Raw genomic sequence first — 72,089 nt, forward strand, 5'->3', positions numbered from 1 at the left:
TTGAGAAAAATTCAAGGTTAATAAAGCATTATGTAACCTATTTCTAGGGGCATTTTCTACCCCTTTCTGTTTGTTTAACATATCTTTTATAGTTCTATTTGATCTTTCTATGACTGCTTGACCTGTAGGATTGTATGGTATACCTGTAACATGCTTAATATTGTAATAAGCAAAAAACAATTTCATTTTCCTAGAGACATAAGCTGGACCATTATCCATCTTTATTTGTGTAGGTATACCCATGATGGCCATAACTTCTAATAAATGAGTGATTACTGAATCAGCTTTTTCTGAGCTTAAAACAGTTGCCCATTGAAAACCTGAATAAGTGTCAATGGTGTGGTGTACATATTTGAATTTGCCAAATTCTGCAAAGTGGAACACATCCATCTGCCAGATTTCATTCTTTTGAGTGCCCATTGGATTAGCCCCTGCCGGCAGTGGTGTTTGGTTATAGAAAGAGCAAGTAGGGCATTTCTTTACAATCTCCTTAGCTTGTTGCCCTGTAATAGAAAACTCTTTCTTCAAGCCTTTGTTATTGACATGATGTTTCTTATGGAATTCAGAGGCCTGCAGCACACTACCAATCAACAATTGATCAATTTCTGCATTACCTTGTGCTAGAGGACCTGGCAGGTCCAAATGGGATCTGATGTGTGTTATATACATAGGACAAAGTCTGTTCGTAATCATGTCTTGTTCCTGGATAAACAATGAGGTTAGTTCTGTATCATCAGGTATAAATTCAGCAGTTTCAATATGTAAGATAACTCTTTCTGCATATTGTGAGTCAGTAACTATATTAAGAGGTTCTGTAAAATCCCTTACCACCATAATAATGGCATATAATTCTGTCTTCTGGACAGAATCATAAGGACTTTGTTCCACCGTACTCAAATCTTCTGATTTGTAACCTGCCTTCCCTGATTTACTAGCATCAGTATAAAATGTATGGGCTCTGGTTATTGGAGCATCGTGGATGATTCAAGGAAGAATCCAAGAAGTTCTCTTTATAAAGTTAAGTCTCTTGCTTTTTGGATAGTTGGTATTGATTTCTCTGAAAAAAATTAGCAAAAGCTCTTTGTCATGGTTCATTATCTTCCCACTTTTTTAGTTCATCAGCAATGAAAGGCACTACAATTTCTGCTGGGTCTGTGCCTGCTAGTTGACGAAGTCTCAATTTGCCTTTTATAATTAATTCAGAGACTTTTTCCACATAAGTTTTTACTTTCTTACTTGGTTTATGTGGTAAAAAGATCCATTCTAAAATAATATCATCTCTCTGCATTAAAATTCCTGTAGGAGAAATTTTGGAAGGCAATATGATGAGAATACAACTGAGCTCTGGATTCACCCTGTCCACATGTGCCTCTTGTAATTTCTCCTCAATCATTGTCAGTTTCTTTTCTGCTTCAGCTGTTAATTCTCTGGTACTGTTTAAGTCTTTTTTGCCATCCAAGGTTTTATTTAAATGAATTTTCATATCAGGTGTTATCCTGACAGCCGGTTATAGGCTGGAAATGTCTCCTAACAACCTTTGAAAGTCATTGAGAATCCATAGCCGATCTCTTCTAATTTGTGCCTTTTTTGTCTTAATTTTTTGCAAACCTATTTTATAACCTAGATAATTAACAGAATCTCCTCTCTGACTTTTTTCAGGAGCAGTCTGCAATCCCCATTTAGGTAAAAGTATTTTTACTTCTTCAAACAGTCTTTCTAAGGTATCCATGTTTGAATCAATAACAGAATATCATTCATGTAATGATAAATTATACACTTGGGAAATTGCTTGTGTATTATTTGCAATGGTTGATTTACAAAGTATTGACACAGGGAGGGACTGTTCAACATGTCCTGTGGGAGGATGGGCCACTGGTATCTCCTTGTAGGTTGAGAGTTATTATAAGTAGGCACTGTAAAAGCAAACTTTTCTCGGTCTTTTTCTTGTAAAGGTATAGTAAAGAAACAATCTTTTAAATCATAAAACTATGAGAGGCCATCCTTTTGGTAATAAAGAGGGTAGAGGAATTCCAGATTGCAGAGAGCCCATAGGTTGAATAAACTTGTTGATAGCTCTGAGATCTGTTAACATTCTCCATTTACCAGATTTTTTCTTAACCACAAATACAGGAGAATTCCGATGGCTCGTAAATTCTTCTATATGTCGAGCATCTAATTGCTCTTGTACCAGCTGTTCTAAAGCCTGCAACTTTTCCTCAGCTAAAGGCCATTGCTTTGTCCATATTAGTTTCTCAGTCAACCATTTTAGAGGCAGGGCTGTTGGTACCTCTGAAGGGCCATCAATTGTTTTGCGTTCTTGTACAGCCCAATCGGCTGTTTTCTGCCTTCTGTAATATCTTTTAATATTTTCCTCAATAATATAGGCTCTAGAAGCAGCAGGAATATTAATTTGGGTATTCCATTGCTGCAATAGGTCACGGCCCCATAAATTCACTGCAATATTAGCTACATATGGCCTTAATTTTCCTATTTGTCCTTCTGTCCCTATGCATTCAATCCATCTCGTGCTCTACCTTACTTGAGATAGGGTTCCAATTCCAAGGAACTGAACATTTACATCCTGAAGAGGCTAATACGGATGTCAAGATTCTGGAGTAATGATACTTACATCCGCACCTGTTTGCAGTAGGCTAGTAATAAAAACGCCATGTATTAACATGCTTAACTTTGGTCTTTGTTCATTTATAGAAGTCTGCCAAAATACATGTAACTTATCTTTCAGGCTGTTTTTGCTTTTAACAGCAGGCATGGGGCTTTCTAATTTTCCTGAAGAGGCACGTTCTCTGCAGTAACCAGAAATCACTGGACCACATTCGCCATGGGGTCCTGCGAGAGGCCCCCCATTGCGTTTCCCAATGGCAATGGGTTGCCTTGTCTATCTCTTGTTGATGTACACTCATTCGTCCAGTGTCTGCCTTTTCCACATCTCCTACATAAACCTGAAGGCTGAGTCCTTCTAGAAGAGGCATTATTATTATTATTATTGTTATTGTTATTATTATTTCTCTAAATTCATTGTCTGCAATTCCTTTTCATATGTCATATTTTGCCACAATTAAAACATTTTGTAACTTGATGCCTCATTTTTGCATTAAAAATTGCTTCTTCTACCCATGCTTCAGTGCCATAGTCAAATGTATCAACATTCATTGTATGCAAGACCCATTCCTCCAAGGGCGCTGATCTGATCTTTAAAGGCCCAGAATCCTTTTGCACTTCATGTTGGCATTCTCATAAGCCAAAAACTCAATTATTATACTTCTTGCTTCTGGGTCAGATATCCCTATTTGTACAGCTTTAGTTCGTCTTTGTAAAAAATCACTAAAGGCTTCACTCTGACCCTGTTTAACTCTGATATATGATTCCATTCACTGTCCTGTGTTTGAATCCTGTCCCAAGCCCTTAGGGCTGCTGTAGTACATATGGATAAGGTGTGTTCATCATAATTAGCTTGTTCTAGAGGATCGGAGAAAAGTCCTTCACCTAGAATTTGATCTAGGGAAATCTCAATTCCCTTCGCTCTTTCCTGCTGTTCTAAAAGTCTAGCTTCTTGTCTGAACATGGATTTCCAATTTAATTGTGATCCGCTCTCTAGAACAGCTGATACTAATTGTACCCAATCTTGGGGCGTTTTCTTGTTGCTTATAGACCAAGTTTTGAGCATCTCTCTAACAAAGGACAAATGTAGCCCAAAATTCATAACAGCTTGTTTAATTTCTTTGAGATCATTCATACGGACGGGTTACCATGTATATTCCTTGATGACCCTAGGTTTTTTGGAACCAGTCACCTTTTCTAATGTTATTATTGGAAAGGCAGGTAGAAATTTAGGGAAATTATCCTGGAGAGTTTTACTCATTGATGGAGTTAAATTTCGCCTTTCTACCATTTGCTCCTGTTTATCAGAGTCTATAATTTCCTCAATCTTTTCAAATCTGCTTACCATTACCTTCTGTAAGGCCTGGATCTCCTGTCCAGAATTATGCTCCAAGGCCTTCATGGAGGATTCTAAAGTATGAAGTTTATCCAGTAGAGTTAATATCTCATCCTTGGATAGAATTTTTATGTCATGAATTTTGCCTTCTTGTATTGACAATCTGTCAACCAATCTGTCATATCCTTTAGACAAAGTCCGATTGTCACATTTTAATTCTCTCCGTTAATGTTTCAGGTCCTACAGACAGGGACTGAAGTTTATGATCCAAATCAGCTATTCCCTCCTTCACAGCAATGATTCTCTCCTTAATATCAGACTGTATCTTTTCTAAATTTTTCTCAGTTGACAGTCATATCAGACAAAGACCTATTCCCTTCCTTTAGAACTTCAAACTCTGTCTTGAGGAGGTTGGTGTCAGTCTGAATTGTTTTTGCAAATACCTCAACTTACTTAAAGTTGTCACTCAAAACTGTTGTGCCCTTTCTTAAGAATTCAACCTTTGCTCTTAAGCATTCACCCTCTGCCCTAAAAATCCTGGTTTCATTCTGTAAGGACTTTATCATTTCTCTATTATTAAACCATGTAAGGAAGAAACCAAATACGAGAAAATTTGCAAACCCTATAAATATACAAGTTATGGGAATATCATATGTATCCTGCAATATCTCAGCCATAGTATAATTAAATGGGCTGCAGAAGCCCTCACAGGTGATATGGTCAGACATTTTTTTTAATCAAAAGAAATTTTACCTGTAATGACCTTTGCCTGCCAGTAGGTGGTGGGGTAAACTTGGATCCACAGGGCCTAAAAAGTCAGAACCAGAAAGGAAATTCTAAAAAATTCTAAAAAACCATGCACTGTGAGGGTTATAGCTGGGCAGGGGAGGTCACCCCCTGAGGGGATAGAATGGCTGCGAGAGTGTGCTTGGGTCTAGTCACGTGCTCTGTGGTCCATTTGCTGGCTCGCTCCCTGGCTTGGTTGCTCATGCCTTACTTCCGCTATTGTAGCATGCGGGCAGTAACTGCATGGCAGGAGTGCCAAACCGAGTCCGCAGTACAGTTGGAGGAAGCTGGGAAGCCAGTCAGGCATGTGCTGTAATGGCATTGGGGTCTCGCTTATTCAACAGGGGCTGCATAAGCTCGAACGCCGGGATGCAGGCAGTAACTGTCTCTGGCAGGTCAAAGCCGAGGCCAAACTCAGCCAGGACTGGTGCTACCTGTGGGGTTAGCGCGCTCAGGCTGAGTCACATGCATGTGTCCTGTGCTCTGTACAAGCAGGGCTGGGATGGGCTAGTCTGGGAAACTGCACTGAGATCTAGTGCAGGAGCACAAAGGTGGCTTCGGTGCAAAATTGCACACAGGGCGACCCGCTGAAGCAATCAAAAGCCCAAGGCCGAATCCCTGCCACGCAGCGCGGGAACCAGAGCTAAAGTCTCCCAAATGCCCCAGTTGGATGCCAAAATGAAGGGGCGTGGTTTATTGGCAGTTATGATCAACGAGACTAGCTTTAATATATAATATTCAGCTTCAATAAAGGAAAGAAAAGGGAACTTACAAATCCAAGGTTCCAGTGAGAAGTCCAGGAAAACAAAAAGAGGAGGTGGGCCACACATCCGCAAGATTTTATAAGAAAATATTAGCCTAAGGGGGACATGCCTTAAAAACAAGGTGATTTGCTGGACTTCCCCTTCATCATACCACAGGGATTTTTCCTTAACTATGTTCATAGCATCTTTATTCACAATTATCAGTAACTAAAAACAACTTAGATGACACTTTGCTAAAATATAAATAAAGAAAATATGGTACATTTGCCCAATGAAATACTACTTGGCTATTAAAATCAATGTCATCATGAAATTTGCACACGAATGAAATTAGAAAGAAACCCCCTTAGTGAGATTATCCAGAAAGACATTGTATGTACTCACTTACAAATACATATTATCAATGAAATAAAGGATAATCATGGTAAAATACAAAGACCCAGAGATGCTAAGCAGAAAGAAGGGCTAAGGGGGGGGGGTATTTATATCACCCTGAAAAGGAGAAATAGTCTATATTTTAGACAACTGGAAAAGATGGGCATTTCAGAGTGAGGGAGAAAATCTGGAGCAGTGGAAACCTCCAGGAATCTATAAGGGTGACTTTAGTGAAAACTCTAGGGATAGGAGATCTGTTGCCTGAACTGGCCAGCTCCCATAACTGGACAAGATTTGCAGTGGAGGGATTGGAACATTAACCCAGCCACATAGTCTTCAAACTGCAATTTATCCCACATACAAGATGTGCTGGGATAAAGGTAGTATTGAAGTTGTGGAAGTTGTGAAATGTTGATTGGTTCAGCCTGAGACCCATGTCAGAAGAGGTAGCTCAACTCTAACATTGACTGGACACAAAGGCTGGGTAACTCAGGCACCAAGGAAAGATCCAAACAAAACTGTTTATATAAGTAAATAAGTAGCCAATGTAATGAGACATAATAATAATGTTTCAATGATATACTCATAGACTGGTACCTAGTCCAATTTTTATCAGAGAGGTTTTATCCAACAACTAGTGGAAAATGATGCAAAGACCCACAGCAAATATTAGGCATAGCTTAGAGTATCTGACAGAAGAGGGGGATGAAGGATCCTAAGAATTATAGGGGTTAAAGAACCCAGAAGTAAACACAGAGAATTAACTACTCTGGAGTTTTAGGGGTCCACAGAAAGTGAACCAACAACCAGGAAGCCTGCATGGAACTGACTTAGGCCCTCTGCATGTATGTTACATTGTGTAGCTTGGTCTTCTTGTGGGATTCCTAGCATGAAAATGAAGCTAACTCTGACTCTTTTGCCAGATTTGGGACCTTTTTCCTCATAAGGGGTTGCTGCTTTGTCCAATTTTACTACTAGGGGAGTTGCCTAGTCTTACTTCACCATAACATGCCATGTTTGGTTGATACCCATAGGAGGCCTGCCCTTTCTCAGTAGAAACTGAGTGAATGGGGAAGGCAGAAGGGTTCTGGGGAGGGAACTGGGAAGCTAGAAGGGATAGGAAACTGTAGTTGGGATGTAATAATAATTATTATAATCATCATATTAATATCCACTTATAATATTTATAATGTACATAAGCCTGGACAATATTTATTTTTCTAATATTGATGAGCCATAAGAAAGTATTGTATATTCAGAATCAAAGCTATGATTTCCTGAAAAATTGACATAAAACTTGAACAATTTTTTAAATCTGTAAGAAAGATTATCTTAAAATTCATCTTATATGTATATTTTTTATTGTTTTATAAAAGGTTATTTATATCTACTCTTCTTCCATCCCAACTGTCCTATTCCCCCAAGCTCTCCCCATCCTCCCCTGCTCACTTCTCTCTCCCCATCTCCCCTTAATCCCATCCTACACCCACCCCCAAGCTTTTAATTTTTGCCTGGCAATCTTGTCTACTTCCAATATCTGGGAGGATAACTACATGTTTTTCTTTGGGTTCACCTTTCTATTTAGCTTCACCAGGATCATGAATTATAGGCTTGATGTCCTTTATTTATGGCTAGAATCCACTAATGAGTGAGTACATACCATATTCATCTTTTTGGGTCTGGGTTACCACACTCAGGAAAGTGTTTTCTATTTCCATCCATTTGCATACAAAATTCAAAAATGTCAATTTTTTACCATTGAGTAGTACTCTAATGCTTATATATTCCACCCTTTCTTTATCCATTCTTCCATTGAATGGCATCTAGGCTGTTTTCAGGTTCTGGTATTACAAATAATGCTGCTATGAACATAGTTGGACAAATGCTTTTATAGTATGATAGGGCATCTCTTGGGTATATTCCCAAGAGTGGTATTGCTGGATCCTAGGGTAGGTTGACAGGGAAGTATATATCTTAATTAAGGGAGCCATTTTAGGGTTGGCAAGAGACTGGACTCTAGAGGGGTTCCCAGGTGTCCAAGGAGATGTCTCCAGCTTGTTCCTTGAGCAGCTGAGGAGAGTGAGCCTGAACTGGCCCTATACTATAGCCACACTGATGAATGTCTTGCATATCACCATAGAACCTTCATCTGGCAATGGATGGAGATAGAGACTGAGACCCACATTGGAGCATTGGACTGAGCTCCCAAGGTCCAAATGAGGAGCAGAAGGAGAGAGAACATGAGCAAGGAAGTCAGGGCAACGAGGGGTGTGCCCACCCACTGAGACGGTGGGGCTGATCTAATGGGAGCTCACCAAGGCCAGCTGGACTGGGACTGATGGAGCATGTGATCAAACTGGACTCTCTGAACATGGCTGACAAGGAGGCTGACTGAGAAGCCAAGGACCATGGCACTGGGTTTTGATTCTACTGCATGTATTGGCTTTGTGGGAACCTAGGCTGTTTGGATCCTCACCTTCCTAGACCTGGATGGAAGGGGGAGGTCCTTGGACTTCCCACAGGGGAGGGAACCCTGACTGCTTTTTGGACTGGAGAGGGAGGACAAGGGGGAATGGGGTGAGGAAGAGGGAAATGGGAGGAGGTGAGGAGGTAAAAATTTGTAATAATAATAATAAAAATTAAAGCAAACAAACAAAAATTATTTATTATTAAAGATATACTTAATAATACATTACCTAACTGCCTATATATTCAATTTTCCATGATATATATAAGAACTAAAAATATTATTTAAAAATAAGATCTAACATCAGACATGAAATAAAAAAGACTGATATATCTTGTGGCATGGGGAAAAAAAGACCGATATACATGTCTTATAAAAATTATTTTAAGAGTAAAGGAATCAAGGAACCAAATATTATCATTAAAAATGATTCAACCAACCAGATGATGGTGGAGCATGTCTTTGGTCCCAGCATTAGCGAGGCAGAGGCAGGTGAATCCCTGTGAGTTCAAGGACAACCTGGTCTACAATAGCTAGCTTCAGGACAGCTAGGACTGTTAGACAGGGAAACTTTGTCTCAAAAAACTAATTAATAATAATAATAAGTCAGCCTTTTAAAAATTAATAAATACTTCCCCATTATGCATATGTATTTCAGTCTCATTGTATATGGATTATTTCTAAGACTACAAGTAATTTTGCTCAAATACTTAAGAGATTTACGAAGAAGTATAGAGGGTAGTAACAGGTTTAAAATCTATAACTGACTCTGATGAGATTTACCTGAAGGGCAGGAAAGTGGAAATCAACATCTGTACAGAAAAACTGAGGAACTGTCAAGGATCTTACAATGGTGACATTTTCCAGTTACTTTGTGAGTCCAGCTCTGATTAACCTGTAAAGAATGGTTAAACATTTAATGTATTCTCCAGTGAATCAATCTGATGTAGTGAGGAGCTGTAGGCCGGCTTCCCGCCGCCTGACTCCTGGCCGCCCAGCTGAGACTCTTAATCTCAGGGTCGTGGGTTCGAGCCCCACGTTGGGCGCCAATCTGAGTAATTTTTATTGTTTTAATTTTGTTATACATTCTCTCCACTCCCCTCCTTTCCTGCCTCTCCACTTTTACCAACACCATTTGTAACATGAGGGCCTTTTTGTTGGCATTTATGTTCTGCCCAGTTCCCCACAGCCGGCAAGCCCCAAAGAAAATCACACAGAGATCTCCATAAGTTATAAAACTGATTGGTTCAGGCTACTTATTAGCTCTTGTAGCTTATATTAACCCATTATTCTTATCAATGTTAGCCACATGGCTTGGTACCTTTCTCAGTGGGGCACATCACATCTTGCTTCTTTGGTGGTTTGGAGAGAACTGCCGAGGGAGCTTCCTGCTTCCCAGAATACTCCTGTTCTCATTGCCCTGCCTCTATTTCCTGTCTGATTGACCCACCTATACTTCCTGTCTGGCCAATCAGCATTCATTTAAAACATGACTGACAGAATTCAGACAATTCTCCTACACCAACCATTGATCCCCACACTCCCAATTTACTCAGGTGATCTTCTTTTTCCTACTTCCCATGTAGATTAGATCCATATGAACATCTCTTATGGTCCTTTTTGTTGTCTAGGTTCTCTAGTATTGTGAATTGTAGGCTGTTTCTTCTTTACTTTATGTCTAAAAGCCGCTTATGCATACGGACATATTATATTTGTATTTCTCATTCTGGATAAGCTCATTTAATAAGATGTTTTCTAGATCCATCTATTTGGCCTCATATTTCAAGATATCATTATTTTTCCTCTATGTAGTACTCCATTGTGAAAATGTACCACATCTTTGTCTATTCTTTGGTAGAAGAACATTTGAATTGTTTCCAGGTTCTGGCTATGAAAAGTAATGCTGTTATGAACATAGTTGAGCACATGCCCTTGTAGTATGATTGAGCATCCTTTGAGTATATACCCAAAGATGGTATTTCTTAGTCTTGAAGTCCGTTGTTTTCTAACCTTCTGAGAAATTGCCATACTGATTTCCAAAGTGGCCATAACAGTTTGCACTTTCTCCAGAAATGGAGGAGTTTTCCCTTTACCTCACATCCTCTTCAGCATAAGCTGTCATCACTCTTTTTGAACTTGGCCATTTCTGCAGGTGTAAGATTGAATCTCAGAGGCCGGGCGGTGGTGGTGCACGCCTTTAATCCCAGCACTCGGGAGGCAGAGGCAGGTGGATCTCTGAGTTCGAGGCCAGCCTGGTCTACAAGAGCTAGTTCCAGGACAGACTCTAGAAACTACAGGGAAACCCTGTCTTGAAAAAAAAAAAAAAAAAAAAAAAAAAAAAAAAAAAAAAAAAAAAAAAAAAAAAAAAGATTGAATCTCAGAATAGTTTTGTTTTGTACTTCTCTGATGACTAAAGGTATTGAACATTTTCTTATATGTCTTTTAGCCATTTAGATTTATCTGTTGAGAGTTCTCTGTTTAGGTCTATATCCCATTTTTCTATTGGATTATTTGTTCTTTCAATGACCATTTTCCTGAGTTCTTTGTATATTTTGGAGATCATTTGTTTGTTACATGAGGGGTTGGTGAAGACCTTTAACTATTCTATGGGCTGATTTTGTCTTATTGACCAACCATATCTTTTGCTTTACAGAAGATTGTCTGTTTTAGGAGGTTTCATTTAATACTTATTCCTCTCAGTGTCTGTGCTACTTGGGTTACATTTAGGAACTGGTATCCTGTGCCAATGTATTCAACTGTATTTACCATTTTTTTTTCTATGAAGTTCAATATCACTGATTTTATGTTGAGGTCTTTGATCCATTTGGACTTGAGTTTTGTACATGCCAATATACATGGATCTATTTGTATTCTTCTACATGTTGATATTATGTTCTGTTAGCATCATTTGTTGAATATGCTTTCTTTTTATTTTATATTTTTTGATTCTTTGTCAAAATTCAGAGTTCCTAGGTTTGTGGATTGATATCTTGGTCTTCCATTTGTTACCATTGGTTCTCTTTTCTGTTTTTCTGCTAATATCAGACTCTTTTCAGAATAATATCTCTGCAGTAGAGTTTCAAGTCAAGGATTGTGATGCCTCCAGAAGTTTCTATTTTGTATAGGATTCTTTTGGCTAATCTTGGTTTTTTTTGCTTTTCTATATGAAGTTTAGTATTGTTCTTTTGAGATCTGTTAAGAATTTTGCTGAGATTTTGTTGGGCATTACATTGAACCTGTAGATGGCCTTTGGTGAGACTGTCTTTTTTACTATGTTATTTCTACATACCCAAGAGCACAAGAGATTATTGTATTTTCTGGTGTTTTCTTCAATTTCTTTCCTCAAAGATTACAAGTTCTTGTCATACAAGTCTTACACTTGAGTGAAATTATTAAGGATGATTAAATATAGGTTATGTATTTCTGTATTTTAGGTTCTTTATATTAAGCTTAAACTGAATTTATAAACTTATAAACATATAACTTTAAATCAAAATACTCAGCAGTAATAGGTCAAAATAAAAATACTAATAAGCATATTGTAAGAGGGCCACTTCTTTGTTTCCTGGACATCTGGTAGCTGAGTTTTACATAGAAACTATATTATTTAAAACACTGCTTGGCCCATTAGCTCTAGTTTCTTATTGGCTCTTACAGGAAGAGGGACACTTAAAAGAAACCCCACACTAGCTCAGAATGGAGTGTAATAGAGGGATATTTAGTTATGGGTTGACTCACTGATCACAGTCCTCTGCTGAAACAGGGAATAGCAACTGAATCCTACTGCCAGAAACGAGGCCAATGCATACTTTTCATTAGTATAAATAGTACAAAAGGCAACATCCAAGTGGGCAGGTAACTTAAAGACTACCAGCAATAAAAATTCCTACAGCAAATATATCAAGCAAATATATCAAGCAAGTAAACATGTAACAAATTGTTCAATAATTATCCTATCCTAGAAGTTCAGTCTTCTATAATAGAAAACTTAGCAAATTCATGAGATATAAGTAACTACAACTACGTAGTCCTCAACCCCATCAAAGATCTAAGGAGGAAAATAATCTTACTTGAATAAGCAAGAGGTGTAAACAAGCAGCTTCCAAAATGTGCAACAAATGACAAAGACAACTGGCTACCTGGGCAATCACCCAAAGTCTCATTTGCAATGTTGGAAAAACCAACTTTAGCTAAGGCCTAGAGTAACTGACAGAGCATTTTCAGAAACAAGTAATTTTTGCAAAACCTTCTTACTCTGTTTTGAGAAGATCTGACAGTCTTTATTCTTGTATACTGCTTGTCCTGTCTGGACATTGTGCATTTTGCCAGTTGTTGATACCTGGGCAGTTCCTTGCTAAAAAAAAGGTCAGGTCAGTTTTGCCAAAAAGAAAATAAGCCTCAAGTTGAGCATCTTTGGTGCTCAAAATTCTTTTGGGAATGGATTTGTGGTGCCAGGAGCAATCCTGACTCACAGGAACAGAAAACTAAGTTATTAAATGCCATATTCTACAGTTTATTGAAGTTATTGAAGATTACCTATCTATGCAGAATACAAGCTCTATGTTACTAAAGAACATGATTACTCTAAGTATGACAAACATAGGTGACTATTGATCTATAATTCTTACTACCTATAAAATTTAAAGACTAAGACTTCTTATTAGAATATTATACAATAAACAACTGTGCAGCAAATGAGGACTATTAGCTCAAAATATAAACAATGTGTATGTATCTTGATCAGAGGTAAAAATGTATAATGCAATATGGTAAATATATCCTAAAATTGTATTAATATACAAAAATGTTTTAAGCAGAGGTAGAAGCATGTATGCATACAATATGTCAAAATAACTTCTTAGATATACAAATATTTTAGATGGAAATAGGAACATATTCTATATAATTTGTTTGTATCAATATACAAGATATACTAATGTAAATAGCCTATAAATAATAGATCACATGTATTCACTCTATTACTCACTATTATTATCAGTGTGAATAAGATCAAACTAATCTATCATCCCATCCAATTTCCCCCTTTTTCTTCAAAGAGATCTCTGAGCCTACATAATTTCCCTCTCAATCCCCATCCCTACACCAATTATAATCAAACTCTAAATGATGTTCCTAACCCGGAGGACAAACTTTGTTGGGAGAGGGGCCATAGTCTTCCAGAATTACTTCCAGATGTCATGTGGGTGATGTGCTTTCTATGGGATACTGTGAAAGTCAAAAGATGGTTAAGTTCCAAGATTACTGTTTGGTAAAATTGCAAATAGTCTCTGATTATTTGGTAGGATTTTCCTGAGGTTTCTATTTGGAGATCAGGCCAGAACATTGCAAAAATGCACACCATTTAAGCTAACCAAGTTGAAACCAGCTTGATCAACTGGTACCCCAAACCAGTTCTTAAAGTAACGCTATCTACATCAGAACATCATATGAACCAGGTGGAGTTGTTGTTGTAGGGCTCCATCTTCCTGGGAACTTCAAAGATTACAGCAGGTAAATTCATTGTTTATTGTGAAAAATTGGAACATTATTTATATAGACATATACAGACATATATTTAATGAAAGGTATGATAGAGACAAAAATAGGTATGAAGAAAAGTAAATATTTTTCTAAATTCTTTCTTCTTTCTGTACCATACCAGATGGCTCTTTACATGAGACAGAAACTTTGAATTTTTCTTTTAACCACATGCTTGAAGTTAGGGAAAGACAGAGCTCTTGTCCAACTCCAAAGCAGGCTCTATATATTCGTGTGTGTGTGTGTGTGTGTGTGTGTATTAAATTATGTATATATTTACATGCATGTTTTGATCCCTGTCCTTACAAGTCATATTCCTTTATCTTGATGATCTTTATTGGATAGTTATTTTTCCTTCTGTCAGCATCCAAACATAGAGGGGCTCTTGAATTTTGGAAATTATGTATTTTCCTGCAAAGACAAGAGCAGAACACTGTCCCTACCCTTATGAGCTTTTCTTACCACCTGTGTGTTTGTCACCCCTGTGGATGTGCTGTCATTTCTCTTTCTCAAGAGGCTTCCTTTTTGCAAACTGAATCTTTATTAATATTGGTAATATCTATAATTTTTCTTCTCTTGTGGAAAACGAGCACAACCCCTTCCCTGACATAGCACATCTATCATGATGTTAACTTTGAAGTATACTGGATGATTTAATTCAGAAAATTTTCTATTATCCAACATCTTTCTTCTGTTGTTGTTAATTCAAGGTTAATAAAGCATTATGTAATCATTTTTGGGGGTACTCTCTGTCCCTTTCTTTTTTTAACATGTATTTTATAGTTTGATTTGGTCTTTTTGCAACTTGATGACCTGTAGTATTATTCTGTGATATACCGGTAATATGCTTTATATTATAATAAGCAAATGGATTGTTTTATTTCCATAGAGACATATGCTAGAACATTATCTGTCTTTTCTTGTGCAGGTATACTGATGATAACCATAACTTCTAATAAATATGTGATTAATGAATCAACCTTTTCTGAGCTCAAATAAGTTGCCCATTGAAAACCTGAATAAGTGTCAATGGTGTGGTGTACATATTTGAATTTGCCAAATTCTGCAAAGTGGAACGCATCCATCTGCCAGATTTTATTTCTTTAAGTACCCTTTGAGTTAGTTCCTGCAGGTAATAGTGTTTATTTATGGAAAGAGCAAGTAGGACATCTGTTTATAATCTCCTTAGCTTGTTGCCATGTAATAGAAAAATCTTTCTTTAAAATTCTGCTATTGACATGATGTTTCTTATGGAATTCTGAGGCCTTCAACATATTTCCAGTCAATAATCAATCAATTTGCACATTATCTTGTGCTTGAAGACATGACAGATGCATATGGGATTTGATGTGTTTATGTATATGATTATATCTTGAACCTATATAAATAATAAAGTTAATTCAGTATCATTTAGTATAAATTTAGCAGTTACAATATGCAAAACAACTCTTTCTGCATATTGTGAATCAGTAACTATATATAGAGGTTTTGTAAAATCCCTTAGCACTATGAGAATAACATATAACTCTGTCTTCTGGACAGAATTATAAGGTCTTTGTTCTACTATACTTAATTCTTCTGATTTGTTACCTTCCTTCCCTGATTTATTTTCATAAGGCTCCAGTTATTAGAGGATCATGTACAAATCAGAGAAGAATCCAAGTTCTCTTTATAAAGTTAAGTTTATCACTTTTGAGATGATTGGTATTAATTTCTACTCCCCAAATTAGCACAATGCCTTTGCCATGGTTCATTGTTTTTCCAATTTTTTTATTTTATCAGTAGCAAAAGTCAGTATAATCTCTGCTTGATCTATACCTGCTCATTGGCAAAACCTCAATTTACATTTTATAATTAATTCATAGACCTTTTTCATATATTTTTAACTTGGTTTATGTGTTAAAATATCCATTCTAAGATAATATCATCACTGTGTATTAAAATTCCCAGAGGAGAAATTCTGAAAGACAATATGACTAGAATACAATTAAGATTTGGATTCACCCTATCCACATGTGCCTCCAGTAATTTTACATCAAAAATAGTTAATTCCTTTCAGCATCTGCTGTTAATTCTCTGGGGGTATCCAAGTCTTTTTCACCATCTAAAGTTTTGTTTAAAGAAATATTAGATCAGGTGTTATCCTAATATCTGATCATAGACTGGAAATGTTTTATAAGAAACATTGGAAGTCATTAAGAGCCTGCAATTGGTCTCTCTTAATTTGTGCCTTTTGTGTTCTAATTTTCTGTAAATATAATTTATAACCTAGGTAATTAATGGAACCTCCTCTCTGTATTTTTTCAGGAGAAATCTATAATCCCCATGTAGGCAAAACTTTCTTTATGTCTTCAAACATTCTTTCAAAAGTATCTGCATTTGAATCAGATAACAATCTGTCATCCATTTAATGGTAGATTACAGCCTTAGGAATTTGATTATGAATTATCTTCAATGGCTGAGTGTCATGTGAGTTGTCACATTGGCATAGGGTGGGGCTATTGAGTATTCTATGTGCAAGGATGGTCCATTGATATCTCTGAATAGGTTTAGAATTATTATAAGTAAGCACCGTGAATGGAATTTTTTTCTCTAATCCTTTTCTTGTAGAGGTATAGTGAAGAAGCAATATTTCAAATCAATTATTATAAGAGGTCATTTTTTGGTAATAAAAAAGGCAGAAGAATTCCAGATTGTAGAGGGTCCATAGGTTGAATTACCTTATTGATAGCTCTTAGATCTGTCACCATTCTCCCTTTACTAGATTTCTTTAAAAAAAAAAAAAACAAATACAGCAGAATTCCAAAGGCTTATTGATTCTTCAATATGGTGAGTTGCTCTTCTACAAACTGTTCTAAGGCCTGCAGCTTTTCTTCAGTTAGAGGCCATTGTTTAATCCATATTGATTTCTCAGTTAACCATTTTAAAGGTAGGGCTGTTGGTACCTCTAAAAGTTTGCTAGTTGCTTTGAGTTCTTGTACAGCCTAAATAGCTGGTGACCTTTGTGTATAGTACCTTACAATATCCTTCCAAGAATTATGAGTTCCTGGGACTGTAGGAATGTTAACCTGAGTATTCCATAGCTGCAGCATGTCATGCCCCCATAAATTTACTGCAATATTAGCTATATATGGCCTCAGCTTCCCTCTCTGTCCTTCTGTCCCTACGCACTCAATCCATTTTGTGCTTTGTTTCACTTGAGATAAGGTTTGAATTCCTAGTAACTGAACATTTGCTTTTGAAGAGACCACTTTGGATGCCACAATTCTAGAGTAATGATACTCATGTCCACACCTGTGCCAATCAAATCCACAATTACAATGTCACTTATATATACTCTTGATATTTTATAGAAGCCAGCCAGAATATATATTTCCTATTTCCTATCAGAATTTTTCATTTATCCTCCATGTTTGTTTCATCATCCAGAACAGTAAAGTATTTTAAAAAGGCTCTGGATATTTTAATTTTTCTCGTGAGGCATGTTCTCCACTGTGACTGGCAATAAATGGACCACTTTTGGGTTACGGGCCTATAAGTGACCACTCAAGGAATTTCCTCATGGTTTTCCATTACTTGTTTATCTTTTGTTGATCTGCTTTCTTTTGTCATATGTCAGTCTTTGCCATACCTGCTGCATATACCTGAAGGTTAAGTCCTCTTATTCTTGCCATTCCCAAAGGAGATATTATTTCTAGGAATTCCTTGTCCAGAATCCCTTCTCTGATGTCCTGTTTTACCATAATTAAAACATCTGACGTTTTGATGTCTCCTCATTCCTTTGGAAATTGTTTCTCCTACCCAAGATTCAGCATTATGGTCAAGTGGCTCTATGTTCATTGTATGCAGGACCCAATCATCCATAGGTGCTGATCTAACCTTTAAAGTCCCAATTATCTTTTGCATTCTATGTTGGCATTTTCAAAAGCCAGAAATATAATAAGTACGTGTCTAGCATCTGGTTCTGTTACTCTTATTTGTACAGCCTTAGTTAATCTTTGTAAAAAGTCACTAAAGGGTATTCCCTGGCCCTGTTTAACCATAGTTCTTGAATCCTGTCCCAAACATTTAAGGATACTCTGTTGCATATCGACAAGATCTGTTCAGTATAAAGAACTTGAACCTGTGGGTAGCATAAGTGCCCTCATCAAGAATTTGATCTTGGGAAGTGTCAAGTCCTTTTGCTTTTCCTTGTTGTTCTAAAATTTTAGCTTCTTTCCTGAAATAACGTTTAACATCAACTGGAACCCATCATTCAAGACAAACCATAGCCAGTCATGTGGTGTTGCCTTAATGCTAGAAGTTCTTGTCTTTATCATCTCCCAAAGACATGCAGAACGAAAGCCATAAGTTGCGATAGCTTGCTTATTTTCTTTTAGAACATTCATTCCTATAGGTATCCATTTACCTTCTTTTGATACTTTTGTTCCTTTAGAACTTGATATTTTGACAGAGTAGATTAAAGGGTAGGAAGCTAAAACCCTGGGTAAGTCATCTCTGACAGCTACTGGTGATGTTCAATCCAGTGCCTTTTGCCTTCTTTCTCTGTTCATCCTCTGCAATAATTTCCCCAATCATTTGTTGACCCTGTAATCACTGGTACATAACCTCTGATTTTCATTTTTTACATGCGATTCCAAGGTCTGAAGTTTTTTCTTTAAAGATAACACCTCATCCTTGGACATTATTTGGATACCATGCAGATTACCATCCTGAAGAAATACTCTATCTGCTAACCTATCATAAGTTTTTAACAAATTTTGATTGTCAAATTCAACTGTATAAATTCTTTTGGATTCTTTTTAAAGTACCCTTAAACATGGATTCAATTTTGTCTATTCAATTATGTTATCCTTTTCAATTGTATTATTTTTTTTTTCAGGTAACTTTTGATTTTTGATGGTATTAATACTTCATCTAGCTGTTCATTATTCATCTGTAAAGACTGTATCATTCTAAAAGTGCCTCATTTATGACTCTGTTATCAAATCATTTTCTTCAGGATATAATATGTAGACAAAAACTGAGTCCCAATGTCCAATAAATGGATGTATCACCATAACCAGATAAGCCGTGCATAATACAATCCATAGTATTAGCAAATATGTTAGTAAAAGTTCCAATGTTAATGCAATCTGCCATTATGATTTATTAATTACCTGTTATGATATCCAGTAAATTGTTTTAGGTGTAATAATCTTTATTGTCCAGCAGATGTCATGGTTGCAGAATTAGGACTAGCCGCAGTACATCTTATGAGGACACAAACGCTCCTGAGCTGCTTTAGTTTTGCGCCTTGGTACTGGGGAAACACTGAGAAATATGCTTTGCTTGACAAATTAAAAGGAATTAATTTAATTTCATACACAGAACAAGAATCCCAGAACTCATGGGCAGGGACCACAAACTGGAAGCTGCAGATGTCGCCTCCTGGCAAGGAATGCAGCAATGGGGGGTGAAGATGTTCATAAACTTGGGAAATTTCCATGTTGCCACATGCAGTTAGCTCTACTGTGGTGGGGGTTTTACAAAAAACTGCTTGGGTAAAAGCAATTCAAGTGGACCAGGTTGGGAGTCTTTTGTGTATCGCCATGAGGCTGTGGCTTGCCGGGTAAAATTCTGGCATTTGTTTCCGTTGGGACTGCATGGCTTCTCCCCAACTCCTCCTTCTTTTTTCCAGTATTCAGTTCAGTTCTCCTGACCTAGCTCTGTACTATCTTATCAGGTCAATTGTATTCACAGAATACAGTGGTAGAATCCCAAATGATAAACCTGTAAAGACTTATATCTAACTGAATATGTTTCTAATAGTTTAGACATTCAATATACAACATCTTTTACGCTCATAGATATAACAATTCACTTTGATATTCTGCTTTTCATTTTATTGTGCGAATCCTTTATAGAACTAAGAATAAAGACAATATTCTCCATTTGTAAAGGAAACTATCTAAGTGCTCATTGAGGAACTTATTCAAACTTAAGCTTTTAGTATAATATATTTAATAGGTTTTGAAAACATGCCCTATTGATTCACAAATAAAGCTACAATATTTAGGATTTCTTATTACAAAAGCTAAAAGAATAAATGACGAAAACATTTTTGTAAAGAAATAAATGTTGCTTGAATAAGAAAAAATTAAAAAACAAAAACCTGAAACAATGAAGATTTATAACACAGCAGGAAACACTGAAGTGATAAATGAGTCAATTTTGGCAACATTTACCTAGCTCACATTAAGGTTCATATTCATCAATAACAATGAGTAAATTTAAGATAATCTATTAACTCAGAGCAATAGTTTATGTGTGAAAGCTAAGCAGAACATATTTTACATTTAAAAACAATTAAATGTTCTAATAGAATTTTCTCTGTCAAATTTACATTTGAATTGATAATCTTCAGGAATTCACCTCTCTTAGTGTCTTTGTGTATGTTTTGTGTTATTCAATGAATAATCTCTGCTTATTTTATATATTTAGAGAATATGAAATGCTTTTCACATTGAAAATATGAATTTTAATTTATCTAGTAAAAATTAAAGCCTCCAACTACTTAATTGTCTTCTTAAGTCCATTTCAAATTTGATTACCCACCAATTTGATAGTCAATCTTTATACTACATAGCACACACAATAACAAAGTAGGCTTTCCAGACACATTTTATTAGGTGAATGTTATATGGAGTTTTTCAATAAGAAAATAAAGAGGATCAAGTATCAAGTTCCAGATTTTAATATAATTTTATATATTATCTAATATCAAATACTCTCTAAGTGTCAAAATTATTTTAAGCTTTTTCATCGTTGTGCCTCATTTTTTAGTCCTTCGATGCAGCAATTGACAATGCATATAAGCAATTTCTCTGAGTCTTGTTTTACTTTTATTTTATACCTTTTAATTGTTTATTACTGTTGTATACAAATGATATGGAAGAAGGGATATATCACAGAGTTCATAAAGAAGAAGAAATTATGGAACTGGTTTCCCTCTATTTTCATGTTATTTGTAGGGACTGAATTCAGGTAGTCTGATTTGTGCAGTGAATGATGTTACCTGTTTAGTCCCTTCTTCAGTGTTTTCCATTTATGTTCTTTGATAACACATCCACTATATATACTATAGAGTTCAAATAACTGCATAAATTGGTGAAGCAGAGATTGCCCCCTCTCTCTGTCTCTTTCTCTCTCTTTGTCACACAAAGCAGCACTTATTAAACTGTTTCATTTACTGTCCTCTTTTTGTGTATAACAATTTTGTTCATTGGTGTTATTTCTTCATGTGTGTGTGTATAGGTGTTTGTATATGTGTCTAAGAAAGTTCTACTCTGAGATATAGAGATATATACACTGGCCATGCAGATAAAATTTTGCTCATAATAAATCATATATGATTTTATTATAAAGTATTTTCATAGTTGTACATTAACATCCATTAAAGAAACAGGAAATTTACCTGCTAACGAGGTACTTGTATACGTTCCTTTTTGCATAAAGCCTTAAGAATCTTGACTCAGAATATTAAGGATGCTTAATGGGGCCACAGATACACATCCAGAGTGCCAATAAGTAGATATTAGGAGAACTTTTTTTTTTGAGAAGATAGATAATAGTTACTAATTCTTATATACTCCATGGAATACGATGCTTAAAAGTTAAAGAATTTATGAATCTTCTAATATTCTTTACCATCATTACATGGTATGTAGATTCTGTGCCTTTCAATTATATTTGCTATATTATTTTATTTTAAACATTGACATATTGGGTTTCAAAAATAAAAATTAAATGAACTTTGCTTTGGAATTGGTGTAGAATTTCTAACAATTACTGAAGTAAATTTTATATTATTTTTGATTCTAAAGGGTGATTACTGTATTATTGTTGCTCATTTCAAATTTTGCAGGGAGTCCTAACTTTTAATTTATTCCTGAAAAAAGAATATAATACAGAAAGCTATCTCCTTCTTATAATTTTACAAAGTATAAAATCTATACATTTACAACCAGTAATACATATTTCATAATGGAACACTATACAAGTAGAAAAGGTTTAAAATTCCTGTAGTGGTAAATTAATATGCATTAATTGGAAATGTGCAAGGGACATATGAATAAGGTTAAACACTAAAACTTAATGTATTCAACAGACAAGAATAAAAATCTTGATGAGGAAAGGCTTTGTACAGGGGTCATAGAGCAAATGTTTTAAGTTTCCAGCCTTTTGCATATGTGATACCATTTAGCACACTGCTAACTTTAGAACAGCCAGAGATTATGTGCAAGATTGAGGGTTCTGTGCTAATACTTTCCCTATAGGCAGAGAAAGATTATAAAAGACAAAATGTAAGGAAGGAGAGATAGGCATAAATATTGACCATTTAGACCTTCTCAGAATATGAAGAGAGAGATAAGTAATAACATGGCTTTAACATTTCTCTGAGGACATAATCACTTAAAATAAAAAAAGAATGAGGAAAAAGAAAGTAAATTTTTCATTTCTCATTTCATATAATTTTTTTATATGTAGATTCTACTTGTATATATTTTTATAATATGTCAAGTGGTTTGCATTTTTATTCTTTTTAATCAAATTTATTTTATAAAAACTATATTTTGTTATTTTCCATACTTGTCCAAGTTCCAACTCTTTCGCTTCCTCCCTTTCCTCCCACTTTTCCCCCATCCCAAAGACGGTAAAGATTCCCAATTAGAGTCAACATAGTCTGAGACATCACTTTAAGGCAGGTTTGAGGCCCTCCCTCATCTAGGCTGAACAAGGTATCACTTCAAAAAGAATGTGTTCCAAAATGCCAGTCCAAGCACAAGGAGGAAGTCCTGCAAGTGGTCGCACAGACTTCCCAAGCCACACAACTGTCAACTACATTAAGTGGACCTAATTTGGACCTATGCAGGTTCCCCTGTTATCAATCCAAAGTCAGTAAGCTATAGCTAGCTTAGGTCATCTCTTTCTGTGGGTATCCCCATTATGGTCATGATCCCATTGCTCATATTATCACTCTTCCCTGTCTTTGAATGCTCCCTGTAATATCAGTGCGGTGTTTACCTGTGGATCTTTGCATCTGTTTCCATCAGTTGCTGGACAAAGTCTCAAAGAAGACAATTAAGGTAGTCATCAATCTGATTACATGGGAAGGCCAGTTCAGACACCCTCTCCACTAATTCTTAGATTCTTAGCTGGGGATATTCTTGTGGGTTCTTGAGAATTTCCCTTAGCCATCAGGAAACTGCAAATCAGAATGATTCTGAGATACCATTGTATACCATTCCTAAGGGCTAAGATAAAAAACATCAAAGAAAATTTAGGCTGGAGAGAATGTGGGATAAGGGACATAATTCTCCATTGCTGGGGGGTTATTAAAAACTTGTACAGCTACTTTGAAAATCAGTATGGCAGTTTCTCAGAATATTGGGATTCAATCGTCCTCAAGACACAGCAATACCACACTTGGGCAAAGACCCAAAAGATGCAGACTAATACCACAAACACATTTGCTCAGCTCTTTTTATAGCAATATTATTTCTAATAGCCAGAACCTGCAAACAACCTAGATGCCCCTCTACTGAAGAACAGATAAAGAAAATGTGTTACATTTACACAATTGATTACAGTTCAGTGGTTAAAATACCAGTGACATCTTGAAATTTGCATAAAAATGCATGACATACCCTGAAAGGCAAACATGATATGAACTCACTTATAAGTCGATATTAGATATGAAGCAAAGGATAACCAGCCTATAGATCATGACCCCAGAGAATATAGGTAACAAGGATAACCCTAAGAGAGATAGTCATGGAAACCTCTAAAAAGGAGAATTAGATAAGATCTCTTGAGTAAAATAGTAGTGTGTGGGGTGTGAAAAGGAAGTGTAAAAAGGGAGGATAACATAAGGGAATGGGATGGTTGAGAAGAGGGAATGAAAGAGAGGGAGATCAAGAAAGGAGCTTTCTTGATTGAGGAAGCCGTTAAAGGACTAGAAAAAATTGTATATTCTTTTTTAAAAGAATAATTACTTTTATTTATGGGTTACTTTGTATATGTTGGATATAGTCTTCACACTTTGATACACTGTTACCTTCAACTCCATTCCACCCATTATAGATCATCATTCTTATTCTCAGTAAAGAAGACAATTGTGAATCAACTGACTCTTTAAAAAAAGTTGTGATATACAATATTAAATGAGTGTAAATAATCCAAATCTAACAATCTTGTAAAAAGAAATATAATTCCAATATGAATTTGGTTAAATTTTGTTTCATGTAACTAAAACCACTAATCTTTGGAGTTTATTGAATTTCTTTTATGAAAAAAATAGATAATTTTAGTCACATAATGTATCTTTATTATGGTTTCTCCTGTTTTTCACCCAGTTCTTCCCTACATCACTTACATTCACACTTACATTCAAATACATTCTCTTTCTGTCTTTCCTTAGAATGTAAACAGGATTTTAAGTGATAATAACAGATATAATATAATTTAGTAAAATAGAAAAATACCTATTACATCAGAATTAGACAATCAAAAGGAAAAAAGACAAGAGAATGAAGAAGAGTCAAATACTCACTTGTTCACAAATGAGAATACCATAGAAACATTAAACTGGAAGCCATAACATACATACTTATATGTATTTTGTATATATGTATGAAAGTGGTATATTACATATATGTATGAGAGTGGTATTGATAGATCTTGAGGGAGATTGATTCCCAATTTTCTGAGCAAATGCCATATGGATTTCCAAAGTGGCTATACAAGTTTGCACTCCCATCAGCAAAGGAGAAGTGTTCCCCTTACTTTACATTATTTCCAGCATAAGCTATCATTGATATTTTGCGCTTTTTCATTCTAAATGATATAAGGTGGTATCTCACAGTCATTTTCTTTTCTTTTCCCTGATGGTTAAAGATGTTGAGCAATTTCTTAAGTGTTTTTTTTTTTTTTGCCATTTAGAATCTTCTGTTGCGACTTCTCTGTTTAAATCTGTACCCCATTATTAAGTCTGATTATTTGCTATTTTAATGTCTAATTTCTTGAGTTTTTATATACTTTGGAGATCAGCTGTAGATGGATGCTAAAAAGAAATCCCACACTAGCTCAGAATTGTGAATATTAAAAGGTTATTTATTTAGGTGTGAACTCTTAGATCATAGTCCTCTGCTAGAATAGGAACAACAACCAAATCCCACAGTCAGAAAAGAGGGAGATCTCATGCTTTACCATAAGATGGCACACACAAGTGAGCAGATAACTTAAAGGATTCTTGTTGTAGGAATTTCTACAGCACCTCCCTCTTTTGTTTAAATAAGAGAGCTCTAAACCTAATATAAAATTATATACAATAAGAACAAATAGCAGGAACAAAAACTAGAACTACACTCAGCATAAACAATATCAAGCAAAAAATGTGATAAATGTTTCAATAATTATCCTATCCTAGGGTGTTTAATCTATTATTGTAAATAACTTGGCCAAGTCATGAGAAGAAAGTATCTACAACTATCTAGTCTTCAGCCCCAACAATCAACTGAGAATGGGAAAAAAATATCACTTCAGTAAAGAAGAAGTGCAATCAAGCAACTTCCAAAATGTGCAACAAATGACAGAGACAAGTGGCTACCTGGGCAATCACCCAAATTTTCATTTGCGATGTTGGAACAACCAACTATATCTAAGGCCTAGAGTATCCAACAGACTATTTTTAGAGGCAGGAAAATTTTCAAAACCATCTTACACTGTCTTTGCAAGATTTGACATTCTTTTTTTTTGTATCCTGCTTGTCCTGTTTAGTCATTATGCATTTTGTCAGCTGTCAATACATGGGCAGTTCCTTACCCAAAGGTCAGTTTTGCCAAGAAGAAAATAAGCTCCAAGTGGAACACCTTTGGTGCTCAAAATTCTCATGGGAATACATCGGTTGTTCCAGAAGCAATCATCTCTCTCTTTAACAGAAACCTAACTTATTTCAATGTCATATTCTACAGTTCTATATTGTGGTTGAAGATTACCTATTTATGCAGAATACAATCTCTATGTATCTAAAGAACCTGATTAGTCTATGACAAATATTGAAGACCATTGACTAGTAATTCTTAATACCTATATAAGTTAAAGATTGAGACTTCATACTAGAATATGTATTAAACAGTCTTTAAACAACTGTGCAGCAAATGAGAATAATGACCTCAAATTGTAAACAATGTATAGGTATCTTGATCAGAGGTAGAAATATATATTGCAATATAATAAATATATCCTAAAATTGTAACAATATCCAAAATTACTTAAGTTGAGGTGGAAGCATGAATGCATATAATATGACAAAATAACTTTGCCTAGGTAAACAAATATTGTAGACAAATATAGGTGCATATTCATTATAATTTAAATTTGTATCAATATATAAAAATCTATATTTAAATGTAAATTGCCTATAAAAATAGATCACAAGTAGTCACTCTATTACTCACTATTATTACTAGTGTGAGTAAACTCACACTAATCTATTATCCAATTTTCCTTTTCTTGAGAGATCCCTGAGCTTACAAAATCTCCCTAACCCCCAATCATATAAAAATTATAATCAACTACTGAATGATTTTCCAACCCTGAGGATAAACTTTGTTGGGAGAGGGAATGTCATCTTCTTGAATTACTTCCACCTGTCATGGGGGATTTGTTCTTTTCATGGAATTCTGTGAAAGTAAAATGATGGTTAATTTTCACAATTACTGTCTGGTAAAATTACAAATAGTCTCTGAGTATTCGGTAGGGTTTTTCTGAGGGTACTGTTTGCACCATTTCAGCTAAAAAAGTTGGAACCATCTTGAGCAGCTGGTACCCAAAACAGGCCTTATAGTAACGTTATCAGTATACAGGTCTTATAGTAACGTTATCAGCGTCATTACATCATATCAACCAGGAGGAGTTGTTTTTGTGGGGCACCATCTTCTTGCTGAAAACTACAAAGCTTACTGCAGAAAAGTTCTTGTTCAATGTGGGACACTTAAGCATTATTTATACAGACAAATATTCAATGAAAGGTACAATAGAAATAAAAACAGGTATGAAGAAAAGTTATTTTTTTTCTAAATTCTTTCTTCTTTCTGGCCCATACAAGACTCCTCCTGACATGGGACAGTTTCTGAATTTTTCTTTTAACAACATGTTTGGATTTAGAAAAGGACAAAACCATTGTCCAACTCAAATGCCAACTTTGATATTTAAGTGAGTCGTGACTTTTATTCTAATTAATATTCAGAGATTCTTACCCTCAGATGACCTGTCCCCATAAGTAATAATTCCTTTTGCTTGATAATTCTATATGGATAATTATCTTTTCCTCTTTAGGCATCTAGATGTCCAGAGTCTTGACTATTTGAAGATGAATGTTTTTCTACAAAGAGAAGAACAAAATCCTTGCTGTTATGAGGCTTCCTACCACCTTTGTGCATGTGCTGACATTTCTCTTTCTCAGATTTCTCTTTTTCAAACAGAATCCTTCTTAATTTTGATTGTATCCATGACTATTCTTTTCCTGTTTAAACAGAAGCAAAAACCCTTACCCAAATTAACATATCTCCTGGCTTATATTGTGGTGTCAACACATTCTTGAAATATACTGGCTGATTTAACTCAAAAGACTTTTCTATTATCCAATATTTCTCTGCTTCTGTTGTCCCTTTCTCATTAGCATTAAGAATACTGAAGTTTAATAAAGCATTATGTAATCTATTTCTGTTTTTTCCCACCCCTTTCTGTTTGTTTAAAATATCCTTTATTTGATTTGACCTTTCTATAACTTTCTGACCTGTAGGTTTGTGTGATAGACCTATAATGTGCTTAATATTATAATGAGCAAAAATTTCTATATTTTCTTAAAGACATATGCTGGACAATTATCTGTCTTTATTTGTGTAAATATGTCCATGATGGCCATAACTTCTAGTAAATGTATGATTACTGAATTCGTCTTTTCTGAGCTCAAGGCAGTTGCCTATTGAAAACCTGAATAAGTGTCAATGGTGTGGTGTATTTATTTTAATTCTTCAAATTCTGCAAAATTGAACAAATGCACATTTCAGATTTAATTCCTTTGAGTAGCCTTTAGTTAGTCCCTGCAGGCAATGGTGTTTGATTATAGAAAGAGCAAGAATGACATCATTTGGGTTAATTCTGTCAGGTAGTAGTGTTTGTTTATAGAAAGAGCAAGTAGAACATCCCTTTATAATCTCCTTAGCTTGTTACCATGTAATAGAAAAGTCTTTCTTTAAACCTTTGCTATTAACATGATATCTTTTATGGAATTATGAGACCTTCAACACATTTTCAATCAATAATTGATCAATTTCTGCATTTCCTTGTGCTAGAGGACCTTGCAGACCAGTATGGGAATAGATATGTGTTATGTATATGGGCCAGAGCCTATTCCTGATTATATGATTATACCTTGAACCTGTATGAATATTGAAGTCAATTCTGCATTGTCTGGTATAAATTCCGCAGTTTCAAAATGCAAGACAACGCATTCTGCCTATTGTGAATCAGTAACTACCTTAAGAGATTATTTAAAATCTCTTAGTACCATAACAAGAGCATATAATTCTGTCTTTTGGATAGAATTATAAGGGATTTTCCCACCTTACTTAAATATTCTGATTTATTACCTGACTTTCATGATATATTTGCACATTATATAGTTAACAAAGTCTCAATTTTTCTTTATAATTAATTCACAGACATTTTCCACAAAAGTTTTCAGGTTTTTTTTTTAACTTGGTTTGTGTAGTAAAAAGATCCATTCTAACATAATATCTTCCATTTACATTAAAATTCCTGTAGGAGAAGTTCTGGAAGACAATATGACTAGAATACAATTAAGATTTGGACTCACTCCATCTACATGTGCCTTCTCCTCAACAATTGTCAGTTCCTTTCTGCTTCAGCTGTTAATTCTCTGAGACTATTCAAGTTTATTATCATCTAAGGTTTTGTTTATATGAATTATTAGATCAGTTGTTATCCCAACAGCCAGTCATAGACTGGACATGTCTTCTAACAATCTTTGAAAGTCATCAAGAGTCCATAACCAGTCTCTGATAATTTGTGCCTTTTGTCTTCTAATTTTCTTTAAACTTATTTTATAACCTAGGTAGTTGACAAAATAGTCTCTCTGTATGTTTTCAGGAGCAATTTTTCATCCTCATTTTGGTGAAACTTTTTTTTTACTTCTTCAGACATTCTTTCTAAAGTGCCTATGTTTGAATCAGATAAAAAATGTCATCCAAAAACAAACAAAAAAATGTCATCCATGTAATAGTAAATAATAGATTTGGAATTTTTACATATTATTTTCAGTGGCTGACTTACAAAGTATTAGAATAGGGTGGAACTCTTGAGCATTCCCTGTAAAAGCACGGTCCAATGATATCTTCTAGTAGGTTAAAAATTATTATAAGTAGGCACAGTGAAGCAAATTTTTATCTGTTCTATTCTTGTAAAGGTATAGTGAAGAAATAATCTTATAAATCAATAACTAAAAGAGACTTTTATTATAAAAATAATAAACTAAAAAAAGGAATACTAGAGAAGTAATAGAGAAGGCAGAGGAATTTCAGATTGTAGAGGGTCCATGGTCTGAATTGCCTTGCTTACAGTTCTTAGATCTGTCACCATCTCAATTTACCAGATTTCTTTTTAACAACAAATATTGGAGGATTCCAAGGGCTGATTGATTCTTCAATATAGTGGTACTCTAGTTGCAATTGTACCAGGTGTTCTAAAGTCTGCAACTTGTCTTATGTTTACAGACACTTTTTAACCCATATTTGCTTTCCAGTTAACCATTTTAAAGGTTATTGGTACCTGTAAAGGTTTGCTATTTGCTTTGTGTTTTTTTACAGCCCAAAATGGCTTGTGACTTTTGTGTATAGTACCTTATAATATCTTTCCCAGATTTATGAGTTTCTGGGACTGCAGGAATGTTAATATGTGTATTCCATTGCTGAAGCGGGTCATGACTCCATAAAAATCAGCCTTCCTCTCTTTCTGGTCCTATGCATTCAACCCACTTTATGCTTTGTTTCACTAGAGATAGGGTTCTGATTCCTAGTATTTGAACATCTGCCTCTTGAAGAGGCCAATTTGGATGCCATGATTCTGGAGAAATTATACTCAAGTTTGCATTCATGCCTATCAAACCCACAATTACAATACCATTTATACACACTCTTAGCTTTGATCTTTGATCATTTATAGAAATCTACCAAAGTATACATTGAAATTTTTAATTTATTATCTTTGTTTATTTAATTACCCAGAACAGTAAAGTCTTTTAAAAATGCTCTGGATATTTTAATTTTCCTGGTGAGATATGTCCTCCACTGTGGCTGGGAATGAGTGGATCACATTTAGCTTGGGGGCCTGTGAGAGTCCCCCCAATGAGTTTTCTGATGGTATCAGGTTGCCTTGTATGTTTTTTTGTTGATATTCATTAATTTTTCCACGGGAAGCCTTTTTTCATACCTTCTACATATACCTGAAGGCAGAGTCCTCCTATTCTTGCCATTCCCAGAGGAGATATTATTCCTAGGAAATTTTTGTCTACAATCCCTTCTCAGATGTCCTATTCTAGCACAATTAAAATATTTGGAAATTTCTTCTCATACCCAAGATATTTTATTATAGTTAAATGTCTCAATATTCCTTGTATGCAGGATACATTCATCCTTTGGTGCGGATCTAACTTCTAAAGGTCCAAGTATCATTTGGCATTCAAAGTTGGCATTATCAAATTCTGAGATCCAATAACTACTCATCTAGCATCTGGATCTGTTACTTTTATTTGTACAGCTTAGTTAATATTTGTAAAAAAAAAAAGTCACTAAAGTGTTCTCTCTGGCCCTGTTTAACCCTGGTATATGATTCAATTTGCTTTCTTTGTTTTTGAATTCTGTCCTAAGCATTGAAGGCTGTTTTGTGGCACAGTGACAAAATTTGTTCAGTGTAAGGAGCTTGACCCTGTGGGTCAGCATAAGTGCCATCACCAAGAATTTGACCTTGGGAAGTCTTGGGTTCTTTTGCTTTTTCTCATTGCCCTGAAATTTTTGCCTCTTTTTTTTTTGTTTCCAGTTTATTTATTTTTTATTAAAAATTGCCATCTCCTCCCCTCTTCCTCCCCCTTCCCTCCCCTCCCCTCCACCCATACCCCCACTCCCTCTCCAGGCCAAAGAGCCATCAGGGTTCTCTACACTATGTTGAGTCCAAGGTCCTCCCAACTCCCTCCAGGTCCAGGAAGGTGAGCAACCAAACTGACAAGGCTCACACAGAGCCCGTCCATGTCGTAGAGACCAAGCCCATCGCCATTGTCCTTGGCTTCTTGGTCAGCCTCCACCATCAGCCACTTTCAGAGAGTCCGATTTGGTCGCATGTTCCATCAGTCCCATTCCAAGTGGACTTGGTGGTCTCCCATTAGTTCTGTCCTGCCGTCTCAGTGGGTGAATGCATCCCTCAAGGAAGTCAGGACCGTGAGGAGTGCGTTTACCCATTGAGACGGTGGGACAGATCTAACGGGAGACCACCAAGTCCAGTTGGAATGGAACTGATGGAACAGGGGACCAAACCGGGCTCTCTGAATGTGGCTGACGGTGGAGGAGGACTGAGAAACCAAGGACAACGGCAATGAATGCCTCTTTTTTGAAATATCACGTATCCATCAATTGAGGACCATCATGCAAGACTGCTGAAACTAACAAAACCAGTCATGTGGCATGGCATTAATGCTAGAAGCCCATGTCTTTACCATATCCCTAACAAATGTGGAATGCAAGCCATAAGTTACTATGGCTTGCTTAATTTCTTTTACGTCATTCTTTCCTATAGGTATCCATTTCCCTTCTTTGGATCCTTTTGGTCTTTAGAACTTTATACTTTGTCAGAGTAGATTACAGAAAAAGAAGCTAAAACCCTGGGTAAGTCATCTCTGACAGCTACTGGTGATATTAAATCTTGTCCTTGTTCCTTCTTTTCCTGCACATTGGCTCCAATAAACTTCCTCAATTATTTCAAATCTTTCTGCTGCTGTATTTTGTAAAGCCTGAATCTCCTGGCCTGTATATATTTCTAGTGATTTCATCGAGGCACTTAGCTCTGGCCCACATTCCGTACATGTGATTTCAAGGTCTAAATTTTTTTCCAAAAAACTTGTTTTTATTATTAAACCTTGTAGTACAAACCTGAAAAGTAAACAAAAAACTGGCAATAAGCCACACGAAGTCCTCCCTTTGAAGGAGGGGTGCAGAGCAGCGCTAATCAATTAAATGTTAAACTGTAAGCCATAGGCGAAAGTTTACTGTTAAAAAGAGGGAAAAGTACACAGCAAGGCCATAAAAACTGGACAACCACATGGAAAAATACTCGACTGTTGTGTAATAGTTAAATATTTCAAAACAGCTCAGTCTTCTGCAACAACAACCACCAAAGTGGATCCTAGGACATTCCTGGCAGTCACCACTGGCAAGCTCAGTGCAATATGGGTAGCTACGGACCGATCCAATTATGAAACAAAGAACAGCTTGTGAAAACAGTTTCCCTTTTTTATTCTACACATACTGTACACACAACCGGAGAAGGGCAACAGCCACTCCTTTACCATGTTTTGTTGTTGTTGAGTGATATAAGCAGCACTTATATATGTTACAAGAAAAACCCTGTAAGCATCCAATATAAAGCTTTTCTTCATCTTTTCTCACCCCCTCTCCTCCCCACCAAGAAAAGTCTCAAGTATGTAAAACAATTTACAAGAGTATGTACAAAGGGGATGGGATTCTTTTTTTGTTGTTGTTAAAATATGACAGGAAAAAATAGACAAGATGAGCACAAATGTATTTTCACATTCAAAAACAATGGCAGACTTAGTGGCTCTAATTGTGTATTAAGCAGAGATTAATGCAGATGTGTGAGAGAGACAGGCAAAAATGGAGGTGAAATGTCAGGAAACTGCACTGGGTGACAGGGAAGCACTTACAATCAACTACTGGTTTCCTTTTCCCTCAAAGATGCTATTTGAAGGGTTTTTTTGATTTTTTTATTTCTTTTTGATGGATTTTTTATATTTATTCTTTTGATAAAGTAGCCAACAGCACCAAAAATATAACAGAATGGATTTCCTAACGAAATCAGGCACAGGTTTCCTGCAGTGACCCTCATCAAGGTCTAAATTTTTTTCCTTTAAAGATACCATCTCATACTTGAACATTATTTGGATAGTGTGCAGATTGCCATACTGGAGAGATAGTCAATCTGCTAACCTATCACAACATTGTAACAAATTTTGATTGTTAAATTCAACAGTATGAATTCTTTCAGATAATCTCTCAATATCCTTTGACATAGATTCAATTTTGTCTGTCAAATTTATGTTACTATTTTAATTTTCATGTAACTTTTGATTTTCCATGGTATTAATGCTGTTACCAAGCTGATAATTATTAGTCTGTGAAGACTGTATCAGTTCTAAAGGTACCTCATTCTTGGCTCTGTTATTGAACCATTATCTTAAGGATATAATATGAAGAAAAACTGAGCTCCAGTCTAATAAATGCATGTATCACAATAACCATATAAGCTTTGCAAAATAAAACATATGGTATTAGCCAAAAGGTTACTAAAATACTCAGTGGTAATGTTGTCTGCCATCATACAACTTTAAAGTTTTTTGATTAATTAATTAACTAAATATTTTCCTGTTATGAGATCCAGTAAATTTTTGTAGGTGTAACAATCTTTATTTTGAATGATCTGAGATGCTTTAGTTACCTGCCTTGTTGCTGGTTAAATACTAAGAAATGTGTTTTGCTTGACAAATTAAAAGCAATTAAATCAATTCTATAAGTGGGGCAATAAGCCCAGAACTCAGGAGCACAGAGCACAAACCTGAAGCTCTGCAGGGAGCTTGTCAATGGTGGCAGGTGTGTGAAATATGTATAAGCTTGAAAAATTTCCAAGTCACAGTGCACAGTCAGCTCTGATGTGGTGGGGGGTTTACAAAAAATTAATAATAATTAGTAGGTAAAAGCAAGCCAAGTGGTTGGGGGTGGGAGATTTTCTGGGGTGTGGACCAGTTAGGCATTTGAGCTGGTCCATATGGTAGGTGTGGAGTTATGGATCCATATGGGTATCAGATGAAGATAGACACTAAAGAGAAATCCCACCCTAGCTCAGAATTGAGCATAATAAAGGGTCATTTATTTAGGGGTTGACTCACAGAGCACAGTCCTCTGCTAGAATGGGGAACAGCAATCAGAGAGGGCAACTGTGTGCTTTACATAGGCATTTATAGTATAAGTGGTCATGCCCAAGTGGGCAGATAACTTAAAGGCTACTTTTTGTAGGAATTCCTACAGCAGTCAGCTCTCTGTCCAACACAGGGTTGGTAAAAATCTCCCATTCTATAGGCTGCTATTTTGTCTTATTGACTGTATAATTTTTCTTATGAGAATCTTTTCAGTTTCAGAAGGTTCTATTTATTTATGGTTGCTATCAGAGTCTGTGTCCCTGCTGTTATATTTTGGAAGTGGTCTCCTGTGCCCTTGCATTCAATGCTACTTCCAACTTTCTGGTCTATGAGGTTCAGTGTGGCAGTAGTATGTTGAGGTCTTTGATACATTTGGACTTTAGTTTTGTGCTTGAGAAGAGATAAGTATCTCTTCTAATTCTTCTGTATGTCATCATCCAGCTATGCCAACATTATTTGTTGTTGTTTTCTTCTTAAATTGTATAATTTTATATTCTTTGTCAAAAATCAGGTGTTCATAGGTTTGTGAATTAATATCAGGGTCTACAATTAAATTCCATTGGTCTACTTTTCTCTTTTTATGCCAATACCAAGTTGTTTTTATGAATATAACTCTATAGTACAGCTTGGAGTCCTTAGAGTCAGGGTTGGTGATGTCTCTGAAGTTTCTTTCTTGTACAGGATTTTTTTTTGGCTACCCTAGGTTTTCAGTTTCTCCACATGAAGTTGAGAGTTTTTCTTTTAAGGTCTGTGAAGAATTGTGTTGGAACTTTGATGGAATTTCATTGAATCTGTAAATTTCTTTGGGCAATTTGGCAATTTTAATAATGTTGATCCTACCTATATAAAAGCATGCTAAATCTTGCCATTTCCTCATATCTTCTTCAATTTCTTTTTTCAAAGACTTAAAATTCTTTTCAGACAGGTCTTTCATTTATTTGGTTAGCATTATCTAAGATATTTTGTGTTATTTGTGGCTATTATAAAGGGTGGTGTTTCTCTGATTTCTTTTCCCATTTTTATATAGGAGGGTTACTGAATTTTTTAATTCATTTTGTATCTTGCTATATTACTGAAGGTGTTTATCAGTTGTAAAAGTTTCCTGGTAGAATTTTTAGGAACATTTATATATACTATCATATTATCTACAAATAGTAAAATTTTGACTGCTTGCTTTCCAATTTCAACCCCTTTGTTATCCTTTTGTTGTTTTATTGGTCTAGCTAAAACTTCAAGAACAGTGTTTTCTAAATATGGAGAGATTGGATAGCTTTGTTCTGTTCCCGATTTTAGGGAAATAACTTTGAGTTTCTCTCTCTTTAATTTGATGTTAGTTGTTAGCATGCTGTATATTGTTTTTACTATATTTAAATTCATTCCTTGTATCCCTAATCTCTTTATTATGAATGGTGTTGTATTTTGTTGAAAGCTTTTTTTGGCACCAAATGAGATTTTCACATTTCTTTCACTTTATTTATGCAGTTGATTACATTGATTGTTTTTCATATGTTGAAGCATCCCTGAATCTGTGGGATGAAGCCTTCTTGATCAAGGTGGGTGAAATTTTTGATATGTTCTTGTATACACTTTTCCAGTGTTTTATTGAATATTTTTTGCATCAATATTTTTGAGGGAGATAGGTCTGTAATTCTCCTTCTTAAATGAGTCTTGGTTTGGTGTGAGTATCAGGGTATTTGTAGTCTCATAAAGAGTATAGCAACATTCCTTCTGTTTATATCGTGTGGAACAATTCGAGGAGCATAGGTATTAGCTCTTTGAAGTTCTGGTAGAATTCTTCACTAAAACCATTGGGACCTGGACTGTTTTTTATTTTGTTTTGTTTTTGTTTGTTTTTGTTTAGAGACTTTTGATGACCTTTTCTATTTTCTTGGGAATTATTGGTCTATTTAAATTATTTATGTGCCCTTGATTTAATGTTGATATGTGGTTCCTATCCAGAAAACTCTGTTAATTTTAATTTTTCAAATTTTGTTTTTTTAGAACAGGTTATCAAAGTATGACCTAATTGTTATGTTTTCTGGCCTGAAAAACCTCTCCACCAATGCAATAATCCAAATCAAACCAATCAGACCAAATTAGAAAAAGCCCAGGTTTAATGGATGCCAATGCTTCCAGGTGCCCCCCCCCCCCGAAAAACATAGACATGGAAAAGGGGAGACCACCTATTTCTTCTCTGGGGAACAGTTTAACTAGCCTATGGGAGTGGTTTTGACACTCACTGGGGAGGGGTCATCATTTGGTGGAGTCTGAACTGTAGCCACTCACAGGGGAGGGGTTTTGAAACTTCCCACCAAACATTCCAGACTCCTTGTATATATGGATCTAGGAGCCTGGGGTGACACTTCTAACCAAACATTCTAGACTCGTTTTGGGTAGGGATGTTAGGGTTTGAGGTGACACTTCCTACTAAACACTAATGATTTCTTGGATTTCCTCCATGTCTCTTGTTATATCTGTCTTTTCATTTCTGATTTTGTTAATGTGGATAATCTCTCTATGCCTTTTGGTTAGTTTGGATAATGGTTTGTCTATCTTATTGATTTTCTCAAAAAGCAGCTTGTTATTTCATTGAGTCTTTGTATTGTTTTCTTTGTTTCCATTTTGTTGATTTATTTCTGCACTCAATTTGATTATTTCCTGTTTTCTGCTCCTCCTGGGTGAGTCTCTTTCTTTTTGTTCTGCAGTTTTTAAGTGCTTTGATGACTAGTGTAAGATTTCTCCATTTTCTTTATGTAACAACTTAGTGCTATGAACTTTTCTCTTAGCATTACTTTCATAGTCTCCCATTTATTTGGTATGTTGTGCAATAATTTTCTTGATTCTAAGAGTCCTTTAAATTCTTTCATTTTTCCTTGTCTGAGCGATCATCAGTTGAGCATTGTTCAATTTCCATGAATTTATAGACTTTCTGCAATTAGTGTTGTTGAATTCTAGTTTTAATTCATAGTGACCTAATAAGATAGATGTAGGGAGATTTTTCAATGTAGTTTGTTGAAGTTTGCTTATTTACCCAGTATGGGTTCAATTCCAGAGAAGGTTCCATGAGGTGCTGAAAAGAAGGTATATTCTTTTGTGTTTAGGTGAAATGTTCTACAGATGTCTGTTAAGTCCATTTAAGTCATGGTATCTGCAAGTTTTCTTATATTTCTGTTAATTTTCTGTTTAGCAGACCTGCCCATTGGTGAGAGATTGGTATTAAAGTCTCCCACTATTAGTGTGTGGGTTTTGATGTGTGATTTATGCTTTAACAGTATTTCTTGTATAAACATGGGTGTTCGTGCATTAGGGTAATAGATGTTCAGAACGGAGTCTTCATTTTTAAGGACTTTTCCTGTGGTAAGCAGAAACTATCCTTCTCCATCTATTTTAATTGATTTCAGTTTGAAGTCTATTTTGTTAGATCAGCATATGACTACCTGTCCTGTCCAGTGGGATTCCTCGGGGTAAATCACCTGTGAAAACACTCACTTGGCAAAAGCCAGTAGTTCATGAGACAGTATAGGAATCTGCAAAATTTATGAAGCTTGTAGGCTCTTTTGACTCTCATTATATTGGCAATTGTTTTGGTGGTTTTCAGTTTTACTTTGTCAGTCATAAAAGCAACAGCTGCAATTTTCCCTGGAAATTATGTTCTTTCTTGAATATTTTCCCCTAAGATTCAACAGGGGGATAATGTTTCTCAAATCTCCCATCTGGAATTACTAAATACAGCTCCTAATCTAGTGGACTTTTCTGACTCATATGAGAAAACAATACTTTCAATATTAACAATGTCTCATAGTTCTGGAAAGGAGAGTAATATTGAATACATAGAATAGGGGGAAAGCCTCAAGGATAAACATAGTGACAACTGTTTCAAGTAAGTTCCCTAGACTCCAAGCATAGAATCATCAGTAGGACCTGGTATGTTCCAAGAGAAAAATATGCAATGCAATGTGTGGGATGGATAGATCCATGTCTTCTATACATAAGAGCTTATATTGATAGAAGAAGTGTGATATAGTGAGATAGGAATAGTGTCATTTCTCAAGGTCTGCCTTTTACAGAGATTGAGACATAGTAACCTCTTGTAAAAAAGCTGTATAAAAATATATCTTGTAGATAGGAAACAATTGTCAGGATTTGAATATTGTTGTTCTTAAAACATTCTGTTGATGTCTCTTTTTTTTTAACTTCATAACCACAAAAAGCTGCTAGCTGACATAAGTGTTGGGAGAGCAAGATGTGTCTGGCTGGATATTTAGTTAAACCTGCAAAAATCCTGAACTCTCAGTCTAGAATAAGTTTGTGTAGGGTGAGGAAAGGTATATTTGGAATACCATAAAGGGAAACCATGGGGGATTTTCATAATGATTATGATGTATTCCTGAATTATGATGTATTCTTTAAAGTCATAAAATAATTCAAGATATCTATGAACCTAAAAAAATCTGTTTTTTAATAAATAAAGATATCCTGTGGTATTTGGGGCCATTTGCATACAATTTACTTGGTGGTCAGAAGTTTCCCTTTCAGCAACACTTCCTTCTCCACCTCAGTACCAGAAACTGAGCTGAGGCTAGATCCCAACAGATGAGTGTTCCCCTGCTCCACATTGAAGCCACTGTGAGCTGTTTTCTGTTGATATTGATCTTTCCCATTCCTAGTGGTTTAAGACAAGATCTCAAAGTAGTTTTAATTTGCATTTCCCTGATGGCTTATGAAGTTTCACCTTTATGTTTTTCTCACCTGCTTCTGATTATTAAGAATTCTTCTTGTTGATATACACCCCTATTTAATTGGATATTTCTTTTCTTGAAATGCAGATATTTTCTGGATGGTGATCTCTTTTTAAACTTTGGATATTAGTCCTCTATCAGATGAGTAGTTGACAAATATATTTCCAGTTATGTAGACTGATGCTTTGTATGAATGACAGTGTCATTTGTCACGAGGAAGCTTTTAAGTCTCATGAGGTTCAATTTATTAATTGATAGTTTTATTGACTTCTGCTGCTGATGTACACTTTTAAAATTTATTTCCTGTGACAATGAGTTCCAAGCTATTATACATGATCTCTTCTATAAGGTTCTGTCTGTACACTTATATGATGAGGCCTTTGATCAGTTTGCTGATGAGTGTTTTGTAGGGTCATTCTTATACATGTAGCCATCCAGCTTGACCAGCTCAATTTGTTAAAGATATTCTTTTTCCCAATTTGTAATTCTGGCTTTTTTAAAAATCAAAAATCAGGTGTTCATGGGTATGTGGTGCCAATTGTTACAAAAGGAGAGGGACTGCTTTTGGTCACTGCTGCCTTGTTAGCTCAGTCAGTAGAGCATGAGATTCTTAATCTCAAAGTCATGGGTTCAGGCTTCACATTGGGCGCCATTTGTAACATAAGAGCCTGTTTCTTGGGGTTTTTGTGCTGTTCAGTTCCTACAGCTGGCAAGTCCGAAAAAAAATCACAAAGAGGTCTCCTTAAGATATAAACTGACTGGCCCATTAGTTCAGGTTTTGTATTAGCTCTTTTCTTTCTTTTTTTTTTTTTTTTGGTTTTTCGAGACAGGGTTTCTCTGCAGCTTTTTTTAGAGCCTGTCCTGGAACTAGCTCTTGTAGACCAGGCTGGCCTCGAACTCTCAGAGATCCGCCTGCCTATGCCTCCCGAGTGCTGGGATTAAAGGCATGTGCCACCACTGCCCGGCTTGTATTAGCTCTTATAACTTATATTAGTCCATTATTTTCAGTTACATTAGTCACATGGCTCAGTACCTTTTCAGTGGGGCAGGTCACATCCTGCTTCCTTGGTGTGTGGAAAGGAGTGAGGAGAAATGCACTTCCTCCTTCCCAGAATTTTCCTGTTCTCATTGTCCCACCCCTACTTCCAGTCTGGTTGTCCTGACTATACTTCCTGCCTGGCTATTGACCAATCAGCATTTATTTAAAAAATAATTGACAGATACAGAATTGTTCCACACCACTTTTTACTTTCTCATTTCATTTGTACTTCCTTGATCTTCTTCCATTGTGTTATTGCTCTAAATAAGTTTTCAAAAACATATTGAATAGGCAAGGAACAGCAGACTACTTTGTTCCTGATTATAATGAAACTTCTTTGAGTTTATCTAGATTTAAGTTGATATTGGCAATGGGCTTATATATTCTTCTTATTGTGAGCTATATTCTTTCTTGATCACAGTTAATGATATTTTATGATCTTATATTTACTTTATTTTCATTTTATGGGGACTTTTTTGTATATGTGTATAAGGGGAATTGGTCTGTAATTCTCTTTCCTTGTCAGGATTTTATGTGGTTTAAGTATCATGGTAATGTGGCCTCATAATAAACTTGTACACCATTCTGTTTTGAAGATAAATTTGAGGAAAATTGATCTTAACACAACTTTGCATATCTGAAAGAATTCTAGGATTCAGCACTAAAACCATCTAGACCTGATATTTTGTTTTTGTTTCATTTGGTTTATTGATAAGTTGGTCAGTTTCCCAGAAATTGTAGACTTTCTGTTGTTTCTTTTGTTATTGATATCCAACTTTAATGCATCGTGAACAGGTCAAATACAGGGTGCTATCTCAAATTTCTGTAACCATTGGGATCTCTTTTATGTCAGAGGATATGGCCTATTTTGGAGAAAGTTTTATGATACTCTGGAAAGAGTGTATGTCCTTTTGTTTTTGGATTAAATATTCTATAAATATCTGTTAAGTTCATTCGATTTATAATGTTAATTATCTTCAGCATTTGTCTGTTTTGTTTTTGATTATATGACTTGTCTAAATTTAAGAGTGTAGTATTGGGGTATCCCAGATTTGGTGTGTGGATGTCCATATGTGATTTCAGTTATAATGTTTTTTATGACCTTCCTTTGTTTTTGATGCTTAGCTGTTAAGATTTGCAATGTCCTCTTCATAGATATTTTTAAAAGGCTATGCAGTATATTTCCCTATCTCGGATTAGTTTTGATTTGGAGTATATTTTGTCAGATATTAAAATGACTCCACTATCTTATTTCTTTGTTCTACTTATAATATCATTTCAATATTTATACCCTTAGGTGATCTCCATCCTTGATTATAATGGATGCTTTATTGATGCAGTAGGATAGATGTTTTTGAATCCATTGTATTAGTATGTTTTTTTTTTAATTGAGGAACTGGAAACGTTGATTTTGAGAGATATTAGTAAGCAGTTATTGTTAATTCCTGTTATTTTGTTGTACTAGTCTATATGCGTTCTTTGTATGTTTCTGCTGTCTTATATTTCTGGTCTGAGATCATTTATTTCCTGTGTTCTTTTGGGAAGCGCTAGCTGCTTTAGGTTAGAACTTCTGTCTAACACCTTTCTAAGGGCTAGATTTGTTGATATAGTTTTACAAACTTCTTTTATCAAAGAATGTCTTTTGTCTAAGTCCATTGTTATTTAAGTCTGAGCTACCATCTGTGGTCTCTTTGAATCTGTATAATATCACTCAGGCCCTTACAAGTTTCAGAGTCTCCATTAAGAAACTTGGTGTTATTTCAGTAGGCATATATATATATATATATATATATATATATATATATATATATATGCTTTTTTGTATTTTCCCTGCAGCTTTTATATATTTTATATTATATATTTCTTTGCAATGAATGTTTAATATTTAGTGTTTCTCCCTCACTCCATCAGGATATCAGTTGATACTCCATATTTTGTTAAGCAAACAGATTTTAGTATACTCATGTCTTTAAGGTTTTTTACATCCTTAATATTATTAAGGGCAAATAGATTGTTTTAATTAATTTTTCTAGCATTTTGCTATATACAATCTATTTCATGATGCTTCACTAAGTACTCCCAATTTAAATCATCATTGATAACTTTTGTTTTTTTTTATAATGAGAGGTATTATGCAATATCTAGAATGTACCATTACTTTTCTAAATAGCTTATAAGCAATATTCCATGTGGTTCTGACCACTTTTACTCCACTAATGCAAGTAGTAAATGTTCACAGTATGAACAAAAAAAAAAGCATTTTTCAGAAGTTCCATAGGTAGAAAACAAGAGCAGATATTTGAATCTTGTCATTTTAGGTATATTCAATTTTTCTTTCATGGTTTGTAACTTCTTTTTTTTTTTTTTTTTGGTTTTTCGAGACAGGGTTTCTCTGTGGCTTTGGAGCCTGTCCTGGAACTAGCTCTTGTAGACCAGGCTGGTCTCGAACTCACAGAGATCCGCCTGCCTCTGCCTCCCGAGTGCTGGGATTAAAGGCGTGCGCCACCACCGCCCGGCTGGTTTGTAACTTCTATTTATGTGTTTAGGCAAAAAAAAAACTAATTCACTCCCAATCCACATAATTAATGCCAATAATGTAATTAAACCTGATATAACTTAAAATGTCACCAACTAAATTTATGTGAATATCATATTCTTGTTCTTAATTTGTAGAATGTGTGGTGCCCTATCTCTACCTTTCTGATGAGATGTCCATGTCACAATTACACAGGGACAATGGATACTGCTAAGGAACAGAATCTAAAACTTTCTCACACTTTTAATTGATGGTCTTTTTAATACAGACATGCAATTTCACTTCATTGCCTTAAGAGGTATTTTTTTTTCAGTTAGACTTTCATTTCAAGTATGGATCTTTCTTCCATTCAAACAAAGATAAATATCTCTTTCATCTCTTTGTCTCTACAGACAAAGTCAACTTTGGTGTAGTATTATAGCTTTTTAGAGCTTTAATGTATCAAAGCAATTTTTAAATTTATTCAATCCAAGCATTAAAAATGAAATTGAGGTAACAAAGAGATTTTTCCTGAAAGTGAATACACATTTTTGTTATCACTGAGTAATCTACTGGGCTAGAGAGATGTCTTAGTACATCAAATCCTTGTCATATAAGTCTCATGACCAAATTTACATTTCCAGAAACTACTTCAAAGCTTTATGTAGTAAGTAGTGCAAGAATCTGAAACATAATACGTCATATAGGGAGACAGAATATGGAGACATGAGAATATCTTTAAAGTCAATGGCAAAATAGCATTGCTTGCTGAGTAACAAAGAGAAGCTGTCTCAACCAAGGTGAAAAGGCTAGGGAAAACAGAAAATATTGCATTCAGACATCCGTGGTCATGTATCTGTACCTACCAACACATATAAGCAAGCAAATACATTCATGATATGGTTTCAATCATTGCACATATTTACTTACAAAATTTACTTTTAGGGTAGTTTGTTATAAATCACATCTTTCTGAAAATACTTTACAAATGTATATAAATCCAGTAATAGATTCCCACCCAACTTCTGTCATCCACATGGAGGAAGCTAAAGACTAAACTCAGAGTCATAAACTTTTTTTAGGTAAGCACTCTACTAGTGAGCTAAATGCCCCAAATCTCTACCTAACTTCAAATTAATGATGAAAAGAAAGTAGTAGTCAGATATTTTAATATTTTAAAAAAACATTTATATTTTCCTTTTGTAGTGTAAAGAATGCAAGTCATAGACTTGTTCATGTCAAGTCTTGTTAAGCAACTATTCAGGCATTTGCTTGTATTCACAGCCCCATTTTGCCGTTATATAAATTTCCTTACCCTATGTTTGAAATCTCCCATAATGTAACTGTTTCTCTGCATTATATGCCTAGAGCAGACAAATGTTGTAATCATTTTCTTGTCCTCAAACAGAAATGCATAAGCCTTTGGCTGTTTTTCATGAAGGAAGACCTACTGTGAATATGTATTGATTTAGAAAGGAATTCATTGCTTTTCTATTTGTTCCTCATCTAAATTTCTTTTATAGAGATTCATACTTTTAGTATAACTACATTTTTAATAATTGTATCATAAGACCTTTTAAATAAAATGACGATTTGATGATTATTTGATTTTCTTAATAATTTTGTCATCAAGTTAAAAATGTTCTCTATAAATATCATAAATATGCATATCTTTTTAATTGATGCTAGTGTGCAGTGTTATTTCATTTGTATTAAAGTAAATAAAGCTGGTCTGATGATCAGAGAGTAAAACATCCCCACTGGTCATCCTTAAATAGCAGGCAGAAGTAATATACACCTTTTATTACAGTAGCCACACTAGTTTGCCATAGTGACTGGGTAGTAACAATCCCAGCCCCAGAGAAGAATATAAGATGGAAGAAGAATACTCTTAGACACAGTCTCATTATGAGATTCCTAGGGGCTAAATTACCATTTCAGACTGAGGTTGAGGTTAGAGCCAATGGCTGGATGTTTGTTTTTCTGACCTTAGGGATGAACCTCAATATCTACCTCTGGGTTTTTATTAATCATTCTGCCCTAGTGCACAACTATCTTTTGACACAATGTTTGATGGATGAAGATTTCTGAAATTACATAGCTTTTCTGGTCCTGTCATTTTAATGAATTAATGTGAAAAAGAGATTTCCTTAACTGGTTTTAGAAGTTTGTATTCATTTCCATTCTATACAATCATAGTTCATCCTAGTTATACCTAAATTATATCGTTTTTTTCTTCAAAGAGACTGAGTGCCAGAAATCACATCTCTCTCCACTGTTTTACATTGCAATTACTTTTTTACTAAAAACTGTTGAAAACTTATTTGGTTTCTATGTGTAACTTGGATTTAGGTTTCTCCATTTTTTACAGTGATGAGTATAATACAAAATATGTAAATATTTCTTCAAGATATAAATTCTGAGAGCACATTTAAAGAGGTTCATTTTGAATGTGTGAATTTTTAATGTAGGTGTTTATAAAGTGTTCCAATTTATGAGCCTTAAACTCCTATTGATTGATGAACTCAAAAGGAGGGGGAAACTTAACAAGAAAACATTACAGTGGCCATAATGTGAATACAGATGATTTGGCAGGCCTTAGATTAATGTATTGTTTAAAATACATGAAATAAACTTGTATATACATGCAATATTTTAGTTACATCAGTAACAGACACTTTTTAAATAATGAGATAAAATATATTGGACTGCAAACGATTTACATTGTTAAAATCAACTGATATAATGCAACAAGAGATGAAAGCTTCTAGAAATCTAATTGTTATCTGTCATATTAGAGTGTGTCTAATACTTGACATTGTATGTCAAGTATTTTGCAAGTTAAAGTTTTAAAGGAAACTTTTTTATATGCTTTTAAAGGACTTAAGATAAGGTAATATAGACTTACCCAAACATTCAGATGTAAAATGATGGTGAAATGACTACCTGCCTACAGTCTAAAGAACTTAAATGTCATAGTGATATCTCAGAATATCTATTGAACCCTAATTGTTATCCAGGTGACATATGTAGTGGTAGGCAGCCCCTGGTATCTAAGGAGACACTATATAGAGATATTGACTATTTTAACTATTTGACAAACTATTTTTCTATCTCTCCTATATAACATATATGAGTAATAGATGGCTACAAATACATATTTAGTGTTTTTCTTTCTGTTATTATGGAACACTGTGACTTAATTATACATAAACAGGAATGGAGCAAAACAGTTTGTTTCCTGTCCAATTCATGCTCTTAAAGTAAATGTGTCCCTATTTACTTTCTTGTGCTTCTCTGTCACAATGGATATGGTATTTATAAGATTAAAGTCAGTCCTTTGGACCCAAATATGAAGAGAAGCATGTTGAGCTAAGGTGGTGTGCATACCTATAATCTCAGTATTAAGTAGGTAGAAAGATTCCTATGAATTTGAGACCTATCTAGCAATGACACAAAGACACAGACTAAGAATTGATATGATAAACAGTTTTGTTAAAGAAAAATATTTTATATTATTTAGATATTTTAGTATATAATTCTTTATTACAGTAACAAACATACTAAAATATTGCTTATTTGAAACTGAACATAGATAAGTGCCTTGTATTTTATCTTTCATTTATATACAAACATACTTGAGAGTCACTCATATTATGGGATGGATGACTAACAAAATGTTGCATTATTTTTCTCATGGCAACATAAAGAAATGCCTAATAACCCCATATATTGGATGTGTAAGAACAAGAAAAAAAGAAAAAGGAAAGAAAGGAAGGAGGAAAGGAAGAAGGAAAGAAGGAAGGAAGGAAGGAAGGAAGGAAGGAAGGAAGGAAAAGGAAGGAAAAGGAAGGAAGGAAGGAAGGAAGGAAGGAAGGAAGGAAGGAAGATTTGATGGAAGATCATTTTGTTTGGGGTGTGGGAAACAATGAATATATTGTGGTTATTTGTAGAAGTAGAAACAAGTAAATCACTCAATTTCCCCTGCTATAGTAAAGATGGAGTCACAACCTTGAGAAATCACACCAAATCAGCTGTTTATATCTTATGGAAAGTGGGGGAGACATTGGGCCTTATTAGAACCCCATGGAAGCCTCATGAGTCTCAGGAACTTTCTGAGTGCCTACAGGAACATTATTAAACTCAGTCTCATGAGGGCCTCATTTACATAAACACAGCTCCTAATTTAAGACAGGGATGTTCAAATATAGCCAGAGGAATAATGTGGGAGAGTCTTCTGTTTGAGTTGATTTCATTGGTTAACACAGAAACTGCCTGGCTCATTTGATTGGCCAGCCCTTAGGTTGGCGGAGTAGACAGAACAGAATGCTGGGAAGGGAAGTTAATAAATCGCCATGCCTCCCCTCTCTGGGGCAGACTGCCGTGCCTCTCCTCAGTGAGACAGATGCCATGAAGCCAGCCACCAGGTCAGACATGCTGAATCTTTCCTGGTGAGACAGCTGTGCCTCTCCTCAGGGAGAGAGACATGATGAAGCTCCCATCCAAGATGGACGTATGCTAGCATCTTCCCAGTAAGGCATCACTATGGGGTGCTACACAGATTATTAGATATGGGTTAATCAAGATGTGAGTAAGAGGCTGAAACTAATGGGCCAGGCAGTGTTTGAATGAATACAATTTGTGTGTTGTTATTTTGGGGCATAAGCTAGTCAGGCAGCTGGGAGCAGGAGCCAGGCAGGATGAAAAGCAGGCCTGCCCACAGCTTATCACTGCCCGCAGCTTATCACTACAGAGGAATAAGGTAAACTTTAGCCAACCCCACTTTTTGTCTCAAGTTCCTTCTATGCTCTGCTTTCTGATGTTTCTAGACCAATTGAGATTGTGACAAAGTTTTATGTTTTTGTGAATATTGGATCTTGTCTGAGATTTTGCCCATTTTGATAAAATACCATGGCAAAAACAATTTAAAGGAAAAAGAGTTTACTCTGGCATGTTGTTCAAGATGCAACTCACCATAGCAGGAAAACCAAGTCACCAGGGGATTGAAGCAAATGTTCACATTTCAATGACTGTCAATGAGCAGAGAACAATGAATCTAGCAACTAATCAACACTTGTTATCCATTCACACAGTCTAGGATTCCATCCTGAGGGAATGGTCCCATCTTGAGTTAAGTTGAGTCTCCCCACATACAGTAAAAAATGATAACCTTTTGTATATATGCCCCATTTTCAATTGAGCAAGATACTGTCTGGTAGGCACAAAACACATCATCACAGGTTACTATGTAACAAAAACTTTATAAATTACAGTAATTCTCACATTACAACCAATTTAACCAGGCTTGAATCTCTACATTAACTACCAGTCACTGCAGAAAGGAGTTCCCTTCCACTGTACCTGACAATAATAGCAATATGTGGGCACAAATACAGATAGTTAGAAGGCAGTTTCAGGGCCACACTAGAACCATTTATGAAAGTGACAACAAAGTAATCCCAATTGAGTCCCAGACTGTGATAACAGCACATTTCTGAGAAGAAACCAACTATCCATGTCTTAGATTTGTGAGTAACAGTCTGGTCATTCTACATAGAGAGAGGTTTATATGGACTACAAAACCCATTAAAGAGCTCAATCCTTCTCTTAGTGTGAAACATGTGAATTACATACAGTGACTGGTGAGCAAAGTGTTAGCTGAATGATTTAAATAACATGAACACCATTAATATTACCTTCCTCTCGCATCCACCTGAATTTCTAAGAATAACATTTTACAGAATATTATTTATTATTTTCAAAATTTTTGAGTGCTTTGTAACTACAAAAAAATCAAGCAACAGAAATAGCACTAATTATTTTTAGAATTGCAGTAATCTATCTTGAAGTAATGACTTCTAGTTTGTTTGCTACATGTGAATATTTAGCACAGATAAATGTAAACTGAACATATATTTGTAAACATTTAATTATAGTGTTTGCCTCACTTGGTTGGGAACATTGAATATATAAAGATAAGAAAAAATACAGGGTTTTTTTTGGTTCTCAGTGGTCAAAATGTTCACAGAAAATTATACCAAGATAAAATTATATAAGTCATTTATATGTAGAGTTATTCAGATACAGCTATATTTTTAAACCATATAAGTATGAAGAATGGAACGTAAGATCACAATTTAATGTTGACCTTTTATTAAAGTATATATAATTCAAGTTAGCACAAGATTTCTTAAAATCTCTTTCAGCATTCCAGTAGAGAACTTGGTATTCAGACTCAACCTTCATTGATATAAGAGAATGTATCTACAAGGAAAGACAACTCAACTTTATAAATTAGCCATTGAACAACCAAGTGGTACTTCTTTAAATATAATTTCAATAGCCATAACAACATTTTACATGCAAAAGAAATATAACTTTAAAATATTAATGTAAGAAAATGGCAAGTTACTAAATATATAGCATATGCTTCATGGTTTGGTATAGTTGCTTATTTATATCTACATTTATATACATAAAAATATCACATACCCATAAACACAAACACTCACATAAACACATGAATACACACACAAACACACAAATAAACATTCACACACACACACACACACACACACACACACACACACACACACACACACACACACTGAAATAATAAAATGTCGGATTCCTGACGTTTTCCAGACTAGCTGTATCCAACAGTCCTGAGTATTGAATAAAATTTTATAAAATTTATCATGTCATCTTTCTAATTACTTATTTCTGTCAGCCAAACTTAACTTGAAGAATATGTAAATATTTAATAAATATAGAAGGAGAGTAACAAAAAAATCAGAGAAGGAAAAATTATTTAAGTCAATCTGGAGTTTATTTTACAATATTTATTTTAATCATGGGCAAACAAAAATATTGCACTTAAACATAAAGGCTGCTTTGGCAAATTGTCTATAAGTGAGGGATTTCATAATAAATAGCTACCACATAAAAAGAACCTATAGAAAAGTAATGGTGGTGAATAAAAGTAATAAAATAATAAAAATAGCCGGGCAGTGGTGGCGCACGCCTTTAATCCCAGCACTCGGGAGGCAGAGGCAGGCGTATCTCTGAGTTCGAGGCCAGCCTGGACTACAAGAGCTAGTTCCAGGACAGGCTCTAGAAACTACAGGGAAACCCTGTCTTGAAAAAAACCAAGAAATATAATAATAATAAAAATAAAAATGAACCAAAAGGAAAGAAAGAAGATTTCATGCTGGAATATTTTATGTGTTATGCAGAAAGCCTTTATCAAAACAAATAATTTTCCCTAATTTGGTGTTTCAACATATGTCAAAGGATTGTTTGAATTTCTAATTTTTTGGCTTCAACCCTACAAATGAAGGAATTTCAGGTATACATCACCATGCTTGGCTAACAGTGGTTTTCTGAGGTGATGATTTTCTATATTATGATATAAGTGAAAATATCACCTGACTTAAGGAAAACAGAGTATAAAAAATCTGAACAAATGAAAAACATACACAATATTCAGTTCTACATAGACCAACAAAATGTTTATTAACAAAAATATATACTAGATTAACAAACACTTCAAAAACAATTGTAAGCTGGGTGGTCGTGGCACATGCCTTTATTACCAGCACTCAGGAGGTAGAGGCAGGCCGATCTCTGTAAGTTCTAAACTAGCCTGGTCTACGTAGTGAGTCCTAGGACAGCCAGAGCTGTTACACAGAGAGACCTGGTCTTGAAAAAAAGGAACAAACAAACAAAAGAACACAAAATAAATTGAATTGTAAAAGTTATAATTATACTTGTCATTCTTTAAATACAAATGGTCCCTATAGGCTCATATATTTGACTGTCCATTTCATAGTTGGTGTACTGTTTAGGGTGAAACAGAAGAGGTGTGTTACTGGCTTTGAGGTTTCTAAAGCTCACACAATCACTACCTCTATTCTGTGGATAAGATGTTCGCTCTAAGCTATTGTTCATCAGCCCTACTTCCTCAATGTTGGAAACTGACTCTCCTGAAACTGTGAGCAGGTCTCCAATTAAAAGTTTTCTTTTATAAGTTGCATTGGTCATGAAGTCTTAATAGCAATAAATTGGAAGTGAAAGAAGACATTAGCCTAGTTTATTATTATTCCTAGTTTCTTCAGGACTTTTAGCATAAGGAAATGTAGAGATTCATCAAAAGCTTTTCCTTGTCTTTTCAATGATAAATACTTTCCTTAATAACATTGATGGAAGCTTATTGAATTGTATATATTGAAGTCCTTTTACATCTCTGGAAAGCAAGAAACTTGTCTATTATGTTTTTAAATTAAATTTGTAAGCATTATATTAAGGATTTTTGTGTTGGTATTAGATTAGGGAGTATTTATTTTGTTTTGCTTTTCATATTTTCAGACAATGTTTTACTATGTAGTGTGGGTTATCTGGAAAGCCCTTTTTATAGCAGACATGAATAGGGCAATTGGAAATTTACCTCTGTCAACATACTTAGTGTTAGGATTATGTGAGTGTGCCACAATATCCAGCCAATTTTCCTTTTTAATTTCTGTTTAATTGACCTTTGGTGTTGGAGCATTACTGACCTTATACAATGAGTTTTGAAATATTTATTCCCATTGATTTTAATTTGAGAATCCTTATTGATTTTTTTAAAAGCCTAATGGATATATATGTGTGTGTGAGAGACATATATGTGTGTGTGTGTGTGTGTGTATCTATATGTGTGTGTGTGCATACATATATGCTTTATAGTTTATTGGTTTCTATCATCATTGATATGCTTAAGTTTTTTATATCCCTTTGGTTCAATTTGGGTATATCATATATTCTTAAGGAATTATCATTATCTTCAAGTTTTTTTCTGTTTCAGAATGTAAATAATCAAAGTAATTCCTAACTTATCTTATTTTGAGACTTCAATATTTCTTGTAATAACCTTGATTTTCATTTTTATTTTTATCAATTTAGATATTCTTTTGTTCCCTTTGGATACCTTGGTTATGGTTTTGTGTATTTGATTTTTAAAGAAACAACTCTGTTCCATTTATTGTTTATATTGTTCATTTTACTTCTATTTTATTTTTTCTCATTTTTGATTTATTTTATTTTACTAATTTTGAGAGTGGATTGCACTTGTTTATTTAAGATCTATTTTGTTTTTCATTTATTAATTTTTTGTCTCTGTGCATCCTTGTTTGTTTCTCTGTCAGTTCCTTCTCCCATCTCTTCCTATGTGTTTATATAAATATGTGAGTGTATTTGTTTAAATTTATCAGGATATCTGTGTGTAAGTTAGTGTATATGTGCATACATATAAGTGAATGAATGTGTGACTGTATGTGAGAGTATATATATATATATATACATACTTGTGTGAATATATATACATATATACACACACATATATATATATCTGTGTGAATATATATATACACACCTGTGTGAGTGTAAGTGTGTTTGCACATGTTTTAAGAGTATAATTAAGACCAACAAGCATGACAATAATTCAACTATCAGATAATTTCTGATTTTCACTATAGAATCTTGTACCTCCAAACTTTATTCTTTTTTTTTTTTTTCTTTTAAAGACTGCCTGGCCCATTATTTTCAGGCTCTTACTCACATCTTGACTAACCCATATCTAATAATCTGTGCATGGAGAACTGAGTTTAAGTCAATAGTACACATGAACAAAGATAATATGGCTGCATTCCTGTAACTTCAGGCTGGATCATATTGGAGACAAGAGGATCACCAGGGACTGCTAGCTTCAACTCTAGCTGGAAGAAAATGAACTTCTTGTTAAGTCAAAGAATCTGACTAAATGTTATATATTTGTGAGAAATAGAAGACATTCAGTGTCCTATTAAGGTCATTGCTTTTGTACAGGTATGAGCACCTACATACTGCTACCATTCTATATGACACATATGTAAAAGCAAAAATCCTCAAAAGCACATATAAATAAATAATAAAATTAAATTTGTCTTTACTGTTTCCTATAGATTGTGGTAAATTATACTTTGTTCTTCATTTGGTTTTAAAAATCTCTTCATCATCTCATTTCTTCAGTGACTTTGTTATTCTGTAGTGTGTTCTAGTATATTCTTTTATTTTCCATGTGTTTTTTGGGATAGAGATTAATTGATTCTGTTTTGGGTCACATCTTGCTTTCTGTGTTTGGGCAGGAATGCAGAGAGAGCTTCCCTCTTCCCAGAATTCTCCTGTTCTCATTGACCTGCCTCTACTTCCTGTCTGGTTGTCCCACCTATACTTCCTAACTGGCTACTGGGCAATCATTATTTATTTAAAACATATTTGACAGAATATAGACAATTGTCCTGCACCACTTCCCCCACTTTGAAATAGTATACTATATGTGTGGTTCACAAAATGTAGACACTTAACATATTATTATTTGAAAATCTATTTCAGAAGGTATTTTCTTCAAAAATAAGAATTATTCTTTAAAAATGGTTGCTTTTTTACTGAGTTTAAAATTATATATATATAATTTATATATATTTTATTATATATATATTTATATATTTTTTTACTGAGTTTAAAATCATATATATTATTATTATTATTCTGAAAAGAAGTTTCACCTCTGTTTATAATGGAACTGATGATAAATGATAAAGAACTGAGGATGCCCTCAGAGACAAACCATAGTAGATAATCTGAATTCATACCTATTCCAAATACATGTGTTGCCAACAATATTTTACATCATTTAATGAAACCTGCTAAGGAAACATGATGAATCCTTAGTACAAGCAGTGCTATAGGTAGACAACTCAATAAATCAGTATTTAATAACTTGTTTTAGTACCTTGATTTTTACCATTATGGCCTTGCTCACAAAACACAAACCACCAATGTATGAAATGTTCTCTCTTATACAGTAGGTGATGTGCTTAAAAATCCCTCCACATATTGAGGTAATTACATGCATATGACTAGCTTTCTGTTCAACTTGCTGATAGAGATATCATTAACCAGGCAAAGATTGTTATCAGGATGCCAACACTGGCACATCTTTTTCTTTCTCTTTCATAATATAGCCATTATTTTAATATTTGTATTGTTTGTCAAATTTCTTTTGGTTATTTTGAAATAAAAGTGAATAAATCTAAGTAGTGCCAGAAAAACTGTTTAAATTAGCAATTTTTAGTTTTCTAACTTAAATAACATTCATATTTTTTAAAGTGATCTTTTCTTCATTTGTCCTGTCTTTTTGATATTTTCTTATTCATCTAATCATATCCTCTTCTATCTACGCATTCCTTTTCTTTTATCTTTTCTAGCTGACCTCTTTGAGCCTTGAATGAATCCATCCAATATATTGCAAATTTAGATTTATAATATAACACATGTGCCAGTAATTAAGCTCACAAAGCACAAAAATAAAAGACTTAATTTTACAAAAAGCATTCATATTGTACTATCTGATAAAATTGTTCTAGTTAGAAAAATTTGTCATATGTTTACAGACTATAAAAAAAACCAAATATTAACATTGAGCAGTCTTTTTCTCTGAATCTAAGAATTATTTATTCTGTGTACCTGGTTTGAGCTTTAGATGATTATATCAATTGGAAATCGAATAAGAAGAAAAGATAAGAACAATGATTTATTTCTCCTACACCATAAACTGCATGGGTAAGCAGACATAAACAAATATGACCATTATGACCTATCACTTAGGAAATTAAATTGAGGCTGAAAATTGAAGGAAGAGACATACTATCTAGTGAAAAGAGTAGCAGGACATACACTACACAGAAGAAATGTGGAAATGTAAGGACCCAATGGCAACAGTGTATGAACTGATGGAAAGTCACTGTGACTGCAATGCACCAACATGAAGGTTATGTAAAGAAATAGTGTAGAGAGGTTTGATCAGCCAATGTTTTTTATTATATGTGAGGAAAAGCCTTGACTTAGTCATGATCATCTAATTAATGTACTATGGTTTTGACTGTGTTTCTATTTTAAGTAATCATGTAGCCACTTTTTTGATAATTTCTTTTTACCTAATATTTCTTTAATTTCTCTTCTATCTCACGCTGGTTCTCCCTTAACTTTGTGATCATGTTTTTTTATTATTATTAAAAATTTCTGCCTCCTCCCCGCCTCCCATTTACCCCCTTATCCCCTCCACTCCCCCTCCCTATCCTGTCCAGAGAGCAGTAAGGGTTCCCTGCCCTGTGGGAAGTCCAAGTTCCTCCCCCCTCCATCCAGGTCTAGGAAGGTGAACATCCAAACAGGCCAGGCCCCTCCAAAGCCATATGCGTAGTAGGATCCAAATCCAGTGTCATTGTCCTTGGCTTCTCAGCAGCCCTCATTGTCCGCCATGTTCAGGGAGACCAGTTTTATCTCATGCTTTTTCAGTCCCAGTCCAGCTGGGCTTGGCAAGCTCCGAATAGATCAGCCCCACCATCTCAGTAGATGGGAGCACTCCTCGCAGTCCAGACTTCCTTGCTCATGTTTTCCCTCCTTCTGCTCCTCATTTGGACCTTGGGTGCTCAGGTGCACCAATGTGTGGCTCTGTCTCTATCTCCATCCATCGCCAGATGAAAGTTCCCTCATGGTCCTGACTTTCTTTCTCATGTTCTCCCTCCTTCTGTTCCTAGTCAGGACCTTGGGAGCTCAGTCCGGTGTTCCAATGTGGGGTTCTGATTCTATCTCCATCCATTACCAGATGAATGTTCTATGGTGATATGCAAGATAAACATCAGTATGGCTATAGGATCTGGCCTTTTCAGACTTCCTCTCCTCAGCTGCCCAAGTAACTAGCTGGGAACATCTCCCTGGATGCCTGGGAACCCCTCAAGAGTCAAGTCTCTTAATAATCCTAAGATGGCTCCCTTAATTAGGATATATGCTTCCCTGCTCCCATATCCACCCTTCCTATATCCCAAGCATCCCATTGCCCCAAGGTTTCCATATCCTCCCCTTCAAGCTTTTCTCTCCCTATCTCCCCACTATCAGGCTCAGAGTGTTCAGATTAATATTGAGGTCTTTAATCCATTTGGACTTGAGTTTTGTATATGGTGATAGGTATGGATCTACCTTCATTCTTTTACAGGTTGACATCCAGTTATGCCAGCACCATTTGTTGAAGATGCTCTCTTTCTTCCATTGTGTACTTATGGCTCCTTTAACAAAAATCAGGTGTTCATAGGTTTGTGGTTTAAGATTCAGGTCTTCTGTTCAATTCCATTGGTCAACTTCTCTGTTTTTATGCCAATACCAAGCTGTTTTCAATACTGTAGCTCTGTAATAGAGTTTGAAGTCAGGGATGGTAATGCCTACAGAAGTTCCTTTATTGTATAAGATTGTTTTGGCTATCCTGGGTTTCTTGTTTTTCAATATAAAGTTGATTATTGTCCTCTCAAGGTCTGTGAAGAATTTTGTTGGGACCTTGATGGGGATTGCATTGAATCTATAGATTCCTTTTGGTAAAATTGCCATTTTTACTATGTTGATCCTCCCAATCCACGAGCAAGGGAGAGCCTTCCATTTTCTGGTATCCTCTACAATTTCTTTCTTCAGAGACTTAAAGTTATTGTCAAGTAGATTCTTCACTTCCTTGGTTAGAGTTACCCCAAGATATTTTATGCTATTTGTGGCTATCGTGAAAGGTGATGCTTCTCTGATTTGCCTCTCTGCTTCCTTATCCTTTGTGTATAGGAGGGAAACTGATTTTTTGGAGTTGATCTTGTATCCTGCCACGATACTAAAGGAGTTTATCAGCTGTAGGAGTTCTTTGGTAGAGTTTTTGGGGTCGCTTATGTACACTATCATATCATCTGCAAATAACGAAAGTTTAACTTCTTCCTTTCCAATTTGAATCCCCTTGATGCCCTTATGTTGTCTTGTTGCTATTGCTAGACTCTCAAGCACCATATTGAAGAGATAAGGAGAGAGTGGACAGCCTTGTGTTACTGAATTTAGTGGGATGGCCTTGAGTTTCTCTCCGTTTAATTTGATGTTAGCTGTCAGCTTGCTGTAAATAGCCTTTATTATATTTAGGAATGACCCTTGTATCCCTAATCTCTCCAGGACCTTTATCATAAAGAAGTGTCGAATTTTGTCAAATGCTTTCTCAGCATCTAATGAGATGATCATATGTTGTTTTTTCCTTCAGTTTATTTATATGATGATTACATTGATAGATTTTTGTATGTTGAACCAGCCCTGCATCTCTGGGATGAAGCCTACTTGATCGTAGTGGATAATTTTTCTAATGTGTTCTTGGATTCGCTTTGCCAGTATTTTATTGAGAATTATTGCATCAATGTTCATGGGTGAGATTGGCCTGTAATTCTCTTTCTTGGTTGAGTCTTTGTGTGGTTTAGGTATCAGGGTAACTGTAGCCTCATAAAAGGAATTTGGCAATGACTCTTCTGTTTCTGTATTATAAAATACCTTAAGAAGTATAGGTATTAGGTCTTCTTGGAAGTTCTGGTAGAATTCTGCATTGAAACCCTCTGGTCCTGGGCTTTTTTTGGTAGGGAGGTTTTGATAAAAGTTTCTAATTCTTTGCGACTAACAGGACTATTTAGATTGTTCACCTGGTCCTGGTTTAACTTTGGTATGTGTTACTTATCTTAAATATGTTCATTTCTTTTACATTTTCCAATTTTGTGGCATACAGGCTTCTGTAGTAAGATCTAATGATTCCCTGAATTTCCTCTGTGTCTGTGGTTATGTCCCCCTTTTCATTTCTGATCTTATTAATTTACTTGTTCTTTCTCTGCCATTTGATTAGTTTGGCTAGTGGTTTGTAAATCTTGTTGATTTTCTCCAAGAACCAGCTTTTTGTTTCATTATTTTTTGGATTGTTTTCTGTGTTTCTATTTTGTTGATTTCTGCCCTCAGTTTGATTATTTCCAGTCTTCTACTCCTCCTAGGTGAATCTGCTTATTTTTTTTTTCTAGAGGTTTCAGGTGTGCTGTTAAGTCACCAATGAGTGCTTTCTCTGTTTTCTTTAAGTGGGCACTTAGTGCTATGAACTTTCCTCTTAGCACTGCTTTCATTGTGTCCCATAGGTTTGAGTATGTTATGTCTTTATTTTCATTAAATTCAAGGAAGACTTTAATTTCTTTCTTTATTTCTTCCTTGACCCAGGTGTGGTTCAGTAGTTGACTGTTCAGTTTCCATGAGCTTGTAGGCTTTCTGGGGGCAGCATTGTTGTTGAATTCTAATTTTAATCCATGGTGATCCGATAAGACACAGGTGGTTACTAATTTTTTTTGTAACTGTGGAAGCTTGCTTTGTTACCAAGTATATGGTCAATTTCGAAAAGGTTCCTTGAGCCTCAGAGAAGGAAGTATATTCTTTCCCATTTGGGTGGAATGTTCTATAGATGTCTGTTAAGTCCATTTGGTTCATTACCTCCATTAAGTCTTTTAATTCTCTGTGAGTTTTCTGTCTGATTGGCTTGTCCATTGTTAAGAGAGAAGTGTTGTAGTCTCCTACTATTAATGTGCGTAGTTTGATGGCTGCCTTGAGTTCTAGTAATGTTTCTTTTACATAAGTGGGTGCTTTTATATTAGGGGCATAGATATTCAGGATTGAGATTACATTCTGATGGATTTTTCCTTTTTTTTTTCTTCGAGACAGGGTTTCTCTGTAGCTTTGGAGCCTGTCCTGGAACTAGCTCTTGTAGACCAGGCTGGTCTCGAACTCACAGAGATCCGCCTGCCTCTGCCTCCCGAGTGCTGGGATTAAAGGCGTGCGCCACCGCCGCACGGCTTGGATTTTTCCTGTTATGAGTATAATGTGTCCCTTTCCATCTATTCTGATTGATTTTAGTTTGAAGTCAACTTTGTTAGAAATTAGTATGGGCACACCCTCTTGTTTCTTAGGACCATTTGCCTCATAAACCTTTTCCCAACCCTTTACTCAGAGTAGATGTCTGTCTTTGTGGTTGATGTATGTTTCTTGTAAACAGCAGAATGTTGGATCCTGTTTTTGTATCTAATCTCTTAGCCTGTGCCTTTTTATAGGTGAATTGAGTCCATTGATATTAAGTGATATTAATGACCAGTGGTTGTTAACTCCTGTCATTTTTTTTTCTGTTAGTAGAGTTTGTGTGTTACCCTTCTTTGAGTTGTGCTGGTGAAAGGTCGCTAGATGTCTGAGTTATTTTGGGGATTGTTGGAATCCTTGGTTTGTGATTTTCCTTCTATTACTTTCTGTAAGCCTGGATTTGTGGCTACGTATTGTTTAAATTTGTTTTTGTCCTGGAACATCTTGTTTTCTCGATCGATGGTGAATGCAAGCTTTGCTGTGTATAGTAGTCTAGGCTTGCATCCATGTTCCCTTAGTGTCTGTAGCACATCTATCCAAGCTCTTCTGGCTTTCATGGTTCCCATTGAGAAGTCAGGTGTAATTCTGATAGGTTTCCCTTTATATGTTACTAAACCTTTTTCCTTTGCAGCTCTTAATATCTGTTTTTTTTTATTCTGTATGTTTTGTGTTTTGATTATTATATGTCATGGGGATGCTTTCTTTTGATAAGTCTATTCGGTGTTCTGTAAGCTTCTTGTATCTTCATAGGAATATCCTTCTTTAGGTTGGGGAAGTTTTCTTCTATAATTTTGTTGAATATATTTTCTGGGCCTTTGAGTTGTAATTCTTTTCCTTCTTCTAACCCAATTATTCTTAGGTTTGGTCTTTTCATTGTGTCCCAGATTTCCTGGATGTTTTGTGTTAGGAATTTGTTGGATTTGTTTTGTTCTTTAAGCTGTGAGTTTATTTCCTCTATAGTATCTTTAGAGTCCAAGATTCTTTCTTCCATCTCTTGTATTCGGTTGGAAATACTTGTCTCTGAAATTTCTGTTCGTTTACTCAGAATTTCCATTTCCAGTCTTCCCTCGGATTGTGTTTTCTTCATTATCTCGATTTCATTTTTCATGTCTTGTACTGTTTCCCTTACCTGTTTCATTGCTTTTTCTTGTTTTTCTTGGGCATCTTTGAGAGATTTATTTATTTCATCTACCTTTTTGTTTGTCATCTCCATTTCTTTATGACAGTTTTTTATCTCCTGTTTAAGGTCCTCTATTCTTTTCATGAAGTACTGTTTAAGGCCGGTTTCTTCTATATCTTCTGGAGTAGGGTGTTCAATTCTTGTTGTTTCAGGATGTCTGGATTCTGGTGATGTCATGTTGCCTTTCATTTGTTGGAGGAGTTCTTGCATTGGCGCCTGTCCATCTCTTCCTTGAAATGGAGCCAGGAGGGATTGGTGTCTTAGACCAATCTTTGCTGTTACTGAATCTGGTTGGATCTCCTCAGTGCCAGAGCAGGAGCTATTCCTTGCAGAACAATCAGAAGGAGCCTGCACTCCCTTGCAGGAATCCTCAGACCTGCCTGGAGGCAAGACTCTCACCCCTTTGGGGGATGGCCTTAGTACAGGAGCAGGACTCTTGAATACAGTAGGGAAGGCTTGGGAGGGGCAGGAACATGAGTCCCAAAGACAACCCTGCAGCATGAGCTGGGGGAGGGGGGCTGTGCTCTCTTCCAGGGCAGGTTGCCCCAGAGTCGCACACACTCACCCATCCAGATGGAACTCCACTGCACCGGATCAGGGATTCCTGGAAGCCCAGGGACCACAGGGACAAAGGGGCCAAGTGGGGGCAGGGCAGGATGGAGTATCAAACAGAGAACCTCGCAGCACAATCTGAAGGAGCCCTCACTCCCTTGCAGGAATCCTCAGACCTGCCTGGAGGCCAGACTCTCACCCTTTCGGGGGGATGGCCTTAGTGTGTGATCATGTTTTAAACCCATATATTCTACTTAGAGTTGCCTGTATTTGTATGGTATAGAAAAATCTACTTAATCATGGACAACTTATGGTTAAGTAAATAAAAAACGACCATCATTTGCACATTAAACATTTTTATTGCCCAAACTCCTCTTCTATCCGTACAAAGTTTCCATCCAAGCTTGGATGTATGGCTTGATCTTGTGTATTTGACATTGTATGTTCAACAATAAGTCAGGTCTTGAAAATCCAATTTTGCTGCAGGTGTCCAATACTTCTGCTTTTACATTCTTTCCATTGACTAGCCAACAATAATTGTGGGCCTATGGGAAAGAGGGTATGATATAAATGTCTCACTTAAAGAAAATTTCTCCATATTCTCTTACTTGTTTTATGTTGACCAATTGTTTGTATATATCTCTTTTGGGAAAGAAACATATCTGATGAGGGTTTAACAAGTTCACCAATCTTTGGTATCAGGATAAAACTTAGGAGACTGTTAAAATTATGTTCATTTATCAGAATACTACTATTATGTTCTCCCCTACAGTCTATGACCTAGGTACCTATGGATATTTGGTCCAGTAAAAAGTACCAAGTATGAGTTTCATTTTGTGGTAGAATTCTTAAAAAATAATTATGTGTGCCAGTTTGCAGAAGTGGGTATATCACACCCACCTAGTCATTATTTTAGCACTCAGTCTTCACAGCTGGGTGACACTGATGATTACTTTCTTCTCCAGTGGCACAAATTGTACCTTCTAGCTCAATAAAATCTAACCAATAAAGATGAAGCTTCCAGATCTGCACCTATGACTCATAGCTGTTATATCTTCAGCAGTGGGTTATTTACATCAAGTTATGGAGAAAAATGAAGATCAATGGTAATAACCTGCAATGTTGGGATTTGTGTTTATGGAACCCTCTAGCTAACCACTTGAAAAGAGATAACCAATACCTGGCTATGTCCCTGTTATTTGATAGTCCATGGTATCTGAAGGAACCATTGTTCTTTCATACAGGTTAAGTATGTTTAAACTCTCTATTCTCTCTCCTGAAATTCACTTTCCCATCTCCCACAGTTTAACACTTTCTTTTCAATTATTTTCCTGTTTTTTCATAACAACTATGTTCTATTTTACATCCCTTAAAATCTAACAGTAGCTCTTTGCTATTATGTGACATCAATAGCTACTCCAAATTTAAACACACTGTTCAAAAGATTCAAAGCTCATATTCTCATGTGGTTTCTCTTTTGGAGATTGAGTAAAGCAGAGTCTGAGAAGAAAAAGAATAGTTTCCTTTATACTTGGCTTATACTTTGCTTGCAGGGAGATAATAAACAGCAAATGAATTTGTACATATATTGTAATTGTACAAAAAGCAAATATGAAGACAAGCTGGTTGTAAGGTACTAGGGAACAATTAACATTGAAGCGGGCACTTGGTTTCTGGATCATAGTTTAAGATGAAAGTGTTCCTTTCACTCAGAAGTAGTTACAGAGAGGAATAAGCATTGGAGTGGATGTGAGCAGAGGTGAGGGGGAGAGTAGGAAGAGAAAAAGGATTAAGCTTATTGACAATGTGATTAACAGTAGTATCTATATTGGTCATTGAAGCAAAAATGGAGTGTTTGAACTTGAAAATAATAAAGATCAGAAATCCAGGTGAATAAATATAATAATTGGTGAGCAATATCATTTAGAATTATAAAACTTATAACTTAGAGAATAAAGAATCTTGAAACACAAATAAAATTATAGGTGGAGAAAAGTAAGAATCATGATTTCTTAGAGTCAAAGAGAATAAAGTGCTGGTAATTGTTGACTATGCTGAATTCTGACAGTCTGCCAGGTTTAGACATAAGTCTTTGTCAACGATAACTGTGATATGCAAAATATCAGTGCAATTCAATCTCATAAATAGAGGTTAAAAGTGAATGAGGTAAATGTGGGCATAAAAGCACACACATAAATGACTTTTGAGAGAATTATTAATAAGGACTAGCAGATAACTATAATGGGATAAATTAGAAAGTCTTACTGTCTTCTAGCATAATTTGAAATATGAACTTGGGACTATAAATAAAGTGATATTTAAACTATTCCCCCTTACTAATTTAAATTAACTTTTAATTAAGGAGTTAGAATCCCAATTTTGTGATGCATTTATATTCAATAAACATCATTGCATTTAAATACAAAATTTGATTATCTGGAAAAAATAACACATCAATAAAATAACAAAAACATATTTTCAATTATTGTGCAAATTATATATATATATATACATATATATATATATATATATATATATAGTGGCAGCAGTACCAGTGTAAAGAACTTCCTTACACCCTGCTAAAGATAATCTGTTTCCATAATGCCCAGCTTCAGAGGACCACTAATCTATTCTTATATTTTTCAGAAAATGTTATAAAAAGTTATTAAAAAGTTATAAAAAGTTATTAAAAAGTCATTTTCACATAGTTTTTCACATGGGTAATGCATTTTAGATTCAACTATGAAATAACAAAAATATTTTATTTTATGTTTGTGGAACTAAGGCATTGATTGGGCATCCTAAATCCTGTTAGTTTTATGAAGAAATATTCTCTCTCTCTCTCTCTCTCTCTCTCTCTCTTTCTCTTTCCCTCCCTCCCTCCCCCTATGTCTTTCTCTCTCTTTCTCTCTCTGTCTCTCTCCTTAGATGAAACAGCTCAATTTAAAAAAAGGACTAAAACAAAGAAAGAGATAAAGATGAAAGAGTAGAAAAAGAAAAAGCATGAGAAACACAAATGCACACACACACACCCATAAAATCACAAAACCAGAAAACATGATAGATAAGCAAGACAAAAAAAGGAAAATAACATTATAAGAAAAAAATACCTCTAGAATTGCAACTGAGTTTGTTTTGTTTTGTTTTGGTCATATACTATTAGGCATGGGGCCAGTGTGTTTGTATATTTAGCAAGACTTCCCTATTGAAAACTAGTTTTTTTTCTTTACAACTATTATCAACTGAATATAAATTCAAAGTCAGGTATTGCAACCTGGGTCTCTGTTGTCACTCTTTTCTAAGCTCTGAATCTTCAGCTGGCCTGGACTTGTATATTCTGTTTGTGTTGTCACAATTCTTTGGGAATTCATGTGTATCTCTCCTACTGTATCTACCAGGTCTTGTTTACTTTGTTGATGTGGGATTCCCCTCTATATGCTGTGAATACGATTGGTTAATAAAGAAACTGGCTTGGCCTGATAGGGTAGAACAGAGCTAAGTGGGGAAAACTAAACTGAATGCTGGTAGAAAGAAGGCAGAATGAGGAGACATAAGGTAACCTCACTGGAGAGGGACACCTAAACTTTACCAGGTAAGCCACAGCCACATGACAATATACAGATTACTAGAAATTGGTTAAATTAAGGTATAAGTGTTAGCCAATAGGAAGTTAGAGCTAATGGGCCAAGCAGTGTTTTAAACAGTGTAGTTTCTGTGTTATTATTTTGGGTCTGAGCTGCCGAAAGGCAGGACAAAAAGCAAGCGGCTTTCTTCCAACAAATTGGTGGCCACGTGGCCAACTAAAATCCACTTTAAACCTGAGAGAGTTTGGGAAGGAATTCTAGGCACACACACAAAAAAATCCATTAGAAAACAGAATTAAGCGTGGTTTAATGCCACAGTTCTTACAGGAGAGGTTTCCTGACTTAGTGGTAGAAGAAAAAAGCTGTGACATTTTGAAATGCTGGCTTCCTGGACCATACTTCCAGTACAAACTCTGACAAGGTCTGGCTAAGGAACATGTAAATGAGGTTTGTGAACAGACTTGCTTAATAGCTACATAGATTGTCTGTCTGCCTAAAAATAGGGCTGTGAACATGACTCTCAGAGGCAGAAAACAGCTCTGCCATGTTGGGCTGGGTGGGGCAAGCAGGCAGTGCCACATTTCCCCTAGCAATGGCACCACTTAAGTTCATGAGAAGGGCTTAACATTTTAAGAAGCACTTCTGATCAGAAAATAATTACAGATACACAATAAAAAACAAATTCAGATAAAGACTTCTAAGCTGGACACGGTGTGTTTAAATATAGGCTTGTTAGAGAAAAGTAAAAGAGTCTAGATAGTTGTAAAATGAAGTAAATGGTTTATAAAATGAGTCATAGATTCAAGGAGTAAAGATAATAAAGTAAATATTTAAAAGTAATATATTTAAAACCAATAAGCCATGTAAAGATGGAGTACACAGAGAGTCTGGACAATGTATATTACTGTGTTTCTTTTGAATTTTTTGATTGCAGAGAGACATTTGATTCAGAGGATTGCTAAGCTAAACCCACATGTATACTTTAAAGGTATCTTGTCTTCAAAATTTGGGTCTAGGGATATGTTGTTTGGAAAAGAGGTTCTTCTTTTGTTTCCACAGAGGATGAAAACCTGTGTATTGCTTCTATACTACTATTGTTTGATTGGCCAAGATCCCCTGAAAGGTCACTTTGAACACCTCCCAAATATTACTTTGCTCAACAAAAAAGCAGGAAGCAGTTTGGAGAGAACTATGCATAAATTCCCCATAATTATCAATAAATGTTTATTTCATTTAAAGGGAGATATGATATAGAGATGAATACTGTGTATTGGTATGGATCTGTGTTTATTGATACAAATTTAAGGTCAATTTTATTATACTGTGTATATGTATTTCTGCTCTTGATTAGGGTACTGCATTTGTCTAGCTCATTTATAATTAATTAAGATACAGCTTAATAGATTATCATTTATAAAAGTCAAGCTTGTAGTCATGTTAATTAGATTTTCTAGATGTACAGAGATGTATTTCAGATGGATAGGCATTCTTCAAACCTTTTAAAAACTAAAGAATATGGCCTTTGAAAAGTTTTAAGAACTTTGGGCTTTTTATGGCAATGAGACACATCTGCTCCTGGCAGCACCAATCTACTTCAAGGGGAAGATGGGCATTGAAGTGATTCCACATGGAGTTTCTTAGCCATTTGTGCAAGAAACTGCTCCTGACTGGACAGCTTGATGGTATGTTGGATGAACTGGACATTCATTACCCACAGAGAAATGACTGCTAAATTTGACTAAAGGTGAGATGATCCTTTGGTTTTCCTGTTAAATAAAAGAGTCTGCCAGACATTCTGCAGGACACAGGAAAAAATGACTGACAAACTGCTAATATAGGCAGAACTGTCTGAATTTTCCTTCTCTATGTAAAAGTCTGCTGGATACTATGGACCAGTAGGCTGAAGATGAATGCCCCAGTGTAACAGAAAATCTTTGGGTGACTGTCCATGCAGTAAGATGTCTCTGTCAATTCTAGAGTTTTGGAAGTTACTTTCAATGCACTTACAATGCTGTTTAGTTAGGCATTATTAAATTCTTCTGGAGTCTTTGATGGAATTGAAGAATAGATAGTTATAATTATGGTTTTCCTAAGTTATGATAAAAGATAAAGCAGGTATAAATATTATAATTCTTACTTGATATCTGTTTTGTTAAATGTAATTTTACTATGTTAATGTTAATACCTTCCTTTTTATTTAATGTAAAAAGTGGAGGTGATGTGGATTTCCTTCTGTATTTTATAAATACCATTGGTTAATCAAAACACTGGCTTGTCTTGATAGTGTCAAACAGAGCTGGCAAGGAAAACTAAACTGAATGCTGGGAGGAAGAATGCAGATAGAGTAGAAGACATGTATCCTTACCAAAGATAAATATTGGAACTTTATGCGGTAAGTCAAAGCACATGGTGATACACAGATTACTAGAAATGAGTTAAATTAAGATATGTGTTAGCCAATAAGAAACTTGAGCTATTGGGCAATACAGTGTTTTAAATAGTATAGCTTCTGGGTGATTATTTCAGGTCTTAGCTACCGAGCAGTCAGGAAACAAACAAACATCTTCCAACAACACTTGGTGTATTCCATTTCTTTTGGCTTATAATCATTATACTTCCTTTGTTTGTTTGTTTCTTTTTTTCAAAGTTCCATGAGCAGCAATGGGAGAGATTTGAGGAAGCATCCCATTTAAGACAAAATGTTTCAAGATCTTTCTTTATATAATTTTTCCAGCTGTGATAATCTATTATTTGCTCCCATCTTCTACAGGAGAAAACTTCTATGATGTTGGCTGAACAAGATACCAATCTAATAATATAGCAGAATTTCATTAGGAGTCTCCTACTATGATCTTCCTAGTCTCAAGCTCTTGACTGCCAGAAGAGTATTGGATGGGTCTATCTCATAGAGTGGATCTTAAACCTATCAGATATTGGTTGGTCACTCCTTATGCTTTTGCCATTATTACACTATATTAACTTGCATTCAGGTCCTCATTATATACTGGAGGTTCTGAAACTAGATTGATGTTTATCTTTCTCTTTTGGTAGTGTGCAGAGTACCTTTTAGTATTATGAACACTAGTCAACAAAAGTGAAGACTTTAGTTAAGCACCAGATTGACCTCTTCATCGTCAATGAAATTATAAATGTCTTCAGAAATAACGCTTTCCCACAAGTCTGTATAATTTCCAATAAACTTGGCAATCCTCTTAGATTTTTAGGAGTATCAAGGGGCCTCTTTTTTGACAACCCAATTAGATGTGTAACACATTTACAGCACTGGAGGTTTCACTTGATGACAGGAGAGGTACATGTGGGACTTTGTTACCCCTACATTATTTAGTGATTCCAACTAGATTACATTCATATATGTATATATTTTTAAAAGATTCCTTTAGCCGGGCAGTGGTGGCGCACGCCTTTAATCCTAGCACTCGGGAGGCAGAGGCAGGCGGATCTCTGAGTTCGAGGCCAGCCTGGTCTACAAGAGCTAGTTCCAGGACAGGCTCTAGAAACTACAGGGAAACCCTGTCTCGAAAAACCAAAAAAAAAAAAAAAAAAAAGATTCCTTTATACCCATCTTTTGTCTTTTTTTTCTATTTATTTTTTTTGTTGCAGAACCTCCAAACTCTCCATTGCTTTATATTCGATTTCCTTTTCTTGTGAAGTCACCACTCGTTCTCTCTTATTGTGTATCTAACTTCTGTGGTTATATTATAAAAATAAATGTTTACAAGCTAAGTCTACATATAAAAAATACATACCATATTTGCATTTTTGTCTGGGTTACCTCACTTGGGATGATATCTTCTAGCTTGACACATTTATCTGTTAATTTCATGATCTTTTTTCAGTTTTGCTATATTTCATTCTGTAAATATGCCGCATTTTCTCTATCACTTATCTGTTGATAAGTACAGCTAAGATGTTTCCACTTTCTTGCCATTATGAGTTGAGAAGTAAGTCATGGTTTCCATATCAAGAAGTGGAGTCATTTGGGTATATCCCCAAGAATGATATAGCTGAAACTTGACATAGATTTTCTTTGCTGGGTTCCTGAGGAACTCTCACATTAAATTCCATAATAACTGAACAAGTTGTTACTTCTACTAGCAATGAATTGATGTGGGAGAGTCTTCTGTTTGAGTTGATTTCATTGGCTAATAAAGAAACTGCCTGGCCCATTTGATAGACCGCCCCTTAGGTGGGTGGAGTAGACAGAACAGGAAGAGGAAGTGAGGTAGAAGGCTCAGTCAGATGCCACGCCTCTCCTGTTAGTCAGACCACCGTGCCTCTCCTGAGAGAGAAGCCAGACGCAATGAGGCTCCAGCCCAAGATGGACGTAAGCTAGAAACTTCCCGGTAAGGCACCACTTCATGGTGTTACACAGATTATTCGATATGGGTTAGTCAAGTTGTGAGTAAGAGCCTGAAAATAATAGGCCAGGCAGTGTTTAAAAGAATAAAGTTTCCATGTAATTATTTCGGATAAAGCTAGCCGGTAGCTAGGAGCTGGGTGGCGGGAAGCCGGCCCACAGCTCCTCACTACAGAATGGCGCCCACGTGGATAATTGAATCCACAGAAAGCCTAAGAAAGCTTGGGAAAGAATAGAGTAAAGCATGTTTTCTTGGTAGCAGCTATTTCTCAGGTTTGGCTTTGCTTGCTAGAGGTAAGAAAGCACTCTCATCTAAGAGAGACTTCCTGACTCAGCTTTAGCTGCAAAATCTTGCAGCTCTTTTAAGAGGTCCTGCCACGAAACACTTAAATGGTGTTGATGAAAAGCTGAACCTTTGTTTTTCGGTTTTCAGCCTTAGCAGGAAAAAAGCTGTGCCGTTTTAAAATGCCAGCTTTCTGGGCCGTCCCACCAGGGCAAACTCTGACTCTTTCAAGCAGGCGGTCCTGACTATGGAGCTTTTGAGTGTTGTTTAACACTGTTGCAGCTTGCTTGCTGGCAGGGACCTTGAACCGCCACAGAGTTGTGGTGATAAACATGGCTACAGTGGGTACCTCTGCCATGAGGCTGGAAAGCTAAGGAATGGGCTGGATCTAGCTGTCAAAGCCACGGCTTTAATCCTACCTATATTGCTTGGTAAATTAAAGACTTGTGTGGTCAGAAAAAGAGAGATATACAGTAAAGAGAGATTCAAAGACAAAGAAAACCTCTAAATGGTTTACAGTGTGTTAAAATATATGCAGACTAAAGGTTAAAGTTCTTAAAAGTAAAAAAGAAAAAAAAAGGAAGTAGTTTGTTGTGGTGGTACACACCTTTAATCCCAACACTTAGGAGGCAAGGTATATTGACCTCTGTGACTTCAAGGGGCAGAGGTGGATTGACCTCTGTGACTTCAAGGTGTGGTAGCACACGCCTTTAATCCAAATGCCTGGGAGGCAGAGACAAGCAGATCTCTGTGAGTTCCACGGTGTGGTAGCACACACCTTTAATCCCAGCACTTGGGAAGCAAAGACAGTGGATCTCTGTGAGTTCAAGGACAGCCTGGTCTAAAGAGTTATTCCAGGACAAAGATATAAAGAGAACCTGTCTCAAAAAATAAAAGTAAAAATAAATGAAATAGAGGTTAAAATAAAGCTGCACAGAGATGGAAAATACACAGAGAATCTTGGTACTGTATGCTATTATGCTCTCTTTGAATTGTTTAAATGCTGAGGAAGGAGCAACAGCTGCTAAAAGATATTTGTTTACAAATGCTGCTAAACTATTCCAGAATAGATATTTTGAAAATACCTTGACTTTAAAATTTGGATCTAAGGACATGATGCTTTGGAAAGGAGTTTCTTTTGTTTTTACAGAAAATGAGACCCTGTGGATTGCTTATATCCCAATATGGTATGATAGACCACGCCCTCCTGAAGGTTGTTGTGAACATCCTCAAAAAATTACTTTACGCAACTGATGACTGAGATGAACATGGTACACAGCTTACACCATAAAAGATCGGATTAACAGCATCCCCATTCAGCAGGAAGCAGTTTGGAGAGAAATAACTGCACCCATATTCCCAAATATTGTTTATAAGTGTTCTTTTACATTTAAAGGGGGATATAATATGGAGATGAGTAATTTTGCATTGATATGGATTTGGCTTTAGTGATTTAAATTTAAGGTCAATTTTGTTATATGTATATGTATTTCTGATACTGATTAATGTATTGTGATTGTGTAGTTCATTTAAAAATGTAATGTATATAGGTTGTTAATGGATAGTTATCAATATTAGTAAAACTTGTAGTTATGTTAGTTAGATTTTCTAGCTATATAGAGATATATTTAAGTTACATAGGCATTCTTCATATCTTTCAAAGACTACAGAATATTGCATTTTAGATGTTTTAATAACTTAAGGCTTTTCATGACAATGAGACACGTCAGCTCCTGGCAGCACCAATCTACTTAAAGAGGAAGATGGGCATAGAAGAGGATACTTATGGAGTTTGATAGCCATTTGGGCAAGAAACTGCGCTTGCCTGGACTATTGCATAAACTGAACACAGAGAACCCTCAGAAAGAGGACTGCTGAACTTGCCTATAGGTGAGATGTTCCTTCTGGGTTCCTGATTCATGAAAGAGTCTGCGAGACATTCTGCAGGACACAGCAGATAGTGACTGAACTGTCTTTGAAATTTCCTGCTTTATGGAAATGTCTGCTGGAAACTATGGGCCTGAAGGCCGAAGATGGATGCTCCAACGGTACAGAGGAATTTTGGGTGACTGTCCAGGCAGCTAGATGTCTCTGTCATTTCTAGAGTTTTGTAAGTTGCTTGCTTCTTATTTACTTAGGTAATATTATATCTTTCCTGAGTCTTTGATGGAGTTGAAGAATGGATAGATAGTTAAAGTTTTCCTTTGTTATGATAAAAGATAAAATGGATATAAGTATTGTAACTAATTCTTACTTGATAACTATTTTGTTATATGTAATTTTACTATGTTAAAGTTAAAGCCTTTCTTTTATTGTTTAAACAGAAAAAGGGGAAATGATGTGGGAGAGTCTTCTGTTTGAGTTGATTTCATTGGCTAATAAAGAAACTGCCTGGCCCATTTGATAGACCGCCCCTTAGGTGGGTGGAGTAGACAGAACAGGAAGAGGAAGTGAGGTAGAAGGCTCAGTCAGATGCCACGCCTCTCCTAAGTTAGTCAGACCACCGTGCCTCTCCTGAGAGAGAAGCCAGACGCAATGAGGCTCCAGCCCAAGATGGACGTAAGCTAGAAACTTCCCGGTAAGGCACCACTTCATGGTGTTACACAGATTATTCGATATGGGTTAGTCAAGTTGTGAGTAAGAGCCTGAAAATAATGGGCCAGGCAGTATTTAAAAGAATACAATTTGTGTGTCGTTATTTGGGGGCACAAGCTAGCCGGCGATCAGGAGCAGGGCTGCAGGAAAGCAGCCCATAGCCCCTCACTACAATGAATGGATGTTTCCCTTATATAACCTCCTCAGCAGCATAAATGGGCTGCTTTTTAAAAAAATTGTTGTTTTGGCCACTCTGACAGGTATGAGGTGCAATCTCAAAATAGTTTGGATTTTCATTTCCCTAATGACAAAGGATAGATATTTAAAATTTATTTGAGTATTGCTGAATTGTGTGTGCTTTGGTTCTATCTATCTATTTATCTCTCTCTCTCTCTCTCTCTATCTATCTATCATCTATCTATCTATCTATCTATCTATCTATCTATCTATCTATCTATCTATCATCTATCTATCTATCATCTATCTATCTATCATCTATCTATCTATCTATCATCTATCTATCTATCTATCTATCTATCTATATCTATCTATCTATCATCTAGCTATCTTCTATTGCCTATCTATCTATCTATCTATCTATCTATCTATCTATCTATCTATTATTTATTTACTTATTTATATTATTTTTTTCTCTGTAGTTTTGGCACCTGTCTTGGAACTCACTCCATAGACTAGGCTGGGCTCAAATTAACAGAGATCCACCTGTCTTGCTTCCTGAGTGTTAGGATTAAAGGAGGGTGCAAATCTGCACAGCTTTTGTGCTATTTTTTAAAAAAAGTTTCTCTATTTACTGGGTACCTCATTTTTAATTGAGTTATTTGTTATTTTGATGTCCAGGAATTTTTTGTTATTTATATATTTTAGAGATTATCACTGTATTGGATATGCAATTGGTAAAAATGTTTTCCCTATCTGTGGCCTCCTAATTTGCCTGAATGATGATGTTGTTAGTTATACAGAATCATTTTAATTTCAGGAGGTTCTATTTATGACTTATGGAAAACATTATTTTTTTGGATTTTTGTTTGGCTTAGTTCTTGGTATTTTGCTACTGGGGTCATAATCAGAAAATTTTTTCACATGCCAATTAGTTCAAAACTATTTCCTCTTTTCTCTTCTTCTAAATTTAGTGCTGTTAGCCTCATGTTATGGTCCTTGTTTCATTCAGAGTTGAGATTTCTCCAGGGTGATACATATAGA

The sequence above is a fragment of the Arvicola amphibius genome, chromosome 2 (genome assembly GCF_903992535.2).
Source record: "Arvicola amphibius chromosome 2, mArvAmp1.2, whole genome shotgun sequence".
NCBI lineage: Eukaryota > Metazoa > Chordata > Mammalia > Rodentia > Cricetidae > Arvicola > Arvicola amphibius.